Here is a 72,089-nt window from a genome sequence, read left to right on the forward strand (position 1 = left end):
ATACCTTAATTTCCCCCCATCATATACTATTATCTGATATTATAGTATATATTTGTGTATTATCTGTCTCACAAGTATGCAAACTCCAAGAGGCAGATAATCAATAAATGTTTGTTGAATAAATGTGAAAGTGTTATTTTAAAAATTGTAATTCTAATTTCTTAAACAGATTGCATTTTCTTTAGGGTGCTATAAAACATGCATAGATGAATTTTTGGCATCTCTTTAACAAAGATAAATAACTTTGAAGCATGGTTTTATATATTAACCTCACTCTTCAGTTTATTCTCTTTCCTACCTTCATTTTACCTTTCATTTGTTTTTCTCTTACATTTTTTAAAATCTAAATTTATCATTTTGTATGTATTTTTGTAAATTGTCTTAATTCCTTTTTGGATTAAGGTCTGCCATAAATTAATATCTATTAAGAGTGTTGAATATTCATGGGATAATATATATAAACTTGATAATGAAATATACTGGCACACTGCTGGTACCAATAGTCCCCTTTCCATTCAGTTCACTCTTAATCCAATTATAAGATTAATATTCCTAAAAATCATATATCTGTTTTATTTGCCACCCTCCCAACGTGTGCTTAAAACCCTTTGGCTCCCTTTACTCTCAGAATAAATCCAGATACCCAATTTAGTGTTGAGGATGTGCATTACACTCCAGGCTCATGTATGTTAATTTTCACCTCAGATGTGAACTGTACAGGTTTTGTTGTCCATTAATGGGCCAAGCCAATGTCAACTGAGCACAGGTGGATACTAGTTTTTCTTAATTCTGGAGGCAGTATCATAGTCAAGTAGCAGGTGGCAGGAATCCTTGAAATGGGTCTTACCTGGATATCAAAAACCTAAACTCCAGGGGCAAAGTTAAACTGTGAAGTTGAGAGAACAGATAGGTATTAGAGAAATCACTAGTGTGAGGTCTCAGAATGGCTGAGAGGAACTCCAATAAAACCCTTCCTTGAGAACCCAAGAGGTTATCCATCTTAAAAATGTAGGTCAGTCTCTGATAGTAACAAAATGAAAATTAATTTATATTCATATGAAACTTTAAAACATTTGTATTACTTCTGCATACTTGAATTTATTTGATTTTTTGGGCACAGTTGTGAGGAAGGCAGGGTGGATAATTATTAATTTCCATTTTAAAACAGACATTCAAAGATGTTAAGCAACCTGCCCCAGGTCTCATAAACTAGAGAGAGATAGATCCTAGGCTGCTGGTGCTTTCTCCGTTCCTCTTCACCATCCCTCAGTGTTCCTCCCTGCAAACCATATGCCAGCCCAGCAGACCTGACCCTGTCCTAACATTTTAGCGTCCACATCATTGTTGATGCTGGAATGCTAACCAAGTCCACCTTCTCTATTATGCGAAGGCATCACTGGTTACTAAATCTAAAGTGATCTTTCTGTCACCTGAAATATTATAGCTTTTTTTTATCTGTGTGACTTATTAAGTATTAATGTAGTTCCTAAAATATAACCGAGGACGCTTCAGCTTCTGAAGTTCCCTTCTAGCCAATTTTTTAAAATCTATTTTCATTTACTCTTTCCTTTGTTTAACTTTGTATGTCAAAAATTCTATTTTCTTAGATACTGAGCTTCTTCCAGATTGAATTCTTATATATCTTTAAATTCCTCTAGGGACTCTGCAGTGGAATGCACATAAGAGGTTCTCAATAAATACCTGGTAAACAAATATCTAAATGTTGAAAGTCAATTATGAAATAGTTTTCATATTACTTACTCCCATTTAAATGGTGTTTGTCTAAATAATACAACTGGTTTTGCCAGTAGATATTCTCCGCATGACAAAAAACACTTTATATTAGTCACAGACCTAGCATATTGGTATCTACTTCAGCTAGTTTGTGTACAGATGTCAGAGAACCAACTTGTTTTATACTTTTAAGGTATACTGATGTTCTTCTTGAGTTAGTCACATTTCATTATTCGTACTGAAGCCTTCATTTGACCCAGACATGTTATTATTTGTTCTGGATCCGCATGTAAATCCTCAGATCCTTAATAATGCATTAATGGTTTATTTAAGATATACAGAAGTCAGTTGGTTAAATGTCTTTATGACCTTCTCTGCCTCTTGAGAATTTCTGTAAACTTGGTTTCAAGCCTGAATGCATGGCCAGAATGCTTTCCATAATCTCTGCAAGTTCTCAGCAGAGAATGTTGCCTCATTTCCTCCCCTTGTCGCTGATACGCAAAGCTCCAAGGCTTCTCTGTGCTTTGTTTTTCGCTTTACTCTTTTTTTAAATATATAAATCTACTAGCAGCAAGCATTTTGTGATTTTTTGTAGGTTTTAATGTAGACATGGGTGCTCTCTGCAGAAATCCCATCACATACTACACAGCTTTTCCTCTTGCTTCGCCTCCACTTTTTTCTTTTATTTTCATCTCTCCTTTTCCTTTTTTTTTTTTTTTTAAAAGCAAATAGTCCATAGTTTTATCTTAAGCAGAACAGTTTTACCCATATTCAGGCCCCATTATTTCTCACCTTCTGTTCTGAAAAAGGTTATTGCTGCATTTTCTTAACAAAGCGTTGCTCTCTTTCTAAGAAGAACTCTTATACCAGCTAAAACATTTATTCTTCTTGTTATACGTGCATCTCCAAGCTGGTCACATTCATTATGGCTAGAAAGCAAAGCTTGACAATACGTGGGATTTAAGGGAACCCAAAAGTTGAAAACATTGCAAAAAGGCAATCTCCCCCATCCCCCGCCCCCAAATATGGTATGAAGGCCACAGAATATCCAGAATATTTGCTAATTTAAGATGAGTTTATCTCTGCATTATTGGAGTTCTCTAAATTTCCCTAGAGCATTGCATTTACTGCAAAATTCTATTCCACTGAATAGCTTAAAACTTATAGAAGGATGTTACATGCATCTGTAAAGTTCAAGTCTATTTTCTTCATATAATGACAAGGACACTGAAGCAGTGAAATGACTTCTCCAAAACCACACAGTTGATTTGAGATGGAACTTACATTGGATTTGCTGTCTATCATCTACCTGTTGGAGATTGGTAACTGATCTGGTGGGCTTAATCACTCATGATGCTCTGAGCTGAACAAGGGAAAATACAAAAGTTCTCACTGGTAAAAATTCTGCTTAAATAGCTCCTGTAGTAGCTAAGGATTTCTTTTTCTTTTTCTTTTTTTTTTTTTTCAGTACGTGGGCCTCTCACTGTTGCGGTCTCTCCCGTTGCAGAGCACAGGCTCCGGATGCACAGGCTCAGCAGTCATGGCTCACGGGCCCAGCTGCTCCGCGGCATATGGGATCCTCCCAGACCAGGGCACAAGCCCGTGTCCCCTGCATCGGCAGGTGGACTCTCAACCACTGTGCCACCAGGGAAGCCCTGAGGATTTTTTTATATTGTTGTTAACAAAGGCTAAGGGGTTCCCCTTCAGTAATTTTTGCTGAGAGAACTAAATTTCTGGCTTTGCCATTTTTTGGTCTCTGAATGACAAAATGCCCAAAAATGATGGGCCAGGGAATCAGCCATGTAGTAGGAGGAAGATGACAGTTATAATAAGGTGGCTTGTGTGGAAAGAGAAAGAGACTGTGTGAGAAAATATTAGCATAAATATCTCACCAAAACAACCTGCGATCTCACTTTTCCTTTTCTGTTGCACAAACACTATTAATACTGCTGTGAAATTATAACCATGTTGCAGTAAAGCAGTGGTCCTGTTTCTTGGCTGTGTCAATTGTTTTATAGGAGTCTTTGCTGAAACTGCCTGCGGCTGTGTTTCCCAAACTTGCTGTATCATATTTTTTTAAATGGATGCTTCTTATGATCTGTAAACTGTTGGAATCACTGGTCTAAAGCTTTGTCTCTCAGCTTATTTTTTATATAAGAATCATCTTGGGGAGGGGAGAGGACTTGTTAAAAATGTAGATTCCTAAGTCTCATCCTGGAAATGCTAATTCAGAAAATCTGGGATGGAGTTTAGGCATATTCCTTTTTATAGATTCCCCAGTGATTCTAAAGGAGGTGGTTTGAAATCCACACTTTCAGAAATGCTAGTCGACAGGCTCTACGAAAGTAAATGACTAATTAGTTTGCTTTGGATTAAAAGCATACATATAAGTGAAACTTCCTCCCAGGAACTCACAATAAATCATTTACCATAGATCTGTGTTACTCTCCCAACCAGTTTGAAAGCATGAACCTTAAATAGTAATTTATTTTCTTCCTTCATTGCAATATATTTTCCCTTCATTTGATGTTGTTTAAACTACAATAGCAATATACACTTTTGGTAACAATTAAATACTATAAAGATGAATAGAGGAAAGTTTATTATCAGAAACCAGTTTATTATGCCCAACTTATTGTATGCATCTCTCTGTCACCCATTTTCAAACCTCTGGGGTCAAGATTCACAGCCTGGTATCATCATTCTATATCCTTCTCTTTGTTCATTCAAATGTGTAAAAAAATAAGTGCTCATACACTCAAAACCTTGCTTTTTTCACATAAAATTATCTTGTTTGACATTCCCGTATATCAGTAGACACAGATCTAATTTTGTTCTTTCAGACCTCTTTATTAATTCATGCATCTATAGAATCACACATATTTATTTATAACTGTATTTGTACATAAAAGAGATCTCTTATGTGTCAATTTTTAAAATTAGTACAATGTTTCTTTTGGAGTGGTCTCATCTTTTCTTTTTCTGTGTCATCCTCACTACTTCCCTGCCTCCTTCCAACCCTGTCTGATATCTAACAACCTTGCTTTTATCTTATGTTTTCCTCTATGGACACATAGCCATATATAAGGACTTTATATCTATCTAATCATCATATTAATGCTTTTCTGCATCTTTTTTCTTCACTCAGTAGTACATTATGGAAATGTTATCATGTCAGCTGGGATAAAACTGATTCATTCCATTTTAGTTGTGTAATATTTCATGGTGAGTATTATTCTGCCATTTCTCATTATGGATGAGTATTAATTTTATTTCTAATTTTTTGCCACTATGAATAAAATACAAGGAACATTCTGTACTGGTGATTTTATTGTTATGGAATATATTCCCAGGAGCAGGATTGCTAAGAGAAAAAAAAGCGGATACTGTCTTACTGCTTTCCAAAAAGATTGTAATAATTTACATTTCTACCAGCAGTGTCTGATCATAACTTTTCCCAGCATCCTGAACAGCAATGTGTGTCATTCATTTTAATTTTTGATTGTCTAATAAATATAGTGATTTCATTGTTACATTAATCTATTTTCTAAACTTATAGTAAGATTAAGCTCCTTTTCATTTTGTTGTTGCCATTTAGATTTGCTCATTAGTGAACTATTACTTATATCCTTTGCTCATTTTTCCATTGAGTTGCTTTTACTGTGAATTTATAGGGCTCTTTGTATATTATTTCATTGCACGTAATGTACATTAAGACATTTTTGATATTTTTCCTATATAAATCATTTAACACTTTTATCAACATATGGCTCCTTTCTTGTTTATAGCTTCAGGATTTTTCTGTCTTGGTTAAGAAAACTTCCCACCCCTAAATTAAAAAAAAAAACTTTATGATTGTAATTTTTAAGATATTTAGGTCTTCTATCCCCTTGTAATTTTTTTATTGTTTATGGTATGAGATAGGGGTTCAACACTGTTTTCTCCTAATTAGATAAACGGTTCATGTTCAGCAGTTAATAAACTCTGTATTCTTTTTTAACAACATCATGTAGTAAATGAATGTATATACTGGAATCTGTTTCTGTATGTTTTATTGTACTCCAGTCTGTTATTCCTATGCTCATACTATATTAATATGATTACGGTAGTTTTATAGAATATTTTGATATCTAGTATTAGTCTCCTAACTTATCTTTTATTCCTTTTTTCTTAGCTATTCTCGAACATTAATTCTTCCATACAAAGTTCAAGATCATTTTATCCAATTCTAGAACCATACTTCGGGGATTCTGATTGGAATCACATCAGTTTACGTGATACTTTTTAAGAGAAATAATACATTCTGCTTTTAAGTCATCACCTAAGAACATTGTATGTTTTTTCCCATTTATTCACACCTTGTTTGAAGGCTTTCAGTTAATTTTTTAAAGTTAGGTTTGTTGATGTATAATTCGTATTAAGTAAAATTCCTCTTTTTTTAAATTAAAAAAAAATTTTTTTTTGCGGTGCACGGGCCTCTCACTGTTGCGGCCTCTCCTGTTGCGGAGCACAGGCTCCGGATGCGCAGGCTCAGCGGCCATGGCTCACGGGCCCAGCCGCTCCATGGCATGTGGGATCTTCCCGGTCCGGGGCATGCTCCCGTGTCTCCTGCATCGGCAGGCGGACTCCCAACCACTGCGCCACCAGGGAAGGCCTAAAATTCTTCTTTTTGAGATGCACTGTTTGATGAATTCTGACAAAGCATACAATTATATATCCAGCACTGTAATCAAAACATAAGACATTTTATCACCTCCAAATTTCCTTGTGCCCCTTGTTAATTTTCTCTCCCTACCCCCATCCTCTGGCAATTATTGAGCTCTTCTTCAATTAGTTGTGCCTTTTCCAGAATATTATATAAATGAAAGCCTATAGAATGTAGCCTTTGGTGTCAACTTACTTTCACTTAGCATAATGCATTTAAAATGTATATATGTTGTTGCAAGTATTAGTAGTTTGTATTTTCATCATGGAATGAGTCTTCTATTGAATAGTCAGTTTGTTTTTCCATTTACCAAGTTATAGACATTTTGTGGTGATTATGAATAAAGCTGCCTTACATATTTGCATATAGGTTTTAGTGTGGACATATATGTCTTCATTTTTCTTGTGTAAATAACTAAGAATGAGATTCCTGGGTTGTGTCATAAGTTATGTTTAACTTTATAAGACACTAGCACACTGTTTTTCCAAAATGGTTGTACTGTTTTGCATCCTACCAGCAGTGTATCAGTTCCAGTTGCTCCATATCCTGGCCAGAATATGGTATTGTTAGGGTTTTGTTGTTTGTTTTGGTGATTTAGGTCATTAAAGGTGTGTAGTGTCAATGAAATGTTGTAAAATTTTTCATGTGCATTTTGCGGGGGCCCTGGGAGGTTAGGTTTATTTCTACCTATTTCATTACTATTGTTTTTACTTTTCCATTTATGTTTCTTGATGTACATTCGTATACTAAGGTAAAACTGATTTAGTATATCTATCTGTTATCCACCCACATTACAAATCTCTTGTATAAAATTTAGTAATTTTTAAATTAGAATCTCTTGTGTGTTCCAAGCATACAAGTGCATTATCAGCAAATGACAGTTTTATCTCTTTTAAAATGAGTTACTTCATTTTTAATATTGAATTTTCCAGAACCTCCAAAATAGAATAAAAAAATGATAGCATTGAACATCTCTGAGTTCCAAACTATAAATAATTGTTTTAGTGTTTTACCTCTTTATTTGATATTTGCTATTGAACTTTGATGGGTAGATTTATTTATATAGATTATTTTTTCCTATTTAGAGTTTTATTAGGAGTGTCTGCTAAATATTGTCAAATAACTTCTCAGCATCTCTTAATATGATTTTCCATTTTACGTTTTTTGCTATAATGAATTCTTTAATTGACTTTCTCTGATATTGAATGAACTTTTCATTCATTACTTCTTTTGATAAATTGTTAGCTACTTAAACTTTATTTAAAGTTGGCTAAAAGTATAATAAAGTATGTGCAGTTTACTATTTTCTTTTTTTTAACTGAGGTAATATTGGTTTATAACATTTTATGTACGTTTCATTATACTCTGACTTCTGATGACACTACAGTGTGCTCACCCACAAAAGTCTAGTTTCCATCCATCACTGTACAGCTGACCCCCTTTATTCATTTCGCCCTCCCCCAACCCTTTTCCTTTCTGGTGATTACCAATCTGTTCTCTATGTGTTTTTTTCTGTTTTATTTATTTATTCATTTACTTATTTCTTTTTAATATTCCACATGTGAGTGAAATCATATGATATTTGTCTTTCTCCATCTGACTTATTTCACTTAGCATAATACCGTCAAGTTCCTTCGATATTATCACAAATGGAAAGATTTCATCTTTTTTATGGCCGAGTAGCATTCCATTGTGTATATACCACATTTTCTCTATCCATTCATCCATCAATTAGGTTGTTTCCATATCTTGGCTATTGTAAATAACTCGATGAACATAGGAGTGCATATATTTTTTTTAATTACTATTTTAATATTCCTCAGGTAAATACCCAAAAGTAGAATTGCTGGATCATATGGCAACTCTATTTTTAGTTTTTTGAGGAACCTCCATACTGTTTGCCATAGTGGCTGCACCAATTTACATTCCCACCAACAGTGTAGGAGGGCTTCTTTTTCTCCACATCCTCTCCAACACTGGTTATTAATGTGTTTTTGATAATAGCCATTCTAACAGGCCTAAGGTAATATTTCATTTTCATGTGTCTGTTGGCTGTATGTCTTCTTTGGAAAATGTCTATTCAGATCCTCTGCCCATTTTTTTAAATCGGGTTCTTTGTTTTTTTGCTATTGAGCTGAACGGGTAGTGTATACAATTTGGATGTTGACATTTTATCAGATATCTGATTTGCAAAAATCTTCTCCCTTTTGGTAGGTTGTCTTTTCATTTTGTTGATGGTTTCCTTTGCTGTGCAGAAGCTTTTTAGTGTGATGTAGTCCCACTTGTTTATTTTTGATTTTGCTGCCTTTGATTTTAGTGTCAAAATCCAAAATATCTTTGCCAAGCCCAATGACGAGCTTACCACCTATATTTTTTTCTAGGAGTTTTATGGTTTCAGGTCTTACATTCAAGTCTTTAGTCCATTTGAGTTAAGTTTTGTGTATGGTGTAAGATACTGGTTTAGTTTTATTCTTTTGTGTTTATTTCTTATGTGGCTGTCCAGTTTTCCCAACATCATTTATTAAAGAGACTGTCTTTTCTCCATTATGTATTCATGTTCCTCTGTTCTATATTAATTGTCCATATATGTGTGAGATTATTTCTGGGTTCTCAAGTTTATTTCATTGATCTGTGTGTCTGGTTTTTCTGCCAATACCATGCTGCTCTGATTAGTATAGTTTTGTAGTATAATTTGAAATCAGGAGTGTGATACCTCCAGCTTTCTTCTTTTTCTCAAGATTGCTATGGCTATTCAGGGTTTTGTTGTTTTTACACTTTTTAGTTTTATTTTTGTGAAAAATGTCATTGGGATTTTGATAGAGATTGCATTGAATCTGTAGATTATTTTAGGTAGTATGGACACTAAACAATATTGACTCATCCATTCCATTAGCACAGAAATTCTTTCCATTTTTCTGTGTCTTCTTCAGTTTCTTTCAACAACATCTTATAGTTTTCAGTGCAGATATTTCACCTCCTTGGTTAAATTTATCCCTAGGTATTTTATTATTTCTGTTGTGATTATAAATGAGGTTGTTTTCTTAGATTCTCTTTTTGTTTCTTCATTGTTAGTGTACAGAAATGCAATAGATTTTTTTCTGTTGAGATTTTACCCTGCAACTTTACTGTATTCACATATTTCTAATAGTTTTTGATGAAGTCTTTAGGATTGTCTATATATAAAATTATGTCATCTACAAATAGTGACAGTTTGACTTCTTCCTTTTCAATTTGGATGCCTTTTATTTCCCTTTTCTTTCCTAATTCTTCTGGCTAGGACTGTGATACTGTGTTGAATAAGAGTGGTGAGAGTTGGCACACTTGTCTTGTTCCTGATCTTAGAAGGTAAGCTTTCAGTTTTTCACCATTCAGTGTGATGTTAACTGTGGTTTTGTCATATGTAGCCTTTATTATTTTGAAGTGTGTTCCTTCTATGCTTATTTTATTGAGCTTTTATCATAACTGGGTGTTAAATCTTGTCAAATTTTTTTCTGCATCTATTGGTGATCATATGCTTTTTATCTTCATTTTGTTAATGTGGTATATCACATTGATTTGTGAATGTTGAATCATTCTTACATCCCTGGAATCAATCCCACCTGAACATGGTATGTGATCCTTTTAATGTACTGTTGGACTTAGTTTGCCTAATTTTGTGGACAATTTTTGCATCTAGTTCTAGTTCATCAAAGGCATTGGTCTGTAACTTTTTTGTGTGTGTTGTCTTGATCTGGTTTTGTTATCAGGGTAATGTTGACCTCATAAAATGAATTAGGAAGCATGCCCTCCTCTTCAATGTTTTGGAAGAATTTGAGAAAGATCGGTATTAAATCGTTTTTGAATATTTGGTAGAATTCATCTGTGAAGCTGTCTCCTCCTGGAATTTCGGTTTTTTGCAAGATTTTTGATAACCATTTCAGTCGCCTTACTAGTGAACAATATTCCAATTTTCTGTATCTTCATGATTCATTCTTGGAAGATTGTATGATTCTAAAAATATATCCATTTCTTCTGTGTTGTCCAATTTGTTGGTATATAGCTATTCATAGTATTCTCATAATCATTTGTATTTCTTTGACATCTATTGTAATTTCTCCTATTTCATTTCTGATTTTATTTATCTGGGTCTTCTTTTTTTCTTAGTAAGTCTTGCTAGAGGTGTGTTAATTTTATCTTTTCAAAGAACCAGTTGAACTTAGTTTCACTGATCTTTTCTGTTGTCTTTGTTTTTCTTTTAAAAAATTTTTAAGCTAAACTTTATTATTATTAAGTTGGCCACATGGCATGTGGGATCCTAGTTCCCCAACCAGGGATTGAGCCCACAACCCCTGCATTGGAAGCGTGGAGTCTTAACCACTGGACCGCCAGGGAAGTCCTCTCTATTGTCTTTGTAGTCTCTATTTATTTCTGGCCTGATTTTTATTATTTCCCTTCTTCTACTGACTTTGAGCTTTGTTCATTTTTCTTTTTCTAGCTTCTTTAGGTATAAGGTTAGATTGTTTGAGATTTTTCTTGTTTCTTAAGGTAGTGTATTGCTATAAACTTCCTTCTTAGTATCACTTTTGCTGTATCCTATAGATTTTTGGTATGTCTTATTTTCATTTTTATTTGTCTTTAGGTATTTTTTGATTTGTCCTTTGATTTTTTGTTTGTTGACCTAAGAGTTGTTCAGTAGCACGTTGTTTTGTATCCACATATTTGTGTTTTATCCAGCTTTCTTCTAGTTGATATCTAGTTTCATACCATTATGGTCAAAAAAGATGCTTGATATGATTTCAGTCTTCTTAAATTTATTGAGACTTGTTTTGTGTTCCAACATATGGTCCATCATTGAAAGTGTTCCATGTGCACTTGAGAAGAATGTATATTCTGTTGCATTTGGATAGAATGTTTTATATAAATCTATTGAGTTCATTTGGTCTAATGTTTCAATTAAGGCTGATGTTTCCTTATTGACTTTCTGTCTAGATGATTATCCACTGATGTAGTGGGATGTTAAAGTTCTCTACTATTATTGTGTTGCTGTCAACTTCTCCTTTATGTCTATTAATGATTGCTTTATATATTTCGGTGCTCCTATGTTAGGTGCATGTATAATGATAACTATTATGTCTTCTTGATGGATTGTCCATTTTATCATTATATAATGTCCATCTTTTTCTCTTACTATCTTTTTTGGCTTGAAGTCTGTATTGTCTGATATGAGTATGGCTACCCCTACTTTCTTTTGGCTGCCATTTGCTTAGAGAATCATCTTCCTTCTCTTAACTTTGAGCCGGGATGAGTTTGTTTTTAGAGCTGAGATGAGTTTCCCAGAGGCAGCATATAGTTGGGTCTAGTTTTTGTAAATACTCTCAGCCACTAAGTGTTTTTCTGATTGGTGATTTTAATCCATTGCCATCCAGGGTGATTATTGGCAGACAAGGACTAAGAACTGGTGTTTTGTCTTTTGTTTTCTGGTTGCTCCATATCTCTGTTGTTTCTCTTTCCTCCTTGTGTTCTCTGTCTGCTGTTTTAGCTTAGTGGTTTTCTGTGATGTTTTTCTCAGTTTCCTCTTTAAGTTTGTGTCTCTACTCTAGATTTATAATTTGTGCTTACCATAAAGTTTGTATAAAACATAGATAATGTAGTCCTTTTTCTGCTGATAACATCTTATCTTTACTTGCTTATACAGGTCCCATCTTTTCTTCTTCCCCTTTTATATTTTTGGTGTCTCAAATTATCCCTTTTTATGTTGTGAGTTAGTTACCAAATTACTGCTTTTTTTCCCTTTAACCTTTATGCTATAATTATGTGGTTAACCTCCTATTGTGATATAGAGTTGGAATTTTATGATTCTATTCATAATCGTAAAGTTTTGTGTACTTTTCCTTTTTGTTTCAGGTAGAAGAGCTCCTTTCAACATTTCTTGCAAGGCAGGTCTGATGGTAATGAACTCCCTCAGCTTTTGTCTGGGAAAGCCTTTATTTTTCCTTCATATCTGAAAAACAACTTTGCTGGATAGAGTAGTCTTGGCTGACAGTTTTTATCTTTCAGTGTTTTTTGTATGTCATTCTACTTTTTTCTGACCTATAGAGTTTTTTGCTGCGAAATCTGCTGGATAGCCTGACGGGGGTTCCTTTGTAGGTTACTGTCTTTTTTTTCCCTGCTTGCTTTTAAAAATTCATTCTTCATCATTTACTTTTGACAAGTTTTAATATAATGTGTCTTGGAGAAGGTCTTTTTGCGTTGGGATAATTAGGTATCCTCTTAGCTTCATGGACTTGTATATCCAGTTTCTTCTTTGGGTTTGGAAAGTTCTCAACTATTATTTCTTTAAATAAACCCTCTGATCCCTTCTCCCTCTCTTCTCCTTTTGGGACACCCATTACTCTTATGTTGCCTTTCCTGATGGAGTCAGATAGTTCTAATAAAATTTCTACATTAAAGAAAAAAACCCAGCAGTTCTCTCTCCTCTTCTACCCTAATTGTTTCTAGATTTCTATCTCTGAGCTCATTAATTCTTTCTCCCATATGGTCTGCTCTATTTCCAGTGCTTTCTATTGCATTCTTCATCTCATTTACTGAGTTCTTCAGCTCCAGAATTTGTTTAGTTCTTTTTTAGTTCAATCTTTTTGGTAAAGTATTCCATCTGTTCATTAATTTTATTCCTGAGTTCATTGAACTGCCTGAGTTTTCTTGTAGCTTGTTGGCAGCTATTTGGAATTCTCTATCAGTAAGATTGCAAAGTTCTGTGAATTTAAGTTTGGTTTCTGAAGAATTGTCTTTTTTTGTGTGTGTGATACTGTGTTATCGTGGTTTTTCATGGTGCTTGATGAGTTCTTCTGCTGGCGCATTTGAAGTAGCAAATGCCTTTCTTATTTAATTAAGCTTTAAAAATTTGATTCAAACAATTCAATTGACTGGTAATTAGAGGCCTTTATTTTCTTTTCCAGTACATGGCATACCTCAAATTTTTGGTTTTTCTTACCGGAGCTGCCATTGGCTATATTTGAGAATCAGCACTTTCTACACTCTACTGCCTCTGCCCAGGTGTTGCTGGTGGCTGGTGCCCTTGTCACAGCTGGTGCTTTTGGAGTCACTGGTGACAGCTGCTGGTGTTGCTGCTGTCACTGGTGTAACCACCAGGAGCACCAGAATGGCAGGTGCTTCTGCCATGTCCAGGGTCACCTGAGTCATGGGTACCACTGCTGTGGTGGGGATACGGAAGTGTATGTGGTGAGCTGGGATCACAGGTGCCTCCACTGCCTCCAGGGTTGTTGGGTTTGTGGGCACTGCAGCCACTGGTGGGAGTGGGGGACTGCAGTTGTAGGTACTGCTACAGTTAGAGGGACAGGTTTGTGGGCCCTGCTGCCTCTGCTGCCCGGTTCCCTGTGGTTGTGGGTGCCTCTGCAGCTGGGCAGCCAGCGTTGTATGCACTACCTGTCCTGCTGCCACCAGGTTCTCTGGGGTGTGGACTTTAGCTGTCATGGCCAGAGGGCCGAGATTGCAGGCACCACCTTCACTGTTTCCCTGGTTCTGCCGCCTCTGTATGTTCCAATCCACCAACCTTCAGATCTATAAATGTGTGGATCTCTCCAGCATCCTAGTGTGTTGGACAGAGCATCCTTTGTTAAATCATGGATGTTTTACTAGTTTTAGATGGAAGGAGAGAGACAAAGGGAGCATATTACTTCGCAATGATGCTGACATTACTACTATACTTCTCATTTGTCAGTTTTTTCTAAGGTTCACTTCTACTTCCTGGATGAAATCTTTGAAAACTTTTGTTCTGGCCTTGCCCCACCAAGCTCCAAATTCTAGTTTAGAAATTTTAGTACCAGGTGAATATTAGGATTTCCATTACAGGGTAACTTCTGTGTTTTAAGAAACTTAAATTTATAAAACATATATGACACATTCCCATATAATCTAACATTGTTTATTTGGATTTCACATTGCACATTTGAAGATTTACTGCCCATCACAATTTTCTGTCCTATTGGTCTTCTTATATTGATTAAGAAGCTTCTTATGACAAGTAACAATGGATTTAAGGTGGTTGAAAATAAAGGGACAATATTAAAAATTATTTTATCTTAATTAACAGTTCAGAAGTTGGGTTGGTACTGTTTTTTTGATTCAGTGGCTTAGCAATGTCTTCACGCACTCAGTTTCTTTCCATCTTTCTGTGTTACAGTGCTCATTGTTGATTACTCCTCGAAGCCAAACAAAAATCTGTCGGAAGATCCTTGGTGTTTTGAATTTATTTGTCTCCATTGTCAGCATCTTCCTCTATTTTAGGTTGAGGAAAACTAGGTATACTCTTGAGGCTAGTGTCAGCTTTTTCCTCAGGGATCCACGGATTCCTCTCAAGACTCCACCTACAATCCCATCATCAGCCTAGGCTCTCCAACTTTCAAAGTTCTTCAGTGTCTCTCTCAGTTGGAACATTACCTGACAGTAGCCAGCATCTGCTTGGCTCAAGAGTTATAGTGGATTTGGGGTTGTGGTCGTAAATGTAAGGAAGGTGGGAAGTGATCAAGCTGTTCTCTCTCCAGGATATCCTACTCCTTTCTATTCATTGCATTTTGAAGAAAGTTTAGAAGACACACAATGACCCTTGGGTTACAAACCAAATAATATTTTGCAACATCTCTAACTACAATATCAGGAAAATACTTTTAAGGATTCTAATTTTGTTTTGGGCACTTATTATTCTTTTCTGATTATATGTGATACAAGTTTTTCCTTGGAAATTTCCTTGCAAAGTAATATAGAATAAAATAAAAATTTCTCACCATCCAGAGGAAACCAATTTTGTTTGTTGAATTTTCTTCCTATGTGTTTTTTCCTTACAAATAGATGTATCTAGAAAATATTTGCTTTTCTTTAAATATTATCTGAACGCATAAGTGTGTATTTTTCTTTATGTATACTTCAGTTTGCTTCTGCTTTTTGTTCTGTTCCTGGAACATATCTATCTTTTCTTGTTATAGTATCACATCATTTTAGTTATCATAGACTTATCATGGGCCTCAATATCTGGTACTGCTATTTTTTTTTTCTTATTTCTGACTTACCAGTTTTAGAGTTTTTCCTTAAGTGCAGTTTGTTTTATTAAATCATTGAATATCTATTTGTAGGAAAAAAGATCTAGTTGATCCATTTTTTTGTGCCTTTTCATACCTGCAATATTTTTTCCTCTGCACATAAATAAAATGTCAGCTAATTATATACTTCTTAGATTAAAGCCCATTTTAATTTTCTAAATATTATTCCATTATCTGCTGGAAATCATTTCCATATAAGAAGTTGGAAACAGCCTGCTTTTTTATTCTTTGAAATTAACCCCTGTAAGATTTGTTTCATTCTCCTTGACAATCAAGAATTTCACCAAGATATGTCCAAGAATGTGTTTCTCTTTCCACTCTTTTACCACAGAATTCTATAATCCATTCTGGTCTACAGATATCTACCTATCTGTTTTTAAGGTTCTGAAAATACTTTTACTCCTTTGTTTCGTTCTCTCCCAAAGAAGCTTATAATTGCTAATTTTTATCTCCATTCTCTTACTTTCCATATTTGTCATGTTTTTTCTCACCTTTATCCTTCCCTCCTTTTTGGCATTTAGCTCCTCTGGTTCAACACATTTGTCATTCCCACACTTGTGTGTATGTTAGAATCACCTGGAGAACTTTTTATAACACATGTTTTCAGGCCCTATTATAACAACTGAATCAGATTCTGAAAGGATAGTGCCTCATGTCTGTATATTTGAAAAGCATTCCATGTGATTCTGATGCCGTTGGCTTGTTGACATTTAAGAGTCAATATTCTACTTTTTGTTTCTATCTACTTTAGTGTTGATTCTGTACTTCATAGCTTCCAATTTATAGTTTAATTTTGTTATTTTATTTCAGTTTCACTGAATTATTTTCTTATATCTGATAATTCTATTTTTGTCTTAGATAATGTTCTGTCTTGCCATGTCAGTTTATCTCGTTTCTTAGACTCTATGAAACCAGATAGAATCATATTTCCTCCTATGTTCACAGGCATGCTTTTCCTCTAAATCTTAAATGGGTTAATTTCCTTGTTTTATGCTATGAAATCTTTCTTGAATTGGAAAAGATCTAGGCAAGCCGCCAGACAAGATGTGTTCATTTGCTTTGATCCTCTTTACTGTATATCTCTGTGCTGCCAGATTCTGATTCTTAGACTACATACTAGAACAAGTTGATCTACATGGTTACTAACGAAATTTCTATTTCATAAAATCTTTTTTTTACTAATCCTTTGACATAGGGAAGGGGTTCTTTGTAATATGAATAGGTGACTTTATTCCTAAATAATGTGCTGGAAGAAATTTTAGTGACTTGTGAACACTGAAGATTCCTAAGATGTTTCCTGTGTCTTTCCTTACCTACTACAGTGAGATCTCAGGTTGCACTCTGTTACAGCCTGTGCTCTTTATTCTTGGCCATTTTGCATTGCTAGGAGATATGGCTTCATTAATGGATGTATCGATAAGGAGAAAGTTATTGATAGATGGCGGAGGCATGAAAGGAAGAACCAATTTGGCGCTCTCAAAGAAAATATATTATATAAAAGGGAGGTCAGTGGTTCTGGCACCATTCCTCTGACGTTAGGGCTCCCTGAAAGAGAGTGGAAACTATCTCTTATGTAATCTCTCTCTAGCCATGTTGTTGAGTCAAAGGTCTAGACCAGCATCCTTAGAAATATGCCAGCCACATAACGTAATTTAAAATTTTCTAGTAACTGCATTTAAAAAACTAAATGAAAACAAATGAAATCAATGTTGATAATATGTTAGAGTCAGACCAATATTTTAAAATGTTATTATTTAAACAAGTGACCAATAAAAAATTACTTATGAGGTAATTTACATTCTTATTTTTGTTGAAAGTCTTTGACAGCTGTTATGTACTTTACATTTCCAGAATGCTTCCATTTGGAATAGCCACATTGCAAGCACTTATTGGCCACATGTCGCTATCCTATCACACAGCCCAGTTCTGGACATTGATCATTTCTTAATCAGTTCATCTATGCAATTTTATAAGGGGAATTTCCTCCCATAGTTTAGCAAATTTTTATAGGTAACTTTGGCTTCTACTACTGTTATATTTATACCTCTTTCAGTATTTTTTGAAAATTTTTGTGAGAAGTTTGACTCTGTCAGTTGAATTAGCTAATACCACCTCCTGGAAGAGCCTGCTCCTTAAAAATATTGAAGAATAATTAACTTTCTTGGTTTGAATATTAAATCTAGAGTATTATTTAATTACAATGCAACCCCTCAGTTATTTGCCTTACTATGATTAAGAAAAAACTGATAACAGTTGCTTATTTTCCTTTGCTGATTCACTTTTGCTGCATGTTTAATATCCATATACATTGTTGATTTTAAACTTACTTCAATAACATTTCTTAGAAATCTTTGAAAAGTGTTATTTCTTTCCCTCAAAATCTAAACATTCCTATATCCATGTGCCAATAGCTGACAAAGAAACTGAACTTTTTTTCTTCCAGGACATCAACTTCTTTAACCCTACGCCTTCTGTGTATATGCCATTATTCCCATGTTCACCAAAGTAAGGTAAAGGATTGGGGGAAAAAATAAAGGATTATCCCATCTGACACTGTGTGGGATCCCACACAGTGGGATTTTCATTTGTTAGAGTCCTTATGCCTCCTAGGCTTTTAAAGAACATATCCTTGTTCTTCATGCAGAAAAAATTTAGCTGGATAAACCAATTCTGCCAAGGTAATCAGTATCCATTGTCTTAGGAGAAGTTATATCAAGTTTGGAATACACTTCAGGCTATGCCCTTTCTAATATTAGAGGCCATTGTCATACTTGCCCCAATTGAATGTGAAGTGCTTATAGATTCTTTCACAGACCAACTCATCTAAATTGTTTTCCACCAATCCTTTCTTCATTTTCAATTTTAAATATTCTTGATAGGATAAATAAGAATATCACTGAAGAATATTCTTATAATGACCTTGTTGGGGTATATAGGATGAACATCAGTAAGCACCCAGAATTATCTGAGATTCTTGCAACATATTTTACAATTCATTGGAACCTGTCTGGCTCAGGTTATAACAATGTGACAAAATTAGCTGTGATATGATGGAGTCTGCTGGGACAAAGAAGATGATTTGCGGTTGCTGGTGATACACTTAACTGGTGACTGTTTCAGTGTCGCATAATATCCAGTTTAAAAAAACACACTCTGCAGAGTGTTTGAGCATAATTAAGAACACCTTTGGGGATAGTTAGTTGCCCTTTCTTTTGTGATGTTCAAAGAAGTCACCCAGGCTAAAGTGAAAACAAAAAATGGGTCTATATCATTTACTTTTGGCAACTCAGTGTTTCTCCCCACAGAAGGGGAGAAATAGTTTGATTCCTTATCATAGGCTCTTCAAACTCATCCTTCTTTTGTTTGCTTTACAAAGACCTGTGAGGACAGATGTGAACACAACACGGAGATAGTAATCCTTCGAGATTCATTACTCAGTGAAATTTTGTCTTTTATAACTAAAGCAGAATTTCCCATGATGCTTGTTTGGTATTTATGAAAACATTTCATCAAAATTACGTGTACATTCAAATGGTGGATGTGGAATTAATTTGTGGAAATTTTGGGAGATTACACATTTACGGGTGTTAGTGTCCCTTTTTGTGCTATATTTAAGTGCCCCAACTTATTAATAATTCAAATTATAGCATGGAAAACTTTTTAAAAAATGGGTGGCTTCCAAAAAGAAATGTTTTTTGGCCAGAATAATCTTCATAGGTGTTAGCTCTTCTCTAAATGTTTGATAGAATTCGCCTGTGAAGCCATCTGGTCCTGGGCTTTTGATGTTGGGAGATTTTTAATCAGAGCTTCAATTTCAGTGCTGGTGATTGGTCTGTTTATATTTTCTCTTTCTTCCTGGTTCAGTTTCGGAAGGTTGTGCTTTTCTAAGAATTTGTCCATTTCTTCCAGGTTGTCCATTTTATTGGCATAGAGTTGCTTGTAGTAATCTCTCATGATCCTTTGTATTTCTGCAGTGTCAGTTGTTACTTCTTTTTCATTTCTAATTCTGTTGATTTGAGTCTTCTCCCTCTTTTTCTTGATGAGTCTGGCTAGTGTTTTATCAATTTTGTTTATCTTCTCAAAGAACCAGATTTTAGTTTTATTGAACTTTGCTATTGTTTCCTTCATTTCTTTTTCATTTACTTCTGATCTGATCTTTATGATTTCTTTCCTTGTACTAACTTCGGCGTTTTTTTTGTTCTTTTCTCTCTAGTTGCCTTAGGTGTAAGTTTAGGTTGTTTGAGATTTTTCTTGTTTCTTGAGGTAGGATTGTATATCTATAAACTTCCCTCTTAGAACCACTTTTACTGCATCCCATAGATTTTGGGTTGTAATGTTTTCATTGTCATTTGTTGCTAGGTATTGTTTGATTTCCTCTTTGATTTCTTCAGTGACCTCTTGGTTATTTGGTAGCGTATTGTTTAGCCTCCATGTGTTTGTATTTTTTCGTTTTTTTTTCCTGTAAATGATATCTAGTCTCATAGCACTGTGATCAGAACAGGTGCTTGATATGATTTCGACCTTCTTAAATTTACCAAGGACTGATTTGTGATCCAAGATATGATCTATCCTGGAGCATGTTCCATGAGCACTTGAGAAAAGTGTATTCTGTTGTTTCTGGATGAAATGTCTGATAAATATCAGTTAAGTCCATCTTGTTTAACGTGTCATTTAAAGCTTGTGTTTCCTTATTTATTTTCATTTTGGATGATCTCTCCACTGGTGAAAGGGGGATGTTAAAGTCGCCTACTGTGATTGGGTTACTGTCGATTTCCCCTTCTATGGCTCTTAGCATTTGCCTTATGTATTGAGGTGCTCCTGTGTTGAGTGCATAGATATTTACAGTTGTTATATTTTCTTCTTGGATTGATCCCTTGATCGTTATGTAGTGTCCTTCCTTGTCTCTTGTAATAGTCTTTAGTTTAAAGTCTATTTTGTCTGATATGAGTATTGCTACTCCAGCTTTCTTTTGATTTCCATTTGCATGGAATATCTTTTTCCATCCCCTGACTTTCAGTCTGTATGTGTCGCTAGATCTGAAGTGGGTCTCTTGTAGACAGCATATATACAGTTCTTGTTTTTATATCCATTGTTTGTCTTTTGGTTGGAGCGTTTAATCCATTTACATTTAACCTAATCATCAATATGTATGTTCCTATTACCATTTTCTTAATTGTTTTGGGTTTGTTATTATAGGTCTTTTCCTCCTCTCGTGTTTTCTGCCTGGAGAAGTTCCTCTAGCATTTGTTGTGAAGCTGGTTTGGCGGTGCTGAATTCTCTTAGCTTTTGCTTATCTGTAAAGGTTTTAATTTCTCTGTCAAATCTGAATGAGGTCCTTGCTGGGTAGAGTAATCTTGGTTGTAGGTTTTTCCCTTGCATCAGTTTAAATATGTCTTGACACCCACTTCTGGCTTGCAGAGTTTCTGCTGAAAGATCAGCTGTTAATCTTTTGGGGATTCCCTTGTATGTTATTTGTTGCTTTTCCCTTACTGCTTCTAATATTTTTTCTTTGTATTTAATTTTTGATAGTTTGATTAATGTGTGTCTTGGTGTGTTTCCCCTTGGATTTATCCTGTATGAGACTCTCTGCACTTCCTGTACTTGATTGACTATTTCCTTTCCCATGTTAGGGAAGTTTTCAACTATAATCTCTTCAAGTATTTTCTCAGTACCTTTCTTTTTCTCTCCTTATGGGACCCCTAAAATTCGAATGTTGGTGCATTTAATGTTGTCCCAGAGGTCTCTGACAATGTCCTCAATTCTTTTCATTCTTTTATTTTTATTCTGCTCTGTGGTAGTTATTTCCACTATTTTATCTTCCACGTCACTTACCTGTTCTTCTGCCTCAGTTATTCTGCTATTGATTCCTTCTAGAGAATTTTTTATTTCATTTATTTTGTTGTTCTACATTGTTTTTTTGTTCTTTAGTTCTTCTAGGCCCTTGTTAAACGTTTCTTGTATTTTCTACTTCCAAGATTTTGATCATCTTGACTATCATTACTCTGAATTCTTTTTCAGGTAGACTGCCATTTGTTTGGTCTGGTGGGTTTTTACCTTTTTCCTTCATCTGCTGTGTATTTCTATGTTTTCTCATTTTGCTTAACTTACTGTGTTTGGGGTCTCCTTTTCGCAGGCTGCATGTTGGTAGTTCCTGTTGTTTTTGGTGTCTGCCCCCAGTGAATATGGTTGGTTCAGTGGCTTCTGTAGGCTTCCTGGTAGAGGGGACCGGTGCCTCTGTTCTGGTGGGTGGTGCTAGATCTTGTCTTTCTGGCGGGCAGGACCACATATGGTGGTGCATTTTGGGGTGTCTGTGAACTTAGTATGATTTTAGGCAGCCTCTCTGCTAATGGGTGGGGCTGTGTTCCTGTCTTGCTAGTTGTTTCACGTGGGGCGTCCAGCACTGGAGTTTGCTGGCCGTTGGGTGGAGCTGGGTCTTAGTGTTGAGATGGAGATCTCTGGGAGAGCTCACACTGATTGATATTATGTGGAGCTGGGAGGTCTCTGGTGGTCCAATGTCCTGAACTTGGCTCTCCCACCTCAGAGGCTCAGGCCTGACACCAGGCTGGGGCACCAAGACCCTGTCAGCCACACTGCTCAGAAAAAAAGGGAGAAAAAAAAGAAAGAAAAAATAAAATAATAAAAAAATATTATTAAAATTAAAAAATTTTAAAGTAATAAAAAAAGAAGAGAGCAACCAAACCAATAAACAAATCCACCAGTGATAACAAGTGCTAAAAACTACATTAAGATAAACATAAAAATCAGAAATAAGTCAGTCACAGACAGCAAACCCCAAGTCTACAGTTGCTCCCAAAGTCCACCACCTCAATTTTGGGTTGATTCATTGTCTATTCAGGTATTCCACAAATGCAGGGTACCTCAGGTTGATTGTGGGGATTCAATCTCCTGCTCCTGAGGCTGCTGGGAGAGATTTCCCTTTCTCTTCTTTGTTCCCACAGCTCCTGGGCTTCAGCTTTGGTTTTGGCCCCACCTCTGCGTATAGGTTGCCCTCAGGCTTCTTTTCCCACCCAGACAGGACAGAGTTAAAGCAGAGGCTAATTAGGGGCCTCTGGCTCACTCAGGCTGAGGGGAGCGAGGGGTATGGTAGTTATAACTGGAATGCGGGGTTAGCCTGCAGTGGCAGAGGCTGGCGTGACATTGCAAAAGCCTGAGGCGTGCCGTGTGCTGTCCTGGGGAAATTGCCCCTGGATCACGGCACCCTGGCAATGGCGGGCTGCACAGGTTCCCAGGGGTGGGGGTATGGATAGTGATCTGTGCTTGCACACAGGATTCTTGGTGGCTGCAGCAGCAGTGTTAGATTTTAATTTCCGGCTCTGGTGTCCGAGCTGATAGCCATGGATTTTGCCCATCTCTGGAGCTCGTTTAGGCAGCATTCTGCCTTCTGTGGGCAGACAGGGAAGGAATCCCCTCTCCTCGTGCACCCCAAAACAATGGTCTCTTGCCTCTTAGGGAGGTCTAGAGTTTTTCCCCGACTCCCTCTCGGCTGGCTGTGGTGCACTAGCCCCCTTCGGGCTGTGTTCACACCGCCAACTCCAGTCCTCTCCCTGGGATCTGACCTCTGAAGCTGGAACCTCAGCTCCCAGTCCCCGCCCGCCCCAGCGGGTGAGCAGAGAAGCCTCTCAGGCTGCTGAGTGCTGGTCGGCACTGATCCTCTGTGCGGGAATCTCTCCGCTTTGCCCTCCGCACCCCTGTTGCTGTGCTCTCCTCTGTGGCTCTGAAGCTTCCCACCCCGTCTCCACCAGTGAAGGGGCTTCCTAGTGTGTGGAAACTTTTCCTCCTTCACAGCTCCCTCCCTGAGGTGCAGGTCCCATCCCTATTCTTTTGTCTCTGTTTTTCCTTCTTTCTTTTGACCTACCCAGGTACGTGGGGATTTTCTTGCCTTTTGGGAAGTCTGAGGTCTTCTGCCAGCGTTCAGTAGGTGTTCTGTAGGAGTTGTTCCACATGTAGATGTATTTTTGATGTATTTGTGGTGAGCAAGCTGATCTCCACATCTTACTCCTCCACCATCTTAGAATAATCTTCTTATTGTACTAAGATGGGCTATCGTCTCTGAAGGGTGCACCATCAGTGCATACCTTGGGCTGCAGAAGAAATGAGACAACTGTATGGTCTGTTTGAAGAGCTGTTCAGAGACATCCTACAGGGCAGCTTTATACTCAAGGCACCATTTTCTGGGTCTGCTCATGAGTAGAAAGTGTTCAGTGTTTATAATCGTACATCTAATAGCAGCAAGTAGGTAAAGTTGTAGAGAATAACAGAATTGGGTTGGAATAACAATTTCATCATCAATAGTGTAACACTTCATCAGTATTTAAATTATTTGGTCTATTTTTCTTTCTGTATAGGTCATTATATTACCAAGTCCAAAATTGTACAGCTTGCTGTGTGACAGGCCAGTGAATTGAGAGATGAGGTGTTGGGGCAAGGAATAGTGAATTTATTCGGAAAGCCAGCAGACCGAGAAGGTGGCGAATTAACGTCTGAAAGAACCATCTTACCTGAGTTACAATTCAGGCTTCTTTTATACTGAAAGGGGAAGGGTTGTGGCTGGTTGTTGCAAACTTCTTCATGCCAGCCAGACTCCAGATGTGATCATCCTTTGTTGTTGCAGCTGTCCACATAGGTCTGGTCACGATGTTCCTGTAAACCTCAACAAGACAAATGTTATTTTCCGTTCTGCAACTTTTTATCTGTATGAATGAAAAGTGTTATACCTTTAAAGGTCAAGCCTGGGAGGCAGAGCCTGGAGAGTGGCCTATCGTGTATATTTGAGGCTGTAGCTAACATTCTTTTACAAAGGTGTAGAGCCAGCGTGACTACTAAGCACAGGTAACAGAGCACAAAGGTTTGAGCTAAAGGAGTAGATCCAACATGTAGTCAGATCTGTTCTTCTATGTTATATTTATTGATACCTACTACAGAGAGCTGTTTAGAAGGTTAAATAAAAAATATGAGTGCTTCAGTCATATTGCCAGGTATATAGTAGGTGCTAAATAGATGCTGGTTTCTTTGCCCTATGTGTGGTCAAAAAAATTTTGTTATTTGATAAATTTCTGCTACTTAGCTATTTTTAAATTATTATCAGTTAACTGATAACACAAATATGGAATAAAAGTTAGGGTTATAGTTTGCTAGCCCAATAAGTCATAGAAGTGTTTGACAGAAAAATGAAGTATGAGGGAATATTATCATTCACCTGTGATTATGACTGTTTTAATCTTATTATAAAATAATTCTTTTAAAGTTAGTGTGTAAGGGAAAATAATATATAGCTTTCTTCTGATTTAAAAAGTAACTTTCTTTGATAGAAACCTATTATGCTGTCCTTTGCTGATTTTGGTTCATGAAAATTTAGTGTAAAATTGGATTGTAGTGAAAATCTGATGGTGCAAATTTTTTTTTTCCTCCTGGCATCCACGAGTAACTCCTATCTTCAAGTATGGTGTACAAAACTGAAGATAAGATGAAGTACATTTTACAGGAGAATAGATGTTTCATGACTAAATTGATGTGTGCTAGTAAATTCAATGTGGAACATTCTTTTCTTCATATAGTATCAATTCAAGTGAAAGCATGTTAAATTTAGGGTCCTCTTAAACAACTATTTCTTGGCACTCTTTCTGAATGATGAATACATCATTTCTAAAATTTATCTGAGGAATTTTATAGACTGAGAAGAGAAGGTTATTTTAGTTTTTTTATATTATGCTCAAATCTCTTATTTATTGTTATTTCCAGTCAAAGAGCTTTTTGGTAACTGTTTCTATTGTAGAATGTGTTATTTAGAAAGAATTTAAAGAGTGAATGAAAAGAATAGAGGGAGATTTTATTTCAAAATTGTGCATTTTCATTGGTACCATCTGTAATTGAGAGACACTTTGGAAAGTGCTGTAGCAGTTCAGAAACCTCAGGCAGCTTCTTGTATTTTATCTGTCTTTACCCACAAGTGCAACAGGAGTGGGGTGACACATGGCTGACTGAGTTCCACAAGGACTTTTGCTGTTGTTGCTGTTTTAAGAGATCATTCATACCCCATTCAACAATAATTCCTTTGACTATAACAATCATCTTTCCTAATTCATCTCAGCAGCCAATCCTACTGGTTTTTCTCTACTAATTTCTGTTTGTATTTAGAGTTTTTTTCCCCAAACTTGATCACGAGATACTCTGTACTAAGTGTAGTCAGACTAATTTTTATATCCCTTTTGTATTTTTCTAGGATAACTTCAGTTTGTCCCTTAATGGAATATAAATTTAATCATTTGTTTTTGTCTATAGAAAACCAAACTATGTTAGTGATAAAGACATCTATGCTGGGAAGCAAGAGCTCAAACAGGAGGTTAGCTTGTGAGAATATTTGATAATGGTATAAATAGCCAGTGCCAACCTCATATTGTATTCTGGGGAAACTGTTTTAATTTGGAAGGACCATATGAAATTTGTGAGCTTAGACAAAGTCGTCTTGATAATTAATAGGTATGTATGTATCCACTGGGGCACCTTCTCATATTTAAAGCTGAATAGAGTTTGTTCATGAGAGCATGTACGTATGTGTGTAAATGCATGCACATTGCAAGAAATCCAAATAGAGATTATATGAAATGTAGAAAAAATTTTGAAAAGAGGTTTTGGTTGCAGACTCTGTGGTTTGAATATGTTTTAGGAGAACAAGTGCAAATGATCTATGATGTTGTGACAACTTCAGGAGTGTTCTACTTTTGGTTCATCTGGATTTCTGAGTGATATGTTGGCCACAAGGTCTATATGAATAGGTCATTGTTAAACTCTAGAGGAAAAATATCTCTCCAGTAAGAGGCTGGTTGATAATAGCCCCTCAAATGCATTACTCACATTACAGTCATCTAACGTCACACATGGTAGATAAGCTCGATTGACTGACTCAACATTTATTCCAACTTCCTTAATGTGCTTTCTGTATGGCAGAGACTGGAAAGCTTAAGAGTACATTTCTCAGAATTTCTTTTGAGCAGGCGCTCCAGAAGTAATTTAAGTTCAGTCAATCAAATGCACTCATGAGAGGCTTGAATGCAGAACAGAGTTAAGTGAGGAGAGAGAGGGTCTGGAGGGGTCATGCATTTTCTTGGTGCAGGGCCAGTACTTCCAGCAGCAGTTTCCTGATACTTGGAGCAGAACTGAGGCGCTGTCTTCCTGCTTCCCAGCTTCCTGTCTGTAGTCGAGGTAGCAGTTTCCTTTGAGCCAGTTATGCAGTGATGATCTGGGAATTGTTTCTAGAGACCCAGCCCAGAGCACTTGTAGACCATCTGTAAGCACCTCATTCTTGGTATTAAATTGCTTTCCTTTGCTGTAGCCCCAATGTCTTCTGTTGTCTACGCTGAACACTAACTGATACACAGATTCTTGATAATTCTTTTCTTTTCCTGTGACTCTTTCCCTCTCCATGGTATCCTTTGAGTATCTATTTTAATCAGTGCCTACATTAAACAATGTCTACATAAGGGCCAAATTAACAAAAAATAATCCTATATATATTCACTTCAGGGACACCATTAATTGAAAATTAATCCTAGAGGTTTGGAGAGGAAGTTGGCACGAGGACAGTTTTACTCTTGGCTTTCCTGGGGACTGACTTTCAGAGCTAAGACCACATATTTCCGATATGAATAATCTATTTCCAAGAATAATCAAGGGCCATCTGTAGACTGGTAATAGGTACCTCAAATTTATCACTTTGTTGATAAACTTATTTATTATAGCTGAAAATTTTGTTAAATTTTATAGGAACAAATGGCTTATGAAGACTTGGCAGTCATTTCTAATCTTATAAAGCGTTACAGGCGTTATAAGACACAAGGGGATAATCTTTTAGACAAAGGGAAAAGCTGCATTTTGGGTTTCTTTTTGCTGATATAATATGCTTTTCTGATTTAAGATGCATCCTTTTAAGTTGCTCTTTACAGAGCTGGCAGTGCATAGATAAATTTGTCTTTTTTTCTTTTGGCTTTTAATATACTTTAGATTTTAAAACAATTTTAGATTTACAGAAAATTTGTGAAGATGGGCCAGAGAATTCCCATATACCCCTTACTCAATTTCCCCTATTATTAACATTTTACATGACTATAGTATTATGTATTAGTTACAATTAGCAAAGCAATACTAATACATTATTATAATCTAAGGTTTATACTTTAATTTTCCTTCATCTTTACCTGCTGGTCTCTTTCTATTCGAAGATCCATCCAAGACACCACAGTTACGTGTAGTCATTCTGTTTCTTTATGGTCCTATTTATAGATGACAATTGCTCAGATTTTCCTTGTTTTTGATGACCTTGACAGTTTTGAGGAGTACTTGTCAGATATTTTGTAGAATGTCCCTCATTTGGAAATTGCCTGATGTTCTAATCTTGATTAACTGGGATTATGGGTTTGGTGAGGGAGACCACAAAGATGAAGTGCTGTTTTCATCACACTGAATCAAAGATACATTCTGTTAACCTTACTTATAACTGTTAGTGTTGACCTTGATCATCTGGCTGAGGTAGTGTTTGTTAGGATTCTCTGCTATAAAGTTACTTTTTTCCCGCCCTTTTCATACTGGATGGAAGGAAGTCACTATGCACAGCCCACGTTAAGGAGTGAGGAATTATACTCTTCTGCTTGAAAGTGGAATATCTACATAAATTATTTGGAATTCTTCTGCATGGGAGATTTGTCTATTCTCTCCATTAATTTGCCTATTTAAATCAGTATAGACTCATGGATTTTTTTTATACTCAGGGTTGTAACTAATACTACTTATTTATTTTGTTGCTCAAATTGTTCCAGCCTTGACCAGTGAGAGCTCTTTCAGTTGACCCCGTAGGCCCTTTGATATACCACCATTATTGTGGATTTTTTTAGCATGTCCTTGTTTTTTGGCACTAGAAGATACTTTAGCCTCTACTTATATGTTTCCTGCCTCTGTCCTAGAATCAGCCATTTCTTCTAGGAACTCTGATTCATTTTAATGAAGAAGGGTGTTCAAAAACAAAGATCTGGGTGCTAGATGTGTTTGTTGCTACTGAAGTGTGTTTGCCTCTAGGCCCTCTCTACTTACGGAGCAAAGAAATACAAGTATGTATATTAACCTATGTATTTACACATATCTATAAACATTTCTATATGAAATGAAATAATCTGTATCTATATAAAGCTAAACATGAGTTCATATTGGTGTCTCCAACTCATAATCCATTACCACATAGATCTTTCTAACCTCCTTTTGCTTATCTATTATAGCCTTCCACTCTAACGGTAAGAAATTTGACTCCCACCATTAGCTATCCATTTATGTAATTGTGAACTTATAGTGTACATATATAGTGGCATCAGAATTCTTAACCTGTACTCCCATGGGAGACAACTTTCTCAACTACAGACAGTGCATAGGTACAGTTTCTTTTACCTTTAGTCTTACAGATTACACTCATTTTTCAGTTACTTAGATTAGCACCTGGATTTTCACAAATATATGGTCATGTGTCCACAACTATGTTATCTCACAGAATAGTTTCTCTACTCTAAAAAAAAAATCCTCTATGCTTCTCCTGATCAGCACTTCCCTTTCCACTGACCCCCTGGACATATCATTGCTGTAGTTTTGCCTTTTTCAGAATGTGATACAATTGGAACCATAGAGTATATAGCATTTTCAGATGTAGAAATATGCATTTAAGATTCCTCCATGTCTTTTCATGGCTTGATAGCTCATTTCTTTTTATCTCTGAATATTATTACACTATATGCATGTATCAGTCTGCTTATCCATTCACCTATTTAAAGACATCTTTGTTGCTTCCAGTTTTTGGCTATTGTGAATGAAGCTGCTATAAATATTCACATGCAGGTTTTTGTGCGAATTTTCAAATCAACTGGGTAAATGCCTAGAAGCCTGTTTGCTGGATCATATGGTAATACTATGTTTAGCTGTATAATAGACTATCAAACTGTCTTCCAAAGTGGCTGTAGAATTTTGTGTTCCCAACAGCACTGAATGAGAGTTTCTGTTGCTCCACATCCTCACTAGCATTTGCTATTGTCAGGACTTGGATTTTAGCCATTCTAATAGGTGTGTATTTCATTGTTACTTTAATTTGCAGTTCCCTAATGTCAAATAATGGTGAGTATCTTTCATATTCTTTTTTTGCCACCCTGTATATCTTCTTTGGTTAGGTGTCTGCTCAGATCTTTTGCTCAATTTCTAATTGGGTTGTTTCTTTACTTACTGTTGAACTTCAATTGTATTTTATATATTTTAGATGTACATCCTTTATCAGATACATATTTTTCAGATATTTTTGCCCAATCTGTGGCTTGTCTTTTGCTTCTTTTAACAGTGTATTTTGCAGAGCAGAAGTTCTAAATTTTAATAAATTCTAATTTACTAATTTTATCTTTCATGAAGGCATTTTTGGTGGTGTATATAAAAGCTCTTCATAAAACCCAAGCCTAGGGCTTCCCTGGTGGCACAGTGGTTAGGAGTCTGCCTGCCAATGCAGGAGACACGGGTTCGAGCCCTGGTCCAGGAAGATCCCATGTGCCGCGGCAACTAAGCCCATGGGCCATAATTACTGAGCCTGTGCTCTAGAGCCCACGAGCCACAAGTACTGAAGCCCGTGCACCTAGAGCCTGAGCTGCACAACGAAGAGTAGCCCCTGCTTGACACAACTAGAGAAAGCCACGCAGCAACAAAGGCCCAATGCAGCCAAAAATAAATAATAAACAAATTAAAAAAAAAAACAAAAATACCCAAGCCTAGAATTTATTCTATATTATTGTCTAGAAGGTTCATAGTATGTTTTATATTTTAGATCTATGTTCCATTTTAATTTTTGTGAAAGTTCTGTCCGGATTCATTTTTTTTTGCATATGGATATCCAACCGTTTATTGAAGAGATTGTCCTTTCTCCTTTGAATTGTTTTTGTTCCTTCATCAGCGTTCAATTGACTATATTTATTTGGGTCTCTTTCTGTGTTCTGTTGCATTGATCTATATGCTTGTACTTTCACCAGAACCACACAGTCTTAATCACTGTAGCTGTATAGTAAGTCTTGAAGTCAGGTCTCCTACTTTCTTCTTTATCAGTATTGTGTTGGCCGTTCTAGGATTTTGTCTTCTCATGTAAATTTTAGAATTAATTTTTCACTCACCACAAAATAGCTTCCTATAATTTTGATTGGAATTGCACTGAATCTATAGATCAAGTTGGAAAGAACTGACATCTTAACAATGAGTCTTTCAATAGATAAAGAATACTTCTCCATATATTCATATCTGATTTCTTTCACCAGAATTTTACAGTTTTCCTCATACAGATTTTATACTTTGTTCGATTTATTCTTATTTAACTATTTTAGTGGTTGTAAATATTTTTTAAGATTTAATATTCCCATTGTTTACTGCTTATATATAGTAAAGCAATTGACTCTTGTATATTAATGTTGCATCTCCCAACTTTGCAATAATCACTTATTTGTTCCAGAGTTTTTTGGTTTTGCTTTGTTTTTGTTAATTCTATGGGATTTTCTATAAAGACATCCATGTCATCTGCAAACAAAGACAGTTTTATTTCTTCCTTTCCAATCTGTATGCCTTTTATTTCTTTCTCTTAGTGTGCTATCTAGGACTTCCAGCATGATGTTGAATAAGAGTGCTGAGAGAGGACATCCTTTCCTCATTCTCAGTCTTAGGGGAAGCATCCAACTTCTCACCATTAAGTATGATTTTGGGTGTAGTGTTTGTAAATGGACTTTATCAAGTTGAAGAAGTTCCTCTCTATTCCTAGCTTGCTGAGAGTTTTTTTTATCATGAATAAGTGTTGAATTTTGTCAAATATTTTTCCTCCATTAGTCTATACAATCATATGATTTTTCTTCTTTAGCCTGTTGATGTGATAGGTTACATTAATTGATTTTCAAGTGTTGGACGAGTCTAGCATAACTGGAATAAGTTCTACTTGGTCATGGTGTATAATTCTTTGAATACATTGTTGAATTTGATTTGCTAGTACTTTGTTGAGAATTTTTGCATCTATGTTCTCGAGAGAGATTGGTCTGTAGTTTTCTTACAGTGTCTTTGGCTTTGGTATTAGAGTAATGCTGGCCTTATAAAATGAATTAGGAGGTGTTTCCTCTTGCTACTATTTTCTGGGAGGGTTTGTGCAGAATTGATATCATTCTTCCTTAAATGTTTAGTATTTACCATTAAAGCCATCAAGTTAAGCACTATAAAACTTAGTGCTTTATATTTTGGGAAGTTTTAATTGTTGATTTAATTTCTTTATTATATATGTAAGCCTATTAAGAGTAAGCCTATTAGAGTATCTGTTTTTCTTTGTGTGAGTTTTGGTAGTGTTAGTCTTTAATGGAAGTAGTCCTTTTAATATAACTTGTCAAATCTGTGGGCATACAGTTGTTGACAGTTTTCTTTTATTATCATTTCAATGTTCATGGGATCACTAATGATGACTTCTACTTTATTTTTGATATTAGAACCTGTGTTTTATCTCTCTTATTCATGGTTAGCCTGATTACAGGTTTATCTATTTTGTTGATAGTTTAAAAAATGAGATGTTGCTTTCATTGATTTTCTCTATTGTTTTCTTATTTAAATTTTACTGATTTCTGTTCTATTTTTTATTTTTTTCTTTTCCTTGTTTGGCTTAAATTGCTCTTCTTTCTCTAGTTTCCTGTGGTAGGAGGTTAGATTACTGATTTCATATCTTTTTTCTTTTCTAAAATGCACATTTAATGCTATAAAATTTCCTCTATGTCCTGCTTTCACTGTATCCCACAAATTTAATGAGTTACATTTCATTTTTATTGAGTTCAAAATATTTTAGAATTTCTCTTGATACTTCTTGACTCTTTTGCTATTGAGAAGTTATTTGTATTTTTAATGTAAAAGAAAATAAAAATTTTCCCCAGGTTAGTCTCTCTAACTTTATTACTAGAATCAAGCCTGCCAGAAGTGGACCTAGAATGTATTAATGTAAACAAAATGAACATTTAAGAAGATTGACCAAGCAGATCTATCTTCTTATCAGACCTAAGGTTAATCATGGTTAATATTCTCCAAAAATTTATGTTAATAATTTGTTTTGAATGAATGAATGTTTCAAGTTATATTTTACAATAGCTGATTGCTTTTCATTCTTCTGGGTAAGGATAAAAACCTAGTCAACATTTTAATTAAGCAATTGAATAATGTAACTGACCAAGTAAAATGACAACCATGATCAATTGACTTTGTAACACTGAAGACTGTATAACATAAAAAGAATTTAGAAATCACTGAAAAAAATATATTAATGCCACTGAAAAATGGTATATTCTGAATTTTCTAAGAATAAGAAAATGTGCCTGGTCTCAATATATCACAGGAAAAGTAAATTATATTAGTTTCAATTCTCACTGGATTTATCTCAAAACTATAGTTCTAGGTAAAAGAGATAACATTTAGGGAGAGTCTGATCACCTGGGTGGAAGATTCTACCCAGTTGAGAGTACTGATCCTATGTTCTTGTTGCATGTAAATGCTGCATGATACTACCTTTTTCCAAGAACACTGCAGCAGTCTAGTGTAATGATAGTGTTGGATTTCCTTACCACATGTATCTGAAAGTTAGAGTGGCTTCCCCTCCATGGTATATTTCAGTGGTGAGCGTCTAGCTTGCCAGTGCTTTTGCTGCTGGCCAATTGGAGAAAAAAACCTCCCATTTTATCATCTACTATCCTTCAGAGAGAGTGTAGTAGATGATGGGGTTCCTGATGCTGAAGGGTCCAACATCCACTGTCATGATTAGGCAAAGAATAATTACACTCCGTAGACAGAAACATGTGAACTTGTAGCAGAGAAAGTAAACCAAACAAAAAGGACAAATGCCTCTATAGAACACAGAACTAATAGGACAAACAACTTTTTATTCTAGTTTTATTGAGCACTGTATTAGTTTAAGTTATATAGCATAATGAATTTACTTACAGATACAAAATTTGTATATAGATTGAAAATTAAAGAAATAGAAAATATTTTCCTTGTGATGAGAACTCTTAAGATTTACTATCTTAACAACTTTAATATGTAACATACAGCAGTGTTAATTACATTTATCATGTAGATTATGTCCCTAGTACTTATTTATCTTTATACCTGGAAGTTTGTACCTTTTGACTGCCTTCATCCAATTCCCCATCCCCCCAACCCACCTCTGGTAAACACAGATCTGATTTCTGTTTCTGTGAGTTTGTTTGTTTTTGAAGTATAATTGACCTACAACACTGTTAGATCCTGTTATACAACATAGTGATTTGACATTTCTATACATTTCAAAATGATCACCATGATAAGCCATCAAGTGATCGTTGAGCCATCAATGATCAGTAAAATAGATAAACCTGTAATCAGGCTAACCATGATAAGTCTAGTTGCAATATGTCACCATACGAAGATTTTATGTAGTTATGGGCTATATTCCCCACACTATACATTTTATACCCGTGACCCATTTATTTTGTGTTGGAAGTTTGTACCTCTTAATCTACCTCACCTATTTCTTTCCTCCCTCACCTCTCCCCTCTAGCAACCACCTATTTATTCTCTTTATCTATAACTGTTTGTTTTGTTATGTTTGTTCATTTGTTGTTTAGATTCCACATATAAGTGAAATAATACAGTATTTGTCTTTCTTTGTCTAACTTATTTTACTTACCATAATATACTCTTGGTCCATCCATGTTTTCACAAATGGCAATATTTCATTCTTTCTTATGGTTGAGTGATACTCCATTATATATATGCCACTTTTCATGTATGGATGGGCACTTAGGTTACTTCCATATCTTGACTATTGTAAATAATACTGCAATGAACATATATATCTTTTCTAATTAGGGTTTTTCTTTTATTTGAGTAAATAACTAGGAGTGGAATTGCTGGATCATATGGTAGCTCTAAATTTAATTTTTTGAGAAATCTCCATACATTTTTCCATAGTGGAAAAGAGTGGTGTTGGTCATAACTTCTTTTTTATTTCTGATTTTACTGATTTGGGCCCTCCTTTTTATTTTTCTTCATGAGTCTGGCAGAAGGTTTATCAATTTTGTTTACCTTTTTGAAGAACCAGCTCTTTGATCTTTTCTGTAGTTATTTCAGTCTCTATTTCATTTATTTCTGCTCTAATCTTTGTGATTTCTTTCCTTCTACTAACTCTGGTTCTTGTTTGTTCTTCTCTTCCTAGTTTTTTTCTAGGTATAAGATTAGGTTGTTTGAGATTTTTCTTATTTCCTAAGGTAGGCTTGCATTTCTGTAAATTTCCCTCTTAGAACTGCTATTGCTGTGTCCCACGGATTTTAGATCATTGTGTTTTCATTTTCATTTATCTCCAGGTATTTGTTGGTTTCTTCTTTGATTCCTTTAGTGATCCACTGGTTGTTTAGTAGCATATTGTTTAGGTTACATGTGTTTGTGGTTTTTTGCATTTTCTTTTCTTGTAGTTGATTTCTAGTCTCATAGTGTCATGGTCAGAAAAGTGATTGATATGATTTCCATTTTCTTCAATTTACTTGTTTTGTCCTAGCATGTGATCTGTCCTGGAGAATGTTCCATGTGCACTTGAAAACAATGTGTATTCTTCTGCTTTTGGATGGAATGTTCTGTACATATGTCCATTCAGTCCATATGATCTAATGTATAATTTAAAACTGGTGTTTCCTTACTGATTTTCTGTCTGGATAATCTGTCCATTGATGTAAGTGGGGTGTTGAAGTCCCCTACTGTTACTTTGTAACTGTCAGTTTCTTTCTTTGCGTCTGTTAATATTTGCTTTATGTATTTAGGTGCACCTATGTTGGGTGCATATATATTTATAATTGTTACATCTTCTTTTTGGATTGTCCTTGCTCATTATATAATGTCCTTCTTCATCTCTTAAAGTCTATTTTGTCTGATAAAAAAATTGCTACCTCTGCTTTCTTTCAACTTCCATTTGCATGCAATACCTTTTTCCATGCCCTCACTTTCAGTCCATGTGTGTCTTTAGATCTGAAATGTATCTCTTGTACACAGTATATATTTTTGTATTCATTCAGCCACTCTGTGCCTTTTGATTGGGACATTTAATCCATTTAAATTTAAAGTAATTATTGATAGGTGTGTACTTATTGCCAATTTGTTAATTGCTTTGGGGTTGTTTTTGTAGTTCTTTTTTGTTCTTTTTTTCTTCTTTTGCTTTCTTTCCTTGAAAATTGCTGACTATCTTTAATACTGTTTGGATTCATTTACCTTTTTGTGTATATATCTATTATAGATTTTTGGTTTATGGTTACCATGAGGTTTATATATAACAATCTATCTCTGTATCTATAACTCTATATAGCAATGTGTGTATGTGTGTGTGATTATTTTAAGTTGCTGATCTCTCAAGTTCAAATGCATTTTAACAACCCTATATTTTTACTCCACTCCCTCCGCAGTGACTGTTATTTATTTATTTTTTTTTGCGGTACACGGGCCTCTCACTGTTGTGGCCTCTCCCGTTGCGGAACACAGGCTCCGGACGCACAGGTTCAGCGGCCATGGCTCACGGGCCCAGCCGCTCTGTGGCACGTGGGATCCTCCCGGACCGGGGCACGAACCGGTATCCCCTGCATCGGCAGGTGGACTCTCAACCACTGCGCCACCAGGGAAGCCGTGCAATGACTGTTTTTGACATCATATTTTACATGTTTTGTTTTGTGCATCCCTTAACTACTTATTGCAGACATAGATAATTTTATTCCTTTTGTCTTTTTTTTGGAAATACAACAGTCTTTTGTTTGAATTTTACTTTATTTTTTATACAGCAGGTTCTTATTAGTTATCTGTTCTATGCATATTAGTGTATATATGTGAATCCCAATCTCCCAATTCATCCCACCACCCCCCACCATATTCCCCTCTTGGTGTCCATACATTTGTTCTCTACATCTGTGTCTCTATTCCTGCCTTGCAAACCAGTTCATCTGTACCATTTTTCTAGATTCCACATATATGTGTTAATATATGATATTTGTTTTTCTCTTTCTGACTTACTTCACTCTGTATGACAGTCTCTAGGTCCATTCACGTCTCTACAAATGACCCCAATTTCATTCCTTTTTTATGGCTGAGTAATATTCCATTGTATGGATGTACCACATCTTCTTTATCCATTCATCTGTCGATGGGCATTTAGGTTGCTTCCATGACCAGGCTATTGTAAATAGTGCTGCAGTGAACATTGAGGTGCATGTGCCTTTTTGAATTATGGTTTTCTCTGTGTATATGCCCAGTAGTGGGATTGCTGGGTCAAATGGTAATTCTATTTTTAGTTTTTTAAGGAACCTCCATACTGTTCTCCATAGTGGCTGTATCAATTTACATTCCCACCAACAGTACAAGAGGGTTCCCTTTTCTCCACACTCTCTCCAGCATTTATAGTTTGTAGATTTTTTGATGATGGCCATTTTGACTGGTGTGAGATGATATTTCATTGTAGTTTTGATTTGCAGTTGTCTGATAGTTAGTGATGTTGAGCAGCTTTTCATGTGCCTCTTGGCCATCTGTGTGTCTTCTTTAGAGAGATGTCTTTTTATGTCTTCTGCCCATCTTTTGATTGGGTTCTGTTTTTTTAATATTGAGCTGCACGAGCTGTTTATATATTTTGGAGATTAATCCTTGGTCGGTTGATTCATTGGCAAATAATTTCTCCCATTCTGAGGGTTGTCTTTTCATCTTGTTTATTGTTTTCTTTGCTGTGCAAAAGCTTTCATTAGGTCCCATTTGCTTGTTTTTATTTCAATTACTCTAGGAGGGGGGTCAAAAAAGATCTTGCTGTGATTTATGTCAAAGAGTGTTCTTCCTATGTTTTCTTCTGAGAGTTTAATAGTGTCCAGTCTTACATTTAGGTTTTTAATCCATTTTGAGTAGTTTTGTGTATGGTGTCAGCGAGTGTTCTAATTTTATTCTTTTACATGTAGCTGTCCAGTTTTCTCAGCACCACTTATTGAAGAGACTTGTCTTTTCTACATTGTATATCCTTGCCTCCTTTGTCATAGATTCGTTGACCATAGGTGTGTGGGTTTACCTCTGGGCTTTCTACCCTGTTTTGTTGGTCTATATTTTTGTTTTTGTGCCAGTACCATATTGTCTTGATTATTGTAGCTTTGTAGTATAGTCTGAAGTCAGGGAGTCTAATTCCTCCAGCTCCATTTTTTTCCCCTCAAGACTGATTTGGCTATTCAGGGTCTTTTGTGTTTCCATACTAATGGTGAAATTTTTTGTTCTAGTTCTGTAAAGTGCCATTGGTAATTTGATAGGGATTGCATTGAATATGTAGATGGCTTTGGGTAATATAGTCATTTTCACAATATTGATTCTTCCAATCCAAGAGCATGGTATATCTCTCCATCTGCTTTTGTCATCTTTGATTTCTTTTATCAGTGTCTTATAGTTTTCTGGGTACAGGTCTTTTACCTCCTTAGGTAAATTTATTCCTAGATATTTTATTCTTTTTGTTGCAGTGGTGAATGGGATTGTTTCCTTAATTTGTCTTTCTGATCTTTCATTGTTAGTGTATAGGGATGCAAGAGATTTCTGTGCATTAATTTTGTACCCTGCACCTTTACCAAATTCATTGATTAGCTCTAGTAGTTTTCTGGTGGCATCTTTATGATTCTCTGTGTATAGTATCATGTCATCTGCAAACAGTGACAGTTTTATTTCTTCCTTTCCTATTTGGATTCCTTTTATTTCTTTTTCTTCTCTGATTGCCATGGCTAAAACTTCCAAAACTATGTTGAATAATAGTAGTGAGAGTGGGCATCCTTTTCTTGTTCCTGATTTAGAGGAAATGCTTTCAGTTTTTCACCATTGAGAATGATGTTTGCTGTGGGTTTGTCATATATGGCCTTTATTATGTTGAGGTAGGTTCCCTCTATGCTCCCTTTCTGGAGAATTTTATATCATAAAAGGGTGTTGAATTTTGTCAAAAGCTTTTTCTGCATCTATTGACATGATCATATGGTTTTATTCTTCAATTTGTTAATACAGTGTATCACATTGATTGATTTGCATATGTTGAAGAATCCTTGCATTCCTGCGATAAACCCCTCTTGATCATGGTGTATGATCCTTTTAACGTGTTGTTGGATTCTGTTTGCTAGTATTTTGTTGAGGATTTTTGCATCTATATTCATCAGTGATATTGGTTGGTAATTTTCTTTTTTTGTAGTATCTCTGTCTGGTTTTGGTATCAGGGTGATGGTGGCCTCATAGATGAGTTTGGGAGTGTTCCTTCCTCTGTAATTTTTTGGAAGAGTTTGAGAAGGATGGGTGTTAGCTCTTCTCTAAATGTTTAATAGAATTCACCTGTGAAGCCAACTGGTCCTGGACTTTTGTTTGTTAGAAGATTTTTAATCACAGTTTCAATTTCATTACTTGTGATTGGTCTGTCCATATTTTCTATTTCTTCCTGGTTCATTCTTGGAAGGTTATACCTCTCTAAGAATTTGTCCACTTCTTCCAGGTTGTCCATTTTATTGGCATAGAGTTGCTTGTAGTGGTCTCTTATGATGCTTTGTATTTTTGTGGTGTCCATTGTAACTTCTCCTTTTTTATTTCTAATTTTATTGATTTGAGTCCTCTCCCTCTTTTTCTTTTTTTTTTTTTTTTTTTTTTTTTTTGCTGTACACAGGCCTCTCACTGTTGTGGCCTCTCCCGCCGCGGAGCACAGGCTCCGGACGCGCAGGCCCAGCGGCCATGGCTCACAGGCCCAGCCACTCCGCGGCATGTGGGATCCTCCCAGACCGGGGCACGAACCCGCGTCCCCTGCATCAGCAGGCAGACTCTCAACCACTGTGCCACCAGGGAAGCCCTTTTTTTTTCCTCTTTTTCTTGATGAGTCTGCCTAAAGGTGTGTCAGTTTTGTTTATCTTCTCAAAGAACCAGCGTTTAGTTTTATTGATCTTTGCTATTGTTTTCTTTGTTTCTATTTCATTTATTTCTGTTCTGATTTTATGATTTCTTTCCTTCTACTAACTTTGCATTTTGTTTGTTCTCCTCCCTATAGGTGTAAGCTTAGATTGCTTATTTGAGATTTTTCTTGTTTCTTGATGTAGGATTGTATTGCTCTAAAATTCCGTCTTAGAACTGCTTTTGCTGCATCCCATAGGTTTTGGATTGTCGTGTTCTCGTTGTCATTTGTCTCTAGGTATTTTTTGATTTCTTCTTTGATTTCTTCAGTGATCTCCTGGTTATTTAGTAGCATATTGTTTAGCCTCCATGAGTTTGTGTTTTTTACATTTTTCTTCCCAGTAATTGATTTCTAATCTCATAGAGTTGTGGTAGGGAAAGATGCTTGATATGATTTCAGTTTTCTTAAATGTGCCGAGGCTTGATTTGTGACCCAAGATGTGATGTATTCTGGAGAATGTTCCATGTGCCCTTGAGAAGAAAGTGTAATCTGCTGTTTTCAGATGGAATGTCCTGTAAATATCAGTTAAATTTATATGGTCTATTGTGTCATTTAAAGCTTGTGTTTCCTTATTAATTTTCTGTCTGGATGATCTGTCCATTGGTGTAAGTGAGGTGTTAAAGTCCCCCACTATTATTGTGTTACTGTCGATTTCCTCTTTTATAAGCTGTTAGCATCTGCCTTATGTATTGAGGTGCTCCTATGTTGGGTGCATATATATTTATAATTGTTATATCTTCTTCTTGGATTGATTCCTTGATCATTATGTAGTGTCTTTCCTTGTCTCTTATAACATTCTTTATTTTAAAGTCTATTTTATCTGATATGAGTACTGGTACTCCAACTTTCTTTTGATTTCCATTTGCATGGAATATCTTTTTCATCCCCTCACTTTCAGTCTGTATGTGTCCATAGGTCTGATGTGGGTCTCTTGTAGACAGCATATATATGGGACTTGTTTTTGTATCCATTCAGTGAGCCTGTGTCTTTTGGTTGGAGCATTTAATCCATTCATGTTTAAGGTAATTATCAATATGTATGTTCCTATGACCATTCTCTTAATTGTTTTGGGTTTGCTTTTGTAGGTCCTTTTCTTCTGTTGTGTTTCCCACTTAGAGAAGTTCCTGTAGCATTTGTTGTAGAGCTGGTTCGGTGGTGCTGAATTCTCTTAGTTTTTGCTTGTATGTAAAGCTTTTTATTTCTTTGTCAAATCTGAATGAGATCCTTGCTGGGTGGAGTAATCTTGGTTGTAGGTTCTTCCCTTTCATCACTTTAAATATATTGTGCCACTCCCTTCTGACTTGTAGAATTCTGAGAAATCAGCTGTTAATCTTTTGGGAGTTCCCTTGTATGTTGTGTATTTTTCCCTTGTTGCTTTTAATAATTTTTCTTTGCCTTTAATTTTTGTCAGTTTCATTACTACGTGTCTCAGTGTGTTTCTCCTTGGGTTTATCCTGTATGGGACTCTCTGCCCTTCCTGGACTTGGGCGGCTATTTCCTTTTCTAAGTTAGGGAATTTTTCGAGTATAATCTCTTCAAATATTTTCTCGGGTCCTTTCTTTCTCTCTTCTCCTTCTGGGACCCCTATAATGTGAATGTTGGTGCATTTTATGTTTTCCCAGAGGTCTCTTAGGCTGTCTTCATTTCTTTTTATTCTTTTTTCTTTATTGTGTTCCATGGCAGTGAATTCCACATTGTGTCTTCCAGGTCACTTATCCGTTCTTCTGCTTCAGTTATTCTGCTATTGATTCCTTCTAGTGTATTTTTGATTTCAGTTATTGTTCATCTCTGTTTGTTTGTTCTTTAATTCTTCTAGGTCTTTGTTAAACATTTCTTGCATCTTCTCGATCTTTGCCTCCATACTTTCTCCAAGGTCCTGCATCATCATCACTATCATTATTCTGAATTCTTTTACTGGAAGGTTGCCTATCTCCACTTCATTTAGTTGCTTTTCTGGGGTTTTATCTTGTTCCTTCATCTGGTACATAGTCCTCTGCCTTTTCATTTTGTCTGTCTTTCTATGAATGTGGTTTTCGTTCTGCAGAATTGTAGTTCTTTTAGCTTGTGCTGTCTGCCCTCTGGTGGATGAGGCTATCTAAGAGGCTTGTGCAAGCTTCCTGATGGGAGGGACTGGTGGTGGGTAGAGCTCGATGTTGCTCTGGTGGGCAGAGCTCAGTAAAACTTTAATCTGCTTGTCTGCTGATGGGTGGGACTGGTTTCCCTCCCTATTGGTCGTTTGGCCCGAGGTGAGCCACCACTGGAGCCTGCCTGCTCTTTGGTGGGGCTAATGGTGGATTCTTGGAGGGCTTATGCCAAGGAGTACTTCCCAGAACTTCTGCTGCCAGTGTCCCTGTCCCCGTGGTGAGCCACAGCCACCTGCTGCCTCTGAAGGAGACCCTCTAACACTAGCAGATATGTCTGTTTTTGTCTCCTGTAGGGTCACTGCTCCTTCCCCTGTGTCCTGATGTGCACACTACTTTGTGTGTGCCCTCCAAGAGTGAAGTCTCCGTTTCCCCCAATCCTGTTGAAGTCCTGCAATCAAATCCCACTAGCCTTCAAAGTCTGAGGAGGAATTCCTCCTCCTGTTGCTGGACTCCCAGATTGGGAAGCCTGAAATGGGGCTCAGAACCTTCACTTTACTCCAGTGGGTGGACTTCTGTGGTATAGGTGTTCTCCATTTTGTGAGTCACCCACCCAGCAGTGATGGGATTTGATTTTATTGTGATTGCACCCCTCCTACCATCTCATTGTGGCTTCTCCTTTGTGTTTGGATGTGGGGTATCTTTTTTAGTGAGCTCCAGTGTCTTCCTGTCAATGATTGTTCAGAAGTTAGTTGTGGTTCTGGTGCTCTCGTAAGAGGGAGTGAGTGCACGTCCTTCTGCTCTGCTATCTTCGGAAGTCACCCCACTCCTTTTGTCTTTTAACCTTCCTACTAGCTTTATACATGGTTGCTTAACTACCTTTACTGAATATTTGCTTTACCAATCATATTTTTCCTTTCATAATTTTAATTTTTCTAGTTTTGGCCTTTTCTTTTTCACTTAGAGAAGTCCTTTTAACATTTATTGTAAAGCTGGTTTGGTGGTGGTGAACTCTTAGGTTTTGCTTGTCTTTAAAACTTTTGATCTCTCCCTCAAATCTAAATGAAAACCGTGCCAGATAGTGTTCTTGGTTGTAGTTTTTCCCTTTCATCACTTTAAATATATTGTGCCACTCCCTTCTGACCTGCAGGATTTCTGCTGAAAAGTCAGCTGATAACTTTATGGGTGTTTCCTTGTATGTAACTTGTTGCTTTTCCCTTGCCACTTTAATATTCTCTCTTTATCTTTAATATTTGCCATTTTAGTTATAATGTGTCTTGGTATGGATCTCCTTATGTTGATTCTGTTTGGGACTCTCTGTGCATCCTGGACCTGGATGTCTGCTCCTTTCCCTAGTTAGGGAAGTTTTCAGTTATTATGTCTTCAGATATATTCTATGTGCCTTTATTTCTCTGTTCTCTTTCTGGGACACCTATAATGTGAATATTAGTACACTTGATGTTGTCTCACAGGTCTCTTAAAGAGCCCTCATTTCTTTTTATTCTTTTTTCTTATATTCAGCTTTAGTGCTTTCCACTGATTTGTCTTCTCGCTCACTGATCTGTTCCTCTGTATCATCTAATCTACTTTTGATTCCTTCTAGTGTATTTTTAACTTCAGTTATTCTTCATCTCTGTTTGGTTCTTTTTTTATAGTTTCTGTTTGTTAAAAACTTCTAACTTCTCAGTCTGTTCATCCAATCTTCTCCCAAGTTCTTTGTACATCTTTTTGATCATTACCTTTAAGAACTCTTTATCAGATAGATTGCCTGTCTCCACTTAGTTTTTCCTCTGTAGTTTTATCTTGTTTCTTTGTTTTGAAAATATTCCTCTGGTGCCTCATTTTGCCTAATTTTCTATTTTTATTTCTATGTATTTGGTAAGTTGGTTACATTTCCCACCTTTACAGTGGCCTTTTGTAGGAGATGTTCTATGCATTACAGCAGCACACTCCCCTCTGGTCACCAGAGCTATATTCTCTAGAGGTTCCCCCTGTGTGGGCTGTGTGGGTCTGTCTATTGTGGCAGACTACTCTGGGCAGTCTGGGAGGTGTAGCTGGCCCCTGGTCCACTTGTTTGCCAGTCCCTGTCTTGTGTGCAGGCTGCTGGCTGCTGGTGGGCAGGGCCAGGCCATGAAGTAGCTGATTGCTGAGACCCCAGGGGTTCCAGGGCTAGTCCTGGCCCACTGGTGGGCAGAGCCAGGTCCCAGAATCTCTGGTTGCAGAGCCCTGGGGGTCCCAGCACTGGTGTTGACCTGTGGTAGGCAGGATCATTTTCTGACACAGCTGGCTGTAGGGTCCAGGGTGTCCCAAAGCTTGTGTTGCACCGATGGTGTGTGGGGCTGGGTCCTGGTGCTAATAAGTTAGAGAAAGTGTTCCCAAGTGGCACTTGCCAGCACCAATGTCCTCATTTTATAATGAGCTCCCCAAGATGGCTACCACTAGTGTCTGTGTCCCCAGGGTGAGCTCCAATTGCCTCCTGCATCTCCAGGAGGCTCTCCAAGTAGGTGTTTCTGACCCAGGATCCTTTCAAATTACTGCTTCTCTCCTGAGTCCCAGAGCATGTGAGATTTTATGTGCAGCTTTAAGTGTGGTGTCTCCATTTCCTACAGCCAAATGGCTCTCCTGAAAGTAAGCCTTGCTGGCGTTCAAAGACAAACATTCTGTGGGCTCATCTTCCTGGTGGAGGACCGGAGGCTGGGGAGCACGATGGGGAGCTCAAACCCTTTGCTCCTTGAGGAGAACCTCTGCAATTGTAACTATCCTCCCATTTGTGGTTGCCCACCCAGAGGTATGGGTCTTAATTATACTGTGTTTCTGTTCCTCCTACCCATCTTATTGTGGTTCCTTTTTTATATCTTTAGTTGTATAAGGTTTTTTCTGATAGTCTTCTGGTCTTATCAGTCGATGCCCTGTAAATATTTGTAATTTTGGTGTTCTGGGGGCGGAGGTGAGCTCAGGGTTTTCTTACTCTGCCATCTTGGCCACCCCCTTTGTGGAAACATTAACTTAAGAGTACTATATACTTTTAAGATACTATGATTAGAGACCATAAAGGCATTTTGGACAGAAAACCTGATTTCAACATTTTAAATAGTAACAGAGGAATCAAACAATAAAGATGACAACCAAGTTCATTTTCTGGAATAATTTAAGAAATGTAAAATCTTAACAAAGTACACAAGTACAAGGAAATAAAATTGTGATTATATTGATTAAAAAAAAGAATGATCTAGAAGAACATATATTCCAATGGTAAGATTGTCATAAGGAGAAATAGATTATTTGGAAACATGTTGGTCAAGCTTCTTCCTGCAGACAACAGAATTCACTCTGGCTAGCTGAAGTAAGAGCACTTATTAAAACATTTGGCAGAATCTGTGCAGTATAGCTGGAGAGCTAGCCTGTGAAGCTGTGGGGGTAAACATAGTGCCCAAGGAAAACTTGGGAGCTTCTCTAGCAAAAATGTAACTGCATTAACCACTGGCAACTTTGCCACTCATGACCATTTTCTGAAGCTCCACAGCTAAGCATCATGCTTAAATACAAAGGGGCTTCTGTGGTACAAATGGTACCACTACTTAAGACTGGGAGTAAAAGAATCTCTGCCTTACTATGCCCTTAGAATGTGACGTCTCTAATACCATGTCTGCCAGATCAATTTCCTCTCTGAATATTCTGGTTTCTAACTTGGAGGGTGGAAATCACACTGTGAAGAATTACCAATATTCAGTGATAGTGTTACAAGATGTTAAACAGCTACAAGTGACCAATATCTACTGGAAGGTAAAATATTATAAAAAATGAAAGAGCTTATTTGAGATTAAAAGAAATTTTAGATTGAAGGTGTATGTCACATCCCAGAAAGGATTAATTCAAAAGACATAGACACAACCATACAGAGATATAATTCTTTTGCTTCATTGCCAGTTATATCATGCCTTGTAAGATGAAAGTGAGTGTGGGGTCATAATATCCTTTTTGTAGACCCATAAATAATCCCCTCATTTTTTTGTCCTCATTTCTGCTTACTTGTATGTTTCTCCCTCTCTCTCTCTCTGACTTGTTGGTTCTGAGTTTCCACCTTCTCTGGGTCACTTTCCAGACTTTGGCTCATTTTCCAGACTGTAACTTCTGCTCTGCCTTGGTGGTCAGTATGCAGTCATTCACTTTTTATATTCATTAAAATCAGTTTTGATCTCATGGCCCCATTTCTCAATCTTACTGCTGTTGTCAGTTTATACTATATTTATTCCTTTACTATTATTTCAGTGAGTCTTCAGGAGGTAAGGGATATAAATCTGTTTTTAAGTCTACCATCTTAACCTGTAAATCTGCTATAAGTGTTTCGTAAAAATTATCTTGTCGTTATGGTATAATCATAGTCTTAAAAATCCATGTGAAATTATTTACTATTCTTTTTCTTGCATTAAATTAAAAATGATAATCTGTCCTTTTTTAGATAATAATGAAGCACATCCAGTAGAGTGTTTAACACCTGTCACTTTTTTTTTATGCAATCTCATTCAGTATTTCATTCATTTCCTTGGTTCATGTTGTTGTTTGAAATGGAAAATAGCTGGCCACCCACAGAAAAAGGAAGAGAATTATAAAAGGTTTGTTCTGTAATTTTAGTGGTTTCATACCTTAAAGGCGGTATCTGGTCCAAGTATGTTTAAATAAGTAATGCAGACAGTGTAAAATAGGACCAGCCCACTGGGCTCCCCTCTTTCAGCTGAGTTCACCTGCAGCAAAGCAGGATCATTCATGTGTATATTTCAGTCACCCCCTATTCACCCCATAGTTGGAGGATTCCAGCCCTAGGGTTATGGCAAAAGCTGAACACATGACGCCCGACACTGCACAAATCACAGCAGTTTACTGTCAAATGTACTCACAACCTGGGGGAGAAGGACACGGCACACTGTGCTGGGCTACATGAGGGTTATCCTTGGGGACAGAGTGAACAACCAGGAGCTGTGGTAGGCAGGTTTCATGACAACAGTAGCAAAGGTGCTCCCTGGTTCCCACAGGAGGGTGTGATTTCTTCTTTGAATAATTCTGCAGGCTGTTAGGGAACTGAAACTGCTACTCAAGGATAAACAAGGACTGTACTTGGTCCGTTTGATAAGGAGGATTGTTTGGGTAGGGGGACTTATCCTTGGGAGCAGAGTGAGGAGGAGCTCCTTCGTGTAGGCCATTTGAGGCCCTCCCAACTTCACCAGGTATCAAGGCAGCGCATAGCCTTCGACCTTAATTTTAGGCCTTTAACCATAGTGTGCTCCATATGTGAATAAATATTTTTTAGTTAAGAACATTGAGTATGATATTGGTTTGTTTACTTTTCCCCCTGTTAATTAAGTGTATTAGATGTGTTTTCTAAGGAGGCATATTCTACACATTCTGGAGAAATCTTCAGTCTGTAGTAGTTTGATCCTATGAAGAGGTGTAGTTTCCTAAAATCTCTTATCAAAGGTTTTCCGGGCTGAATGACTTGCCTTAGGGTTGACCGTATATAAAATTAATTTATGGAGTTAAATAGATTAAGTGGTGCAAGTAACCTGTCCTGATTACTCTCTCGGTTGAAATCAGGGTAATTGAACTCAGGCTCTTTGAGAAATAGAATTTCCAGTTCTCCTTAAGGAGATAATTGTTGATAGAAATCTCACATACTTCTTTGGTTACTTATTGATGTCTTAGTTATGCACTAATAAATTGTGGAGACAGTCTATTATAAATCTTATAAGTAACTTGGAGTTCTGACTTTTGAAAGGAAGGGGGATTAGTTAGGAAAATGCAAAATAGTTTAAACAGTAACATTTGGATTAAGTCTCAATCAACTATTTTCAGTGATTAATGGAAACACTTCTGAATGAAAGTCTGTTTGAGTCATGGAAAAGTAAATTCAGCTGCAAGCTTAGGAACTATATTCAGGGAAGGAAAATCAACAAGAGAGGAAAACGAGCATAGTGGGGGAAAAAAAATTGGACTGTGAGTCAAGAGGCCCAAGAACTTGTTCTGAGATCTGACTTTGAATAAGCTACTGAACTTCTCTTTGCCTTGGTTTCTTTCCACACCTGTAAAATGAGGAATAAGCAAAAACAACCTCATAGATATGGTCCAGCTACAAAATTTTATAATCCAAGAAATCTCTGGACTCTAACATTTTATGATCATGCCAGAGGCAGCATTTCCACAGTGCTCAGGACATCTGCATTCTATTAAAATACATATCAGTTTCCTTTGCCACTCACATTATCTGTTTATATGGAACCTTTCTCCCAATCATTACCCTTCTTGGAAATTAAAGTCTAAAAGGAGTGCCAAAGCATAAACACACTAATAAACATTTTAATGTAGTCACCTTGTTAATTTTCAGAGAACACCATAAAGAAGTCATAAAATACACTCCTCACCTAGGAATACTGTCAGCCGCTGGCTAGGACATTTCTAACATAAGGGGAAGTATTCTCCTTACCAGCAGCTGAAAAAAGAATGCAGTATTCTTGTACTGATACTTAGTAGAAAAGGGATGCAAGATATCTTTGAAAATTAAGAAAAAACATGGGGAAAGGCTGTTTGTTAGTTAGCCAACTAGCCAACTAAATGGCTCCAAAAATGATTTCAGTTGTACTATCAATAGCCTTTCCCTTGGTGTCACAAAATTACCAAGGGTTTGTTTGCCCTTTGATCAGGATTAATAATAGTAATAGTATTGGTAGCTAATGTGTACCTAGTATTTACTATTCAAAATGCTTCATACGCATTAACTCATTTAATCTTCATAACTCTAGGATGAAAATAATATTGACAAAATCGTACTTATTTTACACGTGAGAAGTCTGGAACAAAGAGTGTTAAGAATTACTCAAAGTGACACAACTAAGGGTTAAGTGGTAAGGCCATGGTTTGAACCTGGCAGTCTCACTTCAGAGATGTCAATTCTACCCATTACATGGTGAAGCATTGAGGATAATTGTAGAAGACATTGTCAAAAGGCAAGCCAATGCTACCAAATTATCAAACAAATTGAGAAAGGTAAAAGAGAGAACCCTAATATAAATAGAAAAGTTAGATAATACTATCCCATTTTGGGCTTGGGTAGAGAGTAATCATTTTCTTCTTTCCTTTCTCCTTGTTTCTCCTAAATATTGGGTTGGCCAAAACGTTTGGATTTTTCGTAAGATGTTATAGAAAAACCCGAATGAACTTTTTGGCCAACCTAATATATACATCGCAATATAGGCAAGCGGGCTTTTGAAAGGCAGAGAAAAGATTTTAGGGAGGTTTGATGAGTATCGTGGGGGAGATATGGCAACACACTATTGGTTGCCCCTCAGCAACCTTCTTCTGTTCCTTTCTTCATTACTGGCAGAGTCTGCCTCCCATGAGACAAGTTGAAAAGGCCAAAAAGGCTGAAAGGGAACATTTTTAAACTACAGGTTCTATTCTCTAATTGACATAAGACCATGTTGATTTTTTTTTTTTTTTTTTTTTTTTTTTTGTGGTACGTGGGCCTCTCACTGTTGTGGCCTCTCCCGTTGGGGAGCACAGGCTCTGGACGTGCAGGCTCAGCGGCCATGGCTCACGGGCCTAGCCGCTCTGTGGCATGTGACATCTTCCCAGACCGGGGCACGAACCGTGTCCCCTGCATTGGCAGGCGGACTTTCAACCACTGCGCCACCAGGGAAGCCCTCGATATCTATTTTTAATTCAGTAAGCTTTGATAGTTTTTATCTTTCATGGAATTTGTTTATTTCATTTAAACTTTATAGTTTATTGACATAAAGTTGTACATAATACTCCCTTATAACCTCTTAATGTCCATAGGATATATAGTCATGTTCCCTCTTTTACTCCTGATATTAGGAATTTGTGTGTCCTCTCTCTCTCACTTTCTTCAATCTGGCTAGAGGTTGATTAAAAGTATTAATCTTTTCAAAGGATGAATTTTGGGTTTCATTGATTTTCTTTATTATCTTTGTTTTATATTTTACTTACTTCTGCCCATATTTTTATTTTCTTCTACTTATTTTGAATTTAATTTACCATTCCTTTTCCAGTTTCGTAAATTGAAAATTTAAATACTGGATTTGAGAACTTTCTTGTTTTCTAGTATCATCAATCAATAATGCTTTAAGTACCTCTCTAAGTACTACTTTAGCTACATCCCACAAATTTTGATATGTGATGCTTTAAATATCATTTAGTTCAAAATATTTTCTAGTTTTCTTCATAATTTTTTGATCCATGGGTTCAAAGAGGTGATTTATTTAATTTCTATGTAATTGTTGCTTTTGTTTTTGTTGATTCTGGTTTAATTTGTTGTGGTCAGAGAACATTCTCTGTAAGGTTAAGAAATCTATAGACTTGTTTATAGCCCTGCTGTTGTCTGTCTTGGTACTCATTCCCTGTGCATTTGAAAGGAATGTGTATTCTGCAATTGTTAAGTGGTAATAGTCTATAAATGTCAGATAGATTAAAGTTGTTGGTACTCTACCTTACTGGTTTTATTTCTCTAGTTCTTGTATCATTTATTGAAATTGGTATGTTAAAGATTCCAACTGTGATTGTGCTTTTGTCTATTTCTCCCTTTATTTCGGTAAATTTTTATTTCATATATTTTGAAGCTCTGTTATTATGTGCATACAAATTATTATATCCTCTTGATGAATTATTCCTTTTGTTTTTATGAAATAATCTTTATCCCTGGTAATATTCTTTGATCTGAAATTTGCTTTATATTAAGAGTTACTCCAACTTTCTTTTATTACTGTTAGCATGGTATATGTCTTTCCATTGTTCTATTTTGAACCAATCTGTGTCCTTATATTTAAAATGGGATTCTTGTAGGTAGCATATATTTGGGTATTACTTTGTTTTTAAACCAGTCTGAGAATTTTTGCCTTTTATTTTGTGTCTTTAGATTATTTACATTTAATGTAATTATTATTCCTTCCAATACTTCAGGTAATTCTTACCCCAGCCTTGAGTAGTTTTCTCACGTACATGCACTGATCATTAATCAAATGAAAACCCAAGGAGGTACTATACAGATCTTTGGAGTTCCCATACTGTGGAGTGCTCTCTCCTTTTGGTACTCTGTTCTGCAAACTCTTAACTGTCTTGGTCTTCCCAGGCTTTCAGTTCCATCTCAACTCAGAGAACCCACTGAGTTCTACCTGGATTATCCTTCCCTTTGCTGCAGTCTAAAAACTCCAGTCAGTAATCTAGACAGTTGTAGGGCTTGCTTCTTTTGCTTCCAAAGTTTTGGGAAACACTGTCATATACTAATGATGTTCATATTTTGTCTGGACTTTTAGTTGTTTCAGGTGAGAGGGTAAATCCAGTCTTTGGTGCTCCATCGCAGTCACAAGTGGAAGTCTTAGAATAAATATAAGACGTGAAAACACTATGTATAGACAGTCTAGTTGTCAGATCTCAGTTATTATATTTACTTTTTGAGATACAATTTACATATGATGAAGTGCCTAAATCTTAATGTAAAGCTTGAGGAATTTTACTTATGTATAAACATAGGAAAACATCACCCATATCAAGACACAGAACATTTATACTACCCTAGAAGATTCCTTCACAGCCCTGCATTCCTGCTCTGCAGAAGTAGCACTATTCTAACTTGTACCACTATAGATTACTTCTGCTTTCTTCAAACTTCATATGAGTGGAATTGTATTTTATGTACCTTTTTGTGCATGGCATCTTTCACCCATAGTGATTTTGATATCCATATATGTTGTTGTGTATATCAGTAATTCATTCATTCTTTTTATTGCTGTGTACTATTCTAGTATACGAATATATCATGATTTGTTTATCCATTCTCTTACTGATGGTTATTTGGATTGTTTCCAGTTTGGGATTTTTTGAATAAATTTGTTATGAATATTCTTGTAGTCAGCCATTGTTATAATAATATATTTTTCTAGGGGAATCAAAAAGATGAGCAAGAAAACATTTTACTGTAATTTGTAGTTGGTAGTAAGTTATGCCATTTAGAACTACTTTATCTTCAATATATATTTATAGGATATTTCTGCATATCTTCATTATAATAATCATTTATATTGTATACAATGATGACCCAAATTATCACATATTTTGAACCAACTGATCTTCAAAGAAAGGTTTTTAAGTGATAATTTGTGCATGCCATAATGGTAATTCTAATATAACCTGAGATAATAAAATGAATACCTTATTAAGACTATGGGCTAACCTTTGCTGATCACTTATTAGGTACTGTTAATGTTAAAGGTGTTTTATTTGCACCACAGTCTTCAGAAGTAGAAAATATTATTCTATGTAATTTATGATATAAGTGAGACTAACTTATGTTGAGTGACTTGTTCTAGATTACACAGCTAATACGTAGGGTTGCTGGAATTGGAATTCAAGCTGGTCTGGCTTTGGTGCTTGAGATTTCTTTATCAAAGCAGAATTACTGATAGGTGTTGCTGACTAGAAAAAGAATAGATAATTTATATGTATTACTGAACTTTCCTGATTGTTAGCCAATTCTATTATTATGATTTTGATTACCAAGTTAGTACTTTTAAGTACAGAACATGTCATAATTCAAATTCATATTTCAGCAATGGGGTTATGTCAATAAAAAATTTATACGCTTGTTCACAAAGTTTTTTTTAGTGGTTCAGAGACTGATATATTGATGCCAGTCTTATGATAGCAGTTACACATCTTCAGTAAGGTTATATTGGTCTAAATCAATCTTGATTATGACATCTTCAGACATCATCACACCCACAATGAATCCCTCTTAACCACATGCTTTTTTATGAGGAAAAAGCAATAAAGCAATTTTATTCTTCAAAGAATCTTTAGTTTTATAAAAATGACTGATTTTAGTTCCTATGAAATTATTAAAAGTTTCTCTATGAAAGCCATTTAGTTGTGGTCTTGTTCTGTCAATTCAATCATTAGTTTATTCTAACAGTAATATAATAACCATAAAGGACAGATAGCAAGGTAAGCACACACTAATTTCCTATGACACTAGCAGCATGGTGATTATGGAAATGGAAAATGCAGCTCTTAAGATGCAGGAAGTCCATTACTAGGATGTAGTAGGATGTAGTTCATAAAGGCATTTATTTCAACTGCACCTGTTAGTCAAAATGCTTCTATCAGTATTTAAATCATGTTTTCCAAGGTTATGGCTAGGCCATTTGAACGTTTTCTAGGGCCAGTCTCAAATTAGAAGTGCCTAAGCCGACCTTGAAAAATAGACTCACACAAATAAATGCAGTACAAGTTGATTTGAGATTTAAGCCAAGAAGATATGATTAATAGTTCTGTGGATTGGCAAGGGAATAATTTAAGGTTATCAGTGGATTAGGCACTGATAAAGTAACAGAACTGCACGTAGCTGGGTATGGATCATAAGGTGAATTTAACAAGTGAATGTAAATTTAGAATGAAATAATAGTACTTCAGTTGGTTTTAAGGACCTTTTCTTCCAAAGACAGATAAAGGAAGGAATTAAGAGGAAGGATGACATGAAGAATCCTAGAAATGCAGAGGAGGGTGGTGTGCACCAGTGGAGAGGGAGCTGTTGTGAAGTTAGGGGGTCTGGATTTGAGTGCTCTCATCTCTGTCTCTTACCACTGTGTGGCCCTCAGTATGTTGCAAAACTGACATCTAGTTTCCACATTCACAAAAGGAAGAGGTTGTAGTAAATCAGGCCTAAAGACCCTCTGGTCCTGGTCCAGTGACTGACTTTCCTGCTTGTTAGGAGCACAGATCAGAACTGTTGTCATTGGGAATAAAGGAACATGTCTAGTTCTCCAGTCTGTGGGAAAAAATTTAGGCTTACTTACATATGAGGCTAGAGGAAATATGAGGATCCTTTTAACCATATCTTTCAGTCACATTGAGGAGTGTGCTCCAATTACAACGGTGGAACCTGGGCTGTAGGGTCTTTTACTACCTGGTTTACTTGTAAATTAGAGTTGCAAAATTTCCTAGAGCCATTTTGCCACTGACCTTGTGGAAAATAGTCCTAATCTTAGTTAATAGTCTCTAAGTAATCTATTTCTGGCCATTTTGTAAGAAGTCCATGTTTAATTAAGATTATAAGAATTTTTTTAAAATTATGGTTTTCACCACATTAGCAAAGTGAAGAATAAAAATCACATGATCATCTCAATAAGTGCAAAAAAAGCTTTTGACAAAATTCAACATCAGTTTTATCATAAAAACTATCAACAAAGTAGGTGTGGAGAGAATGTACCTCAATATAATACAGGCTACATATGACAAGCACACAGCTAACGTCATACTTAATGGTGAAAAGATGAAAGCATTTCCTCTAAGATAAGTCTCGCCACTTTTATTCAACATAGTACTAGAAATCCTAGCCAGAAGAAGGTATGAAAAAGAAATAAAAGGCATCCAAATTAGAAAAGAGGCAGTAAAACTGTCATTATTTGCAGATGACATGATATTATATACAACAGACACACAGATTGGAACAGAATAGAAAGCCCAGAAATAAATCCATACATATATGGTCAAAATTAATTTACTACAAAGGAGCCAAGAATATACAATGGGGAAAGGACAATCTCTTCAATAAATGATATTGGGAAAACTGGAGAGCCACATGCAAAAGAATGAAACTCAACCACTATCTTGTACCATACACAAAAATTAACTAAAAATTGATTAAACACTTGAATGTAAGACCCGAAGCCGTAAAAGTCCTAGAAGAATATATAGGCAGTAAACTACTTGGCATAGGTCTTGGCAATGCTTTTTTGAATCTGACATCAAAAGCAAAAGCAACAAAAGCAAAAGTAAGCAAGTGGGACATCAAACTAAAAAGCTCTGCACAGCAAAGGAAATCAGCAAAATGAAAAGGCAACCTAATGAATGGGAGAAAATATTTGCAATTCATATATCTGATGAGGGGCTAATATGCAAAATACATGAAGAACTCATATAACTCAATAGCAAGAAAATAAATTGAAAAATGAGCTGAAGATCTGAATAGACATTTTTCTAAAAACATACAGATGGCCAACAGATAGATGAAAAGATGTTCAACATCATTAATCATCAAGAAAGTACAAATCAAAACTACAATGAGATATTACCTCACACCTGTTAGAATGGCTATTAATCAAAAGACAAAAAGTAAGTGTTGGGCTTCCCTGGTGGCGCAGTGGTTGAGAGTCCGCCTGCCGATGCAGGGGACATGGGTTCGTGCCCCAGTCCGGGAAGATCCCACATGCTGTGGAGCCTGCGTGTCCGGAGCCTGTGCTCTGCAACGGGAGAGGCCACAACGGTGAAAGGCCCGCATACCGCCAAAAAAAAAAAAAGTGTTGTCAAGGATGTGGAGAAAAGGGAACCCTTGTGCATTGTTGGTGGGAATGTGAATTGGTGCCACCACTATGGGAAATAGTATGGAGATTCCTCAAAAAATTAAAAATAGAACTACCTTGTGATCCAGTAATTCTACTTCTGGGTATTTATCTGAAGAAAACAGTAACTCAGAATGATATATGAACCCCCATCTTCATTGCAGCATTATTTACAATAACCCAAGGTACGGAAACAACTGAAGTGTCTACCAATGGATGAATGGATAAAGAAACTGTGGTATATATACACAATGGAATATTATTCAGCCACGGAAAGAGTGCAGGTCTTGCCATTTGTGATAACATGGATGGACCTCAAGGGTATTATGCTAAGTAAGTCAGAGAAAAACAAATAGCATATGATCTCTCTCATATGGGGAATCTAAAGAATGAACAAGAAAATTTAAAGAAGAAACTAAAAACAAGCTCCTAGATACAGAAAACAGATTGGTGGTGGGGGATAGGGTTGGGAGAAATGGATGAAGGGGTCAAAACTAAAAAGAAAAAAAACCTTGGAGTGTAGTTAATTCAGAGACTATCAGGTCCTGAGAAGATTTATGGAGCCAAAACTCATGATAGTCTGGGATCTACTGGCAGTAATAGCAAGTACTGATGCAGTGTAATGGTAGTATTTTCAGAATACCATTGACATACATTCCTGTGATCTGACTCACATGATCCTTCCATCCAAAAACACATATGACGTATTTTATTCTGGCCTAACAAATGTTATTAATAGATTTGTGTATTCTTTGAACAGTTCTCCCAAGATCATTTTTGTTGGGGCAATTTTTGCACTGATTAGTGATTTCACTTGGGAGTTGTTTTCCATGATATTGCATTGTGTTGTCAGTTATTTGGAGAGGCTCCAGTTTTTTTCTACTGGTTTAAATACCATTTGTGGCAATGAGGCCTGAGTCTGCCAAAGCTCCTTGAGCAGTTTTATTGTTGTCATGCATGCACCGTCCTTATCAATAATCAGAAAAACAAAGTGAAAAAGTAACAGTTTTATTAGTGGATCTGAGGTATATTGAAATTAAAATAAGTTTTCTATGGAAAGTGTTTTTCTTTTTCCTGCTTTTAATCAAAATGGCAGATTACTTCATTCATTAACTAAAAGAATATTTATTGAGAACCAACTATGGGTTAAGTGTTGTTCTAGGAACAGAGAATATAGCAGTGAACCATCTCAGACAAGGTTTCAGCTCTCACAAAGCATACGTGATAGTGTGGTCCATGTAATTTATAAAAAGAGAGATAGTAATATCATAGTCTCAAATAATAAGTACAAAGAATAGGTAGTCACTAAATATGATTGTTGGCCCTCTCAGGTAAGAGCAGTTAGAGGAGGATTCTCACAGGAGGTGACTGTGAACTGAGATCTGAGTGAAAGGAAGTGAGCTAAGGCAAGGTCTGGGGTAAAGACATTCAGCAGAGGATACAGGAAGCACAGAGACCTGGAGGAAAGCACGAGTGTGAGAGAAAGTGAAGATGGCGAGAGTATCATGGGCAAATGGGGAGCTTGGCTCTCTGAACCTTAGTTTGCTGAGCATAAAGTAGAGATTATAATACCTCCCTCACATAAAAGAATGGGAGCACACCTACTGTGTGCCAGTGCTGTATATAAATACATGCTCTTGTTCAGTGCATGCAAAAAAGACCTGACTCATGTTCAGTATATAATTTTTGTAATTATGCTGTTTTACTCTTGACTAGATGAACAGTTTATAGTTCCACTTTGCAAAACATTTCTATGTATCTTATACAATATATTAGATTTTGGAAGCAGTGTGTAGTGTTCCTGGTCAGAATTTTATGTATCTGGTCATTTGCCAGTGAACGTACCATTATCTCTTTATGGCTGATCCTAAATCATAAGGTAATTATTGTTGAGACTGGTTTTAAAAACCAAAGGCAGCTGCTCAGAATCTTAAAGTACCCTTGTCAAAGGGAGTTGCTATTTAGGAATACGCTTCTTGGAAAATTTCCACTATATATGCATAAGTATTTGAAGGATTGAAGTGTATCCTAAGTCTGTAGTGAAATAGAGTTATATTCTGGGCAGTGTATCCTAGACCTGTAGTGAAATCGAATTATATCCTAAGAGTTCACATTCTCGTAGACCATGTTATTACCCATTATATAACCCTAGAGTCATAATAGCTTAGAGGAAGAAGGTACTTTAGAGATTATCTAGTCTATTAATTTTACATTGCACAAACTATGCTCCAAAGAATATTTCACTACATATTAACAAACATTATACACACACGCACGCACACACGCACACACACACAGAATTGAAAAGCAGGGTTTTTGTTTGTTTGTTTTTGCGGTACGCGGGCCTCTCGCTGTTGTGGCCTCTCCCGTTGCGGAGCACAGGCTCTGGATGCGCAGGCTCAGCGGCCATAGCTCTCGGGCCCAGCCGCTCTGCGGCGTGTGGGATCTTCCCGGACCGGGGCACGAACCCACGCCCCCTGCATCGGCAGAGGGACTCTTAACCACTGCGCCACCAGGGAAGCCCAAAAGCAGGGTTTTAAAAGAAGTTTTATGGCTTTCTTTTCTGTAAGACTTAGAGCTTTCACACGCTAATACACATGAATTCTCAAGTCAAGAATATAATTTATAGTATTTTTTGCTTATTCAACCAATTACCATATCCTCATTCTCAACCCATGGAACAGTTTTCAAAATCTCATTTCACTACATTTCATGGAATACAATTTGGAAAAAAGATGACCTACTCTTAATTTTCTATACAATGCAGGAATCTTATCGAAGCATCTTTTATGTGTGACTGTTTAACTTCGGTTTGAATAATTCTCGTAATGTAGATCTTCCAATCCCATAAGTCCAGATATTTCCTTGTACCAAGTACTCAGTACTTTAGTTCAGCTTCCTATAGGTGTAATGACAATAATGAACATTTATGGAGCACTTATTATTGCTAGAAACTTTTTAACACCCTTGATGGCTGTAAGTTCATTGAATGTGTATAACCTATGTGGTCGCGTACTACTTTTATCCTCATTTACAGTTAAGGAATCTGGGTACAGAGAAGTTAAATATCTTGCCCAAGGACATAGCTGGTGATTTGTCGGGCCGGTATTCAAACAGAGGGACTCTGACTCCAGAGCCCAAGTTATTAATGACCATAGTGGAAAAAAATTCAGTCTAGTCTAGAGTCTTCTGCAATTTTCTTCAACAGTGCAATTCAGCGCAGTTCAAACACTTTTAATCCACATTGCTTGTGTGACTTTCTCTTTTAACTTTTATACACCTGATCTAGCCCTCTTCCACATGACAACATTATCATATCTTCTCTAAGTCTTCCTTCTTTCAAGTTTATTATCCCCAGTCCTTTCAGCTCTTCTTCAAAATAACGTTTCCCTCATCTGCTTCCTAGTTTAGTATTCCAGTTTGACAGATTTTCTCTTAAAAGCCTTTCTGATATTTTTGAACTAAGAAAAAATAATACAACATAAGCTTTGGAATCTGAGCTAGATACAGATGCTGGCCTACTATTGGGCCGGCCAAAAAGTTCGTTCGGTTTTAAGTAAGACATTTTTCATTTTCACCGAGAACTTTACTGAACAACTTATTCATTAACTGAACGAACTTTTTGACCGATCCAATACTTCATTAACTTGTATTGACAGAGCTCAGGTTTCCTCCCTTGTAAAACCGGGAGTATAATACATACTTTACTTATTGACTGTGAGGATTAAGTGGGATGATGTATGTTTAGGGTATATTTATTTGGTCTGACACAGGGTAGGCAGCACAATAAATGTTGACTCTTCCCTCTTTTCCATTGTTGATGCCAGCGTGGTCCATACACGTGGGCTCCCTCCTGGCCAGGTTGCATTTCTACTCTACATCTAACCATCAGTCATCATTTTCAGTTCACTCTCTTTCCTGGAAGATGAATGCATTTTCTTATCCTTTGTTCAGATTCCTTCACCTTTTAATGAACTTCTTTTCATCTTGTCCCCCAAGAATGGGGGGCTCAGATTCTGGCTGTATGTATGCCGAATAATGCCTTCCCAAAGATTTCCACATCCTGATCTTCAGATCTTGTGAAAATATTACCTTATATGACAAAAGAGACTTTGCATGTGATTAAATTTACTGTCTGGAGATGGAGAGATTATTCTGGATTATTTTGGATGGTTTATTGTAATCACAAGGGTTCTTGAAAGAGGACTGTAGTAAAGTCCAAGAGAAGATGCATGATGGAAGGAGAGCACAAAAATTAGATCGATATGCATGGAAGATGGAAAAAGGGGCCATGAGCCAAGCAATGTAGGCAGCCTTCAGAAGCTGGAAAAGGCAAGGAAACAGATTCTCCTTAAAGCCTCTAGGAGGAATACAGCCCTGTAGACACATTTCAGACTTCTGATCTTCAGAGGTGTGAGACAGTAAAGTGTGTTAATCCACTCAGTTTGTGGTAATTGTTCATAGCAACAGTAAGAAACTTAAATGCTATATGACCATGTGACAGACTTTCTAAGGCTCAGTTTCCTGTCAGGACTGTGAATTCTCTACAAAATTCCTAGAATTTAATAAACACTTAATAAGTTTTAGAAGCAGGGATAGAGGAAATAGAGTTTCAAACACTTTTTTACTATTTAATTGGACCCCATATGTAAGCCCAGTATCACCAAAATTGTGAAACCTGTCTTGTGCCTGATCGGGGATCTTTATATAGCATTATTATGCCTTCTAGCTTCACTCATTAAAAATATTATATGTTATGTCTTTGCTTAAAACACTCAGCTTTTCCTGTCCCATTTAAAGTAGTATTTGAACAGGTAGCGTGGTTCACAAAGCCCTAAGAGTCTGGCCTCTGCCTGTATCTATAGCCACATGGCAGTCATCTGTGCTCCAACCAGCCTGGACTTTCTCACCTCAGGGAGCTTCATTTAATACTTCTGCTTAGAGTGTAGTACTGTCTCCTTCTGATCATACAGGTCAGCTCAAAAATCACATCTTCACAAAGGCCTTCTCTGATGGTACCAGCTCATGTTGCCCAGCAACCAGGCACTCTCTCTCTCTCATATTCCCATTTCTTTGACTTCATCATATTATATTTATGCCTGTGCTTACATGTTCACTGTCCGTCTCCCTTATTTTATTCATAGGGTAAGCTCCATGAAGGCAGGAAGTTGTCTTATCTTGTTCACTACTGTAGATTTATTATACTTTGCTAGACACGAGGTATCAAAAAAATAAAGCATGAGTAGTAGCTTCTAGTTCTTGTGGCAGTTCTACCCTACTGAATACCAGATTTCCTGATGGTAGTCGTCTCCTTGTACATGCCTTGAGAGCAACTCTCCTACCTGTTGATGGTAGAGATTTCTTAGCATTAGCTGAAAATCCTAGACTGGCTCTATATAAACTCCCAAGTCCTGGCTTTTCACTATGGTTTATCTTTAGTTTATTAAGCTCTAGACCTTCAGGGCTAAAATTCCAGCTACTGAGCTCTTGGCAGTATCTCTTGCTTCAAGCTTCTTGCTGGCTGTCTACAACTGAAATGTCTGTCCACTTCAGATAACTTAAACCAGGTCTACTGTTTAAGAAATTGGGAGGGGGGTAGTTGCCATATAGTTTGCAATATTCGTCTTTACTTATCACTGTCTATATCGGGTATTATTAGACCATTTCACATGCAGTATAAGAAGCTCATGACAATATAGTTCCAAACCTCTTTGATCCTTTTTGCTATTATTGTTATACATTTTAGTTTTACATATTTTATAAACCCCACAAGAGAATATTAATAATATTACTTTATAGAGTTAATTATTTTGTAGCAATTAAAATAAGGAAAAAATTTATTCATCTTTGTTCCATTTTCAGAGATCTTCATTTCATCGTGTAGATCCAAATTTTGATCTCATGTTCTCTTTCTGCCTGAAGAACATCCTTTAATGTTTCTTTTAGTGTAAGTCTCTTGGCAGTGAGATATTTCTAAAATTTTGTTTTTTTTTGAAACACTTATTTTTGCTTTGATTTTTGGAAAGGTATTTTCACTGAGTTTAGGATTTTAGATTGACAGGGTTTTTTCCTTCAGCAATTTAAAGTTATCACTCCATTGTTTTATGCTTTGCATGGTTGCTGACAAGTCTGCTCTAATTCTTATTTTTTTGTTGTTTATAATATGTAATAAGTCCTTTTTTTCTTGGTTGCCTTCAAGATTTTCTCTTAATGGTTCACTGCACTGCAGTTCAATTTGACTATCATGCATGATGTGTCTGTTGTTTTATTTTTGTTTTGTTTTTAATTTTGTCCTTCTTGCAGTTTTCTAGTTTCCTGGGTTTGTAGTTGGATGTATTTAAAAATTAAAAACAAAAAAATCTTGGCCTTTCTCTCTTCTCTGTCTTGTTCTCTCTCATCTCCTGTATGACTCCATTTATATATATTTTATATATCTAATATATATATATTTTTAGTCCACTTGATATTGTCCAACTCTTTGATCCTCTGTTATTTATTTTTTCACTCTTTTCCCTCCTTTTTTATTAAAGAGGATAATTTATATTGATCTCTTGTCAGGTTCAATGATTCTTTCTTAAGTCATGTCAGGTCTTTGAGCCTATCAGAGTAATGCTCTGATACGTTTTTCATTTCTACCATTTCTGCTCGATTCTTGCTGATAGTTCCCATCTCTTTTCTAAACATTTTCATCTGCTTATGCATGATGTCCACCCTTTGCACTTGAGCTTTTAACATATTAATCAGTTATGTTACAGTCCCAATGTGATGGTTCAAATATCTGGGTCATCTCTGAGATTGGTTCCTATATATGAATTTTATTATCTTTTGACAGTAATTTGTTTTCTTCCATATTGATATTTCTTATATTATTTGAATGTAAAACATCAAGTATAAAATAGTTGAAATTGAGGTAAGTATTATTTATACCCAGAAAGAGGCTCTTCTTGTGTCAGGTCATTGATGTGGGGCATTGAGTCAGTCTAGTTAGGAGTTGTGCTAAACTTGGTGTCTTTGTCTATTCAGGCTGCTATAACAGAAATGCCACAGAACTGGGGAGCTTATAAATGACAGAAATTTATTTATTACAGTTCTGGAGGCTGGGAACTCCAAGATCAAAGTGCTAGCAGATTTGGTGTCTGGTGAGAGTCCACTTACTTGTTCATAGTAGGTGTTTTTTCACTGTGTCCTCACATGGCAGAAGGGGCAAAAGATCTCTCTGGGGTCTCTTTTATAAAGGCGCCCATCCCATTCAGGTGGGCTCTGCCCTTATGGCCCAATAACCTCCCAAAGGCACAGCCTCCACATATCATCGCATTGGGGATTAGGATTTCAGCATATGAGTTTTAGGAGGAAAGAAACATTCAGTTCACAGCCCTTAGGTTTTGCTTTTCAACACCTCATGGGCTTTGAATTCCTCTAGTGGTGGGCTACCATTCCTTGTGCTTAGAGTGAGGGCTGTGATGCTGAAGAACATTCTGAGGGTTTGTACTCCATTCTCAGGGGGCACCATTCTTGCACACTTGCATGGGGTTTTTATCCATGCTGTGGCTCCTCACCCAGTATAGACTGCTGCTATTTGTCACTCAGTGGGGGCATGGCAGTGGGTTTCTGTTGTTCTGGTCCTAGTTTGGCCCTGTGTACCAGGCCTTGGGTTTGGACTTTCTTGGTATTCCTACCTCTCCTTCCCCTGGCAGTCAAAGTCTGCCCTATTTCTGTGGTTAATCTTGGGCAAAAGTTTCTTGACCTTTCCTACATGTTAACGGATCACCGCTACTTGATACTGGAATAGGAACCTTGGGACTGGATGCTTTTCTTTTCCTCCCCCAAGCATAGAGAGAGATTTTTTTTCTACTTTAGCCTCAAACACAATAGGATCTTTTCTGTTCCTTAAAGATCATGGATTTTACTCTCCCTTCCATAGTGGCGTCAAGGCTTTGCTTCAAGTGAGGGAAGGGGCCAGGCATCTGCTAATCACTTCCAGGTCTTTTATGCCCATGGGTTCTCTCCCTGAACCACTCTGCTTCATTCTTTCTTAGGAGCACCCAGAGGAGGTTCATGGAAGAAAAGAAACAAAAAACCCACAACAAACAAACAAAACCACAAATCTGCTAGTGAGTAAAACAGGAAACCAACAATGTTTGGAGTCCACAGTTCTAGATAGACACATTAGTCCATACTGTACAACAATTTGTGAAAATTGTATGTGATTTCCTTTGATTTCACTTTAAGTGTAGCTTTCATGGTTTATTGTTAAGCAGGCTATATGTTCTCTTTGGAGAAGCTTGTCCCTCTTTGGAATTCAGCCAACTTATTGGCCCTGCTGTCAACTCTTTGATTGGTCAACTAAAGTTAGGATTTTGTGGTTCCTACCTTAGCCTTGTTAGGGAGTAACATCACTTTTTCCAGGTTTCTGCATACCAAGTAGAAGGGGGGAAACCTGGCCAGTTCTGTTTTTTTTTTTTTTTTCCTGGCCAGTTTTAAGGCTGATTTTACTATCATGGAAATCAATCCTCCTCATTCATGGCTCTGGCTTCTTTTCCTCAGAGGCTTCTTCTAGATCTTATGTATCATGTCAGCTACTTTCACAGCTGAAAACACTGCTATTCTAAAGGGATAGGGTTCATTGATCAGCTCGCAAGATTGTAGTTTCTTGTGTGAAGGATGCCTCCAGCTTGCATCTAACAGGATAGAGGCAGCTCGTAGTTTAGACTTTGCAGTATGCTTTTTTCTTCTTCAGACTCCCTTTGCTTATTCATCATTCAGGTGTTCAAAGTCAGTGCTTTTCATAATCATGTTATCACAGGTTCAACAGAATAAAATATTCTGTGAGAAGAAAAAAAATCCATATACCTTAAAAGATGACAGATATGACTCTTAGTAAGTGATAAAGCGGTAATTCATAATAGAATATAGTAATTTTAAGGATAATTTTTTAAAAGATTGGTCATGATTATATGATTTTTAAATTGTTAATTTTGTCTTTTAGACCAGGAATTGGTGCCCAGTAGTGAGAGCCACATTTAGGAAAAATGCAAGTCAGGAGGTTAAGTGTCTGTTGGGGGCAGAGTCACTGTAAGTTCAGAGTTAACAGGTAAAGATAAATCTGACACACCTCACAAGGGATAGATTTTAAAATAATAATTTAAAAGCATTAACCAGAAAAACAGGCTTTCTTTGACTAGGAAGGAATTTAAAAAAGGCAAAGACTGTATATGGATACTGCGTGTATTGCAAAAGTACACGGAGATAAACTCATCCCTTGAGGGGTATTCCCCAACTGGATGAAGGGATTGTATGCAACAAAGGAGTCTTAATAATAATGAGCAATAATCAGCTCTTACAGCTGACCTTTCCCATAAAATCCCCTAAGGGCTTATTGCACATTGAATATTATACCAATCTGAAATAATAAAGAGGATTGTTAGGCATAAAAAGTATTTCAGATATTGGCAGGATCCATAAACTATAACAGAGAGAATTTTTAAAGGCTATCCAGGGATTACAAAGCAAAGTCATACCCTCAAGTATTGGGTAGGTAACATAAATGGGTGAAGCTAGCCTGCTGTTAAACAATAGGAAGTAGTAAGCTTTGAGTGCCCTGTGTAAGATTTTCAAATATAAATTAAAAAAAAATTTTTCAGGCAAATTAAATGAACCTATGGGCTCCCAGTCCTCCTTCTCCACCATGCCCACAATAATGACATTTTACCAGTAAGGTAACCAAAATGGTCAGTTTCATAACTTGCATCTACATATCTTATGATGTTACATAGCCAATTCTTATGACATATTTACTTGCCAGCTAGAAATTTGAGTCTAAATCCTCAGATCTTCCTAGACATTTTTTGCAGCTAAGAGTACAGCAATGCCCAAAAATCTCTTGTGGATTTGGTAAATTATTGGGCAGTACTCCTCAGATCAGAACAGTGTTCATCATCTAATGGAGGCTTTTCTGGATTACATTGAATCTATGAACTAGGCAGCAAGTTCTCATCTGCAAGCCTAAGTGAGATAGTTAAGAGGGAAGATGAGGAAGCAAAGGTAAGTCTTTTCTCTCTTCTTGTTCTTAGGAAAACATTGGCCCAAGAGAATGTATTTTATCTAACAAGTGTTGTTTAACACACTGTAGAGTGATGGAGACTATGACTTGCCTACTGATCTGGAAGATAGCAGGGCCCATTTCTGTCTATAGGAAGAAAAGCACCTAATATCAAGTAAATAGGTGTAGAGAAGAAAATGTTTAGAAGTAAACAAAGTGGGCAATTCTATGGCTGGTAGGAATAGAATATTTTGTGCTGTTTTCTGGGAGACTAAACACAATTCCTGGATTTGGGTAGTTGTGTGAGACTGAAAGTTGTGTTAAATAAAATCACAATTCCAGTTGATACACTGAAGGAAGGTGAAGTACTTGCCTCGTTTGTCTGACCAGTATCTGAGAAGGCAAAACTCTTAGGCTGGTTTATTATCTACAGAGTAAACACAATAATTCTTCCTGAGACTTCACTGCATGAATCCCACTAGATTAGAAGTAAGTAATAGTGGGAAATCTTTACACATTTTCTGATATTTTTCTTAATTATCTGTAATTTTTTAAATTAATTTTTATTGGAGTATAGTTGCTTTACAATTTTGTCTTAGTTTCTACTGTACAGCAAAGTGGATCAGCTATATGAACGCATATATCCCCTTTTTATGGTTTTCCTTCCCATTTAGGTCACCACAGAGCATTGAGTAGAGTTCCCTGAGCTATACAGTATGTTCTCATTAGTTATCTATTTTATAGATAGTATCAGTATCAATCCCAATCTCCCAATTCATCCCCCCTCCACCTTGGTGTCCATAAGTTTGTTCTCTACATCTGTGTCTCTATTTCTGCTTTGCAAATAAGATCATCTATACCATTTTTCTAGATTCCACATATATGCGTTAATATACGATAATTGTTTTTTTCTTTCTGACTTCACTCTGTATGACAGTCTTTATGTCCATCCACATCTCTACAAATGATCCAATTTCATTCCTTTTTACAGTTGAGTAGTATTCCACTGTATATATGTACCACATCTTCTTTATCCATTCCTCTGTTGATGGACATTTGGGTTGCTTCCATGTCCTGGCTATTGTAAATAGTGCTGCAATGAACATTGAGGTACATGACTCTTTTTGAATTATGCTTTACTCCAGGTATATGCCCAGAAGTGGGATTGCTGGGTCATATGGTAGTTCTATTTTTAGTTTTTTAAGGAACCTCCATACTGTTCTCCATAGTGGCTGTATCAATTTACATTCCCACCAACAGTGCAGGAGGGTTCCCTTTTCTCCACACCGTCTCCAGCACTTATTGTTTATAGATTTTTTGATGGTGGCCATTCTGACTGGTGTGAGATGATACCTCATTGTAGTCTTGATTTGCATTTCTCTAATAATTAGTGATGTTGAGCATCTTTTCATGTGTTTGTTGGCCATCTGTATGTCTTCTTTGGAGAAATGTCTATTTAGGTCTTCTGCCAAACAAGTAAAAATACCCAGGAATAAACCTACCTTAGGAGGTAAAAAACCTCTACACAGAAAGCTATAAGATACTGATAAAAGAAATCAAAGATGACACAGACAGATGGAGAGATATATTATGTTCTTGGACTGGAAGAATCAGTATTGTGAAAATGACTGTACTACCCAAAGCGATCTGCAGATTCAGTGTAATTCCTATCAAATTACCAGTGGCGTTTTTCACAGAACGAGATCTATGATTAATGCATCACCTTGATTTAGTCCCTTGGGGGTCTGAGTTGATTTTTACAGTCATAAAAAGGTAATTCTATTATTTGATTTGGCTGAATCTAAAAGCTTCTATTATTTGTACTGCTTTCGAAGCTCCCCTCCAAATATGTATAGAACTCTATATTGACTTAACTTGGTTTTAACATAATGTTAATTAAACATGTTCAAACATAAAATAGATAAAATGCCAAATGCTGATAGCTCTTATACAAACATAAAATCCAAGTAAATGTAGTGGTTCAAGATATGAAAAACTATAAACATAATAAAATTTAAACAAAAATATAATAAGCTAAATGATACTGCTTTGCTGACATGACATTTCTGTTTAAAATGTGAATAGAGTACTGATTGCATCACAGTCCAGCATCTTTATCCTACTGTGTATGCTGTGTTGACTCAATATGCCACAGCTTTTCCCACCCCAAACTAAAATTTATTCTAGAAAACTTCACAGAGGCCTCAGGATCTGTTCACACTCTAGAGTTTGAGAAAGGCTGGCACATAGGCTATGGTACTTGCTCAGTGCTTTACACTAATTGTGACACATTTTAAAGACCCCATGTAAATAAATGAAGAGGGAAAAAATAAAGCAAATATAAATACGGCTTGTACTTCTAAAAAAGCAAAACATTATAACAAAAGTGCTGAAGGAAACTTTTTTTAAATATAGAATTTTCTCAAGGGAGTCAAACTATCGAAAGGATTGCTAGTACCCCTCTCCCCACTAGTTGTTATTATTTTTTCTTGTAAACATTTCACTAGTTCTTAGAGAATGGTCTCATGGGAAGCTGGCTCTGAAGTGCTTTTTCAGTCACTTGAGTCCACGACCAGTGGTAAGTTGCTGGCAGCCATTTTGGTGAAAGACCAGTCCATAGTTAGGAAAACTGAGGCCAGTGGGTGGGTTCTAAACCTACGTTGATTGTTCAATCTGAGGAAAATTATTCAGGGAAATTACTTCTGTATTTTGGGGGTTGGGAAGAACACCTTGAGATATTGCTTTAATTTACCTCCTCCTATTACTGCAGCTTCAGTTGATGTGATGTTACAGCCTGATGGGGATTAAAGATGGTTTACTCTTAACTTGTAATGTTTCCCAGGAATTGAAGTGAAGGATTATACACTTAGCAATTTTACTCTTTCATTCATGGAGTGGATTTTTTAGAAAGCAGCCCCACCCAAAGTTGAACTTTGTATTAAGTGCTGTGACCATGAATCAGGAAACTGAGGCTGATTCTGAATGATTCCCACTTCTGTGGCTTTTGGCTCAATATTCCTTCCCAAGACCTCCCATAGACTGAATATTGTTACGTCCTTTCTTAAATAATGTTAAAATGCCTTCCAGAATATACTAGATTTCTTTCCTATATCATTAAGGTATTTTCTTTTTGACAGTTTTATGGATATTTGGTGAGTAAGGAGAATGGTAATCTCTGGCCCTTAAAATCTGTACATGTTGTTGACATCTGTCTAGACTTCAGAATTAAGCAACCCACAAATTTTAGGATGAACTTAAACGTTTATGTCTATCTTCTGTAATATTCAGTACAGTTAAGCTGAAACATGTAAAAATGTTTATCAGTTTTATCATTACCATTCAGTTACCATCTATTAAAATGCACTTGTTTACAGTACATTGGGAAGAAAGATACATGTTTCTTCAAATATAAAGCTGTTGGAAGTGAGAAAATGCTCTATCTGTGTTGAATTTTGCATAGCAGTTTTCACAGAGATGTTCCTCCCCTTATACATGACTTCTGAAAGCCTTCTAAGACCATTCTCCTCTGACTAAATTCCTTTTCAGAGAAGAGCTGGTTATTTTTTTAAACAAACCTTACAGAGTAGTTTTATTTTAAAATTTATTGTCTCAGAATTAAAAACAAAAAACTGTAAACCTTAAATTCAAGGAATATTTTTGGATAGCTGGACTTTTAACTTAATCACTGTATGGACTGAAACAATACAGATACTTGAACTAAATTAAATATCATCCCTAGAATGTCTAAAAATACTGTTGTGCTATTGCTGCCTTCATCAACTAGGATTAGCCTCATTGTTCTAAATCACCTTTTGTTAGTAAAGAGAAACCTAATCACAAGATCTGCTAAGTTAAAGAGGATGTGTACATGTCAGATTTTATCTGGAGTTATTGCTTGGGATAAACCCACTGCTGATGTAAATTAAATAAAAACACTTAAGATGCAAAAGAGGGACAATGATATAAGCTTTTGTTTATCATACTTCAGACTTACTCTCAAGTGAGATTTTCTTTAAAAATTGCATTAATGAGCAAGAACCATATGGCTTGAGATGAAGATATTGCAAGAGTGGCATAAATCCAGCTGTCCATTTCCAGCACATAAGCATATTTTATTTGCTGTTTAATTGTTTCTAGTAAAAGAATTTGCTTATATGGTAAGTATACACAAAATATTTCATTTTCTTTTTATATGGTTAATAATGGATATTCCATTATTATTTCACATTTATATAGCACCTTTCATTTGAGTACTTCAGGTAATTTACAACCAAATCACAAGACCATTTATGTAAATATTTTGTATGCCTATTTAGCAACCTTGAAGTTTGCCATGTGTTCCTATTTGTGGAGTTACAAGTAATTTATAGGAGGTCAGTTATAATGAAAGGGATTTTATTGATTTCATTTTCTATAGATTCAAGCTGTGGAATTGGGAAGTGGAGGCAAAGGAGGCTAAGTAAAGGGGGAAAATGTAACATGTCAACCTCAATTTTTTGCTAATTGTATGAAATACATCTGTTGGGGAGGGGAGGAAAAGGAAGAGAATTTAGGAATCATTTTAAATGTGCTCTGAATGAAAATAGTGAATTAACACAACACCTTTATTACTTTTAAAGTCCCGAAATATTTCAAATGATTTTTTCAACTACCTTTTAAACTGATATATTAATAACATTGTGTCCTATTCTATACATATGCAAAAATCCTTTATTGAGGCCCACTGTGTGTCAGATACTTTATTAGATATTAGAATTTGCTCTTATATTAGAACAAGTGTTCAGAACTCATAAGCTTTCAGTCCATAGTCTGATCCATAATGTATGTATAGTATGGTTTGCAGAGTATTTTATAATTTTTTAAGTTAGCAATGTTTAAAAATTGGAAAATTGCACACAATAATCTGGATTTGGGGCTTATTTCAGAAAATCAGAAAATTTGGCAATACTGGATTCATATTTCTTCATAGCGATGGTTTGCTGGAGCCTAGTAGCCTGGCTCCTTTTAGATGGGCATGCCTACTTAGTTGTCAGTCTCTCTCACACTCCCTAACTGGAGGTAGTTACCAGAGCATTATGTCTGAGGTGATGGAAGAGGAAACAGCAGGAGATGAAAAGGGGAATTAAGCAGGGACCCAGGGACCAAATCTTGATGAATCTTACAGAATATCTGAAGGAGTTTGGACTTTATTTTGTGGACAATAGGAAGCCTCTGATAGACTATAAATAAGGAAATATTGAGATTTTATTTATGTTTTAGAAAAAAACACTGATAATAGCATGAAGGATGGATGAAGGGATTAAGAATAATGGAGAGAGACTGGTTAAAGAGCCTATGGTAACAATCTATGGAGTAATGATTGAATAGAAAGCCAAATGAATAGGGTTTTGTGTTAAACTAGTTATGACCAGTGAGAGACAGGTCATAGTCTAGAATGAATGCCATAATCTTTTTTGTGTGTGAGACTAAGTGGCTGGTGGTGCCACCAACCAAGTTGGAGAAGAGGTGAAGAGGAGAGGAGATAATTTAGTTTTGAATATATTGAAGTCAAGGTTTTTGTGGGACATGCAGTTTGGAAATACATTGTAGGCAGATGGAAATATGACTCTGAAGCTCATGGGAGTGGAGGGCATTGATACCTAAGTTGGAGTTAATACACTAGTGGAAGACAAAGGCAGGAGGAAAGCCAAGACAGAATCTTGTGGAACACCAAAGAGAGAGTAGTGAAATATAATTAAAAAGACAGTTTTTAAAATGAGGAATTGTTTAAAAGTCAAGCATAAACAACTGTTCATTAGATTTGGCAATTGGATAAGAACAGTATGTTACCGTGTAAAGTAGGAAAAGTCTGATTGTATCGTGTATTACTAGATAAAAGGAAGTTGAGAAAACGTAGACTAGATGTCCGTTTCCAGTAATATGGCAGGTTAGATAAATTGGAAACTCATGTTCATAAACCATTTGGGAAGGTTAGATAAAAAAATAGTAGTTATTATTTTAAATGTATAATTGGATTCTTAAAAATGTAAAGGTAATCCCCCCCGGCCCCCAGGTCCAAAACCAAGAAGGTAACTGAAAATTGGAGTGGTGAAATGGTACAGCAGCTTCTATGAGGTTTGTTAATCTATTAACCAAGGTGCTTGGCAATTAATGCTCCTATACGGACAAGTGATAAGGCTGTGGGCCCAACAAAGGTGGTATCTGAAAGTGAAAACACTCATAGAAAGCTGAACTCTTTAAAGACTAACACTCAGTAAAAGGGCCTACTTAAAAAAAAAAAAAGTCTACCCACTAGCACAGGGAGATGTTTTGCATTTATCTGGACATTTATGGAAAAACGTTCTTCCATAAGACTTTATAACAACAGACTTGTCTTCATACCCGTTTGGAGTTCTAATTTGTACTACCCACATGAGTGAAGAGCCCCAAGTCTTGCTATTAATATAAAAAGGTAGTCACAGCCTGGTAAAACCTCTTGATATGGAACAAAATCAAACATAAGATCCTTCTGAATGATATAAGTTCGACCCAAAAGTTGTAGAATACAAACAATGAAGTTTCATCTAACATATGCTCAAAATCCAAAATGACAAAATACATGTGGAAGCAATCCATCAGGAATGGAGTCAGAAGATATGACAAACAATAGGAGTAAACCATTAAAACTATTGAATTGAGACTATAAAATAAGTATGTTACTAATAACTAAAACATAAGGAAAAAACATGATACTATCAAAAAGAGAAGTAAGAATAAACATTTCCTCTAGAAATGGAAAATAAAATCATCAACTTAAAAACTATTCAGTAGATTAAACAGTTGATTAGATACAGTTAAAGAAGATGTAAGAGATGTAAGAGAACTAGAAGATGGATCTTAGGAAATTGCTCAAAATGCAGCAAATAGAGATAAATAGAAGGCCCAATATATGTCTACTCGGAATTCTAAAAGATGAGACCAGAGTGAAGTGAGTGTAACACCATTTGAAAGAATAATGGCTA

This window comes from Phocoena phocoena, chromosome 7, assembly GCF_963924675.1.
Source record: "Phocoena phocoena chromosome 7, mPhoPho1.1, whole genome shotgun sequence".
Taxonomy (NCBI): domain Eukaryota; kingdom Metazoa; phylum Chordata; class Mammalia; order Artiodactyla; family Phocoenidae; genus Phocoena; species Phocoena phocoena.